Source organism: Nomascus leucogenys, chromosome 1a (genome assembly GCF_006542625.1).
Source record: "Nomascus leucogenys isolate Asia chromosome 1a, Asia_NLE_v1, whole genome shotgun sequence".
NCBI classification, from domain to species: Eukaryota; Metazoa; Chordata; class Mammalia; order Primates; family Hylobatidae; genus Nomascus; species Nomascus leucogenys.
Window position 1 is genome coordinate 71,875,470 of NC_044381.1, and position 72,089 is coordinate 71,947,558.

At 40.9% G+C, this 72,089-nt stretch overlaps 2 protein-coding genes and 1 pseudogene across 3 annotated transcripts; 2 read left to right on the forward strand and 1 right to left on the reverse strand.

Annotated features, from left to right (window-relative positions):
• The first annotated feature begins 6,655 nt into the window (after positions 1–6,655).
• On the forward strand, positions 6,656–28,681 carry SOCS4 (suppressor of cytokine signaling 4). The gene is made up of 2 exons (XM_003267717.4): positions 6,656–7,007; positions 22,146–28,681. The coding sequence occupies exon 2, from the start codon at positions 22,238–22,240 to the stop codon at positions 23,558–23,560; it is 1,323 nt and encodes a 440-aa protein (XP_003267765.2). The 5' UTR covers positions 6,656–7,007; positions 22,146–22,237; the 3' UTR covers positions 23,561–28,681.
• A 2,109-nt stretch (positions 28,682–30,790) lies between these two features.
• On the forward strand, positions 30,791–49,500 carry MAPK1IP1L (mitogen-activated protein kinase 1 interacting protein 1 like). Of its 2 annotated transcripts, XM_003267719.4 has the most exons (4): positions 30,791–30,991; positions 41,122–41,143; positions 42,337–43,044; positions 44,586–49,500. In XM_003267719.4, exons 2-4 carry the CDS (start codon positions 41,126–41,128, stop codon positions 44,595–44,597), a joined length of 738 nt encoding a protein of 245 aa, XP_003267767.1. In that variant the 5' UTR covers positions 30,791–30,991; positions 41,122–41,125; the 3' UTR covers positions 44,598–49,500. The 2 variants fall into 2 exon arrangements, with proteins under 2 accessions (XP_003267767.1, XP_030666735.1); XM_030810875.1 differs by lacking the exon at positions 44,586–49,500 and having other exon boundaries at positions 42,337–43,715.
• Positions 49,501–70,260: 20,760 nt separating this feature from the next.
• On the reverse strand, positions 70,261–70,342 carry LOC115836169 (annotated as a pseudogene).
• Between the last annotated feature and the right edge of the window lie 1,747 nt (positions 70,343–72,089).

The window sequence follows — 72,089 nt, forward strand, 5'->3', positions numbered from 1 at the left end:
CAAGATCATGCCATTGCACTCCAGCCTGGGCAACAGAGCTAGACTCCATCTCAAAAAAAAGAAATCCGCTATCACTGTCTGGGCATGAGATTAATTATATCAAGACTTCATCCGCTTTATGACATATCCTCAAGGAGTCAATGATTACCAACGCATTTCTTACTACCTCAACTCTATCCTGACAGCAACATTCCTTCCCTAATCTGACCACCTCTCCTTGACTCTTGAGTCTCATGAGGTTCATGGTGAGGCAGCAAAATCTCTATATACTCAGCTTTCTTTCTGGTCATTCTTCTGGGTCACTGCTCCTCTTCAGCCCTCTTAAGTAGTGACTGATTTCTTTCTATACCCCTCTGGTACTAGAGACAAAATCAAAACCATGTAGTGTCAACCTCACTAATTCAAATTCCTCCCCTTCCATTATCTTGAATCCACTTCAAGGTTTTCCTTCTTATCACTCCATAAAACTTGCCAATGGCCTCCACATTGCTAATCTAATGGTGAATTCTCAGTCTTCAACCTGACCCACCAGGAGCATTTGACAGAGTCTATTATTTCCTGTTCCTCAAACACTTCATTTGGCTTTCTAAACATCCTTCTTGTCTTTCAGTTCTCTACTTTTCCAGCTACTCTTTCTTAGTCTCCTTAGCTGGATCCTCTTTAACTTCATCTCTAAATATTTTGGAGTACCCTTGAACCTCTTTTCTTATCTATATTTACTCCTTCCCTAGGTGACTTCATCCAAGTTCACAGTAATAAATACTATGTTTATAAGGACAATTCTCACATTTATATTCGTAGCCAGAACCTCAATCCTGAACTCTGGAAGGTATCAGCTAAAGATGTAAAGGTGACCCTTGAACCACATGGGCGTTATGGGTTTCCAACCCTAAACAGTCAAAAATCCACATATAAGTTTGATTATCCTAAAACTTTTACTAATAGCCTACTGTTGAGTAGAAGCCTTACTGATAACATAAACAATTAACACATTTTGTGTATGTATTATATACTGTATCTGTACAATAGAGTAATATAGAGAAAAAATATATCAGGAAAATCATAAAGAGGAGAAAATATATTTACTATTCATTAAGTGAAAGTAGATAATCATAAAGGTCTTCATCCTTATCGTCTTCACATTGAGAAGTCTGACGGGGAACAGGAAGAGGAGTTGGTCTTACTGTCTCAGAGGTGGAAGAGGGGGAGGAAGTAGAGGAGGAGGCAGGAGAGGCAGGCATACTTGGTGTGATTTTATAAAAACACATCATAATTTCCGTCTGACTCTTTTCCTTTTTAATTTCTCTAAAAATGTTTCTATACAGTACCAATCCTTCTTCCACCATTTCCTTTAGTTTCAGTGCTCATAACACAGAAGGGTCTACTTTGTAAAATAAGTCAAAAGCAGTCTTGAATAATCAGAACCCTTCTGCCAGATTGCCTAAAGTCAATTTGTTTTCTGGCACTGCTTCTTCTACATCTTCTTCTTTATCACTTGGCAGTAGTTTGGAAGCACTCATTTCTATCAAATTGTCTTCTGCTAACTCTTCGGTTTAGTGTCTATTAGCTTTTCTTTTTTTTTTTTTTTTTTTTTGGAGACAGAGTTTTGCTTTATTGGCCAGCCTGGAATGTGCAGTGGCACAATCTTGGCTCACTGCAACCTCCACCTCCCGAGAGAAGGTGGCGTGTAGGATTAGAGGTGTGTGCCACCATACCCAGCCAATTTTTTATGTTTTTGGTAGAGACTGGGGTCCCATCATGTTGGCCAGGCTGGTCTCAAACTCCCGACCTCAAGTGATCCATCTGCCTGGGCCTCCCAAAGTGCTGGGATTACAGGTGTGAGCCACCACGCCCAGCCATGTCTGCTACCTCCTGAATGTCTCCAAAGACTATATCTTGAAATTACTTTGCTCCCTATCTTTTTTGCCATACCCACAATCTCCTTCATGATTTCCTTGACTGGCTCTGCTATCAATCTTAAGTCATGCACAATGTCTGGACACAGTTTTCTCCAGCAGGAATTTATTGTTTCGGGCTTGATGGCCTTCAGAGCTTTTTCTATAACAATGATGGCATCTTCAATGGTATAATCCTTCCAGACTTTTAGGATGTTCTCTCTACTGGGGTTCTCTTCCATAGCAATGACAATCCTTTCCATAGATTAGCTTATGTAATGAGCCTGTAAAGGTCTGTATGAACTCCTAATCTAGAGGTTGAATTCGAGACATTGTGTTTGGGGGCAAGTACACCACTTTGACATGTTCAGTATTGAACTTATAGGGTTCTGGGTGGCCACGGGCATTGCCCAACATTAAAAGAATTTTAAAGGCAGTCCCTTACTAGCAAGGTACTTTCTGACTTCAGGCACAAAGCATCACTGAAACCAATCCAGAAAAAAAGGTTCTCATTGTCTAGGTCTTTTTGTTATACAACTAAGAGACTGGTGTTTATCTTTTCCCTTCAAGGCCTGGGGGTTAGTAACTTTATAAATAATAGCAGTTCTGATCATAAATCTGATTGTATTTGCACCAAACATTAGCCTTCCTGCCTTAAATATTGGTGCTCACTTCCCTTCCTTACTAATAAATGTCCTTTGTGGCATTTTACCCCCCACAGAATAGGGCACTTTAGTCTACATTAAAGACCTGTTCACCAGCCTGGGCAACATGGCAAAACCCCATCTCTACTAAAAATATAAAAATTAGCTGGGTGTGGTGGTGCATGCCTGTAATCCCAGCTACTCAGGAGGCTGAGGTAGAAGAATCACTTGAACCCAGGAGGCGGAGGTTGCAGTGAGCCAAGAAGGCGCCACTGCACTCCAGCTGGGAAGACAGAGCCAGACTCCATCTCAAAAAAACAAAACAAACAAACAAAAAACCTGTTCAGGCAGATGTCCTTTCTCCTCAATGATTTTCTTAATAGTGTCTGGGAATCTGTCTGCTGTCTCTTGGTCAGCAGAAGCTGATTCTACTGACATCTTGACCTTTTCTTTCTCTTTTTCTGTTTTTTTTTTTTTTTTTTGGAGACAGAGTTTAGCTCTTGATCCCCAGGCTGGAGTGCAATGGCATAATCTTGGCTCACTGCAATCTCCACCTCTCGGGTTCAAGTGATTCTCCTGCCTCAGCCTCCTGAGTAGCTGGGATTACAAGGTGCCTGCCACTGTGCCTGGCTAATTTTTTGCATTTTTAGTAGAGACAGGGTTTCACGCCGGGCGTGGTGGCTCACGCTTGTAATCCCAGCACTTTGGGAGGCCGAGACGGGCGGATCACAAGGTCAGGAGATCGAGACCACGGTGAAACCCCGTCTCTACTAAAAATACAAAAAAATTAGCCGGGCGTGGTGGCCGGCGCCTGTAGTCCCAGCTACTCGGAGAGGCTGAGGCAGGAGAATGGCGTGAACCTGGGAGGCGGAGCTTGCAGTGAGCCGAGATCGCGCCACTGCACTCCAGCCTGGGCGACAGAGCGAGACTCCGTCTCAAAAAAAAAAAAAAAAAAAAAAGACAGGGTTTCACCATGTTGGACATGCTCTGACCTCAGGTGATCCACCCACCTTGGCCTCCCAAAATGCTGGGATTACAGGCGTGAGCCATCACACCCGGCCATCTTGACATTTTCTAAGCCAAATCTCTTTCTGATATTATCAAACTATCCTCTGCTGGTATTAAACTTTCCAGCTTTAGATCCTTCACCTTCCTTTCACTTTGAGTTGTCAGATAATGACTTCACTTTTTCTGGAACCACATTAGAGTCTATAGCTATGCCTTTCTATTGCAATCCTATACCCACATAAAAGCTGCGTTTTCAATACAAGATAAAGTTATTTCACAAAAAGTGCAAGGTTTTCATGCCTGCTGGCATAGCTGCAGTAACAGTGTCTCAAATTTCCTTTTCACAGTGGTCCTTACACTGGATTCATTTACCTTGAAATAGTGAGCAACCGCAGCTGCAGACCTCAATCTACAGTACATATCAGGCAATTCAACTATCTCTCTTAATGTCATGAATTTTGTCTGCTTCTTAGGAGTATGTCCAGCATCACTAGTGGCACTTCATATGATTCCCACGGTGTTATTCAACGTTTACGGTATTGGACTAAACATGATGAAAAATATATGAGAACCACCAGAGATGTCTTTTTACTGGGATAGGCAATTTACTGGAGAGACAAACTGCTCATGAGCATCATACAGTATTTTAAGCAGATACAACCTCATACAGTGTTTTAAGCAGATACAACACTTAAGCTTACCAAAATAGCAACAGGAGGTGGCTATGAAATTATTACAGTAATACAGTATATACTACAGTTAATTTTATGTAGTGATGATTTAACACTGCATCTTTATGTTTGTTTACATTTCTCTTGACTGCGGATGGTCTGGAAATGTTTGTGTGCGTAAGTTTTTGTACATTTTAACTTTTTATAATAGATTTCTGTATATTTTATGGTAGTAAATGATAAAATACACTAGTATCTACATATATTTTATGCGCTCATGACATACTTTTTCTTAATTTTTCCATATTTCTAGGCTACATGGTTCATCTGCTAGTTTTTTCAAATTGTTAGCAACTGCCAAAAATTTTCTAATATGTGTATTGAAAAAAATCCATGTATAAGTAGACATACACAGTTCAAATTCATGTCAAGGGTCAATTGTATATTTCTATCTCTAGCTCACATTTTTCTCTGAGCTTGAGACCCATTTATCCAACTGTCTACTTTATCCTTCTAGTTGAATATCTCAAAGAAATCCTACAATAATCACATCCAAGCGCAAACTCAATCTCTACCCACAGCTTTACCTCCGAAATACGCCCTTCTTCAAGTGTTCCTGTTATTTACAAGTGGAAGCATCACTTTCTCAACTGTAACATCCAGAAATGTAGACGTTATCCCTGTCGTCTCTTTCTCCATCCTTAATATCTGATGCATCCTGTTGACTTTATCTTTTTAAATATTTCCTGAATGCATCCTCTTTTCTACACACCCATGTTTACTCTAGTCCAAGCTTCTATCACACTTACCCAAACTAATACAGGTATCTTCTAACAGTCTTTCTGCATCCATGAGTGCTCCTTTTCCAATTCATCCTCCATGCATTTTCTCAAAAACAAATCTGATCACATCTCTCTGCTTCAAGCCTTTAATACCTTCTCAGTGCTTTTAGGATAAAACGAGATTCCTTAATAAAGTCCAGAAGGTCTTGGATAGGACATCCATTGCCTAACTTCACAGATTCATCTCTCACTAAACTCTGCATCACTCTCCACATTTTAGCAAGGCTAGTTTTCTTTCAGTTCTTTGAGCATACCATGATCGCTGGCCCCATTGGGCCTTTATACACAGTATTGCCTCTGCTTACTATGCCAACATCACCACCCCACCGCCACCACTACTCATCTCTTTATACTGCCTAATGCCTGCTCCGTCTTCAGATGGCGTCTCAAGAAACACTTCTTCAAAGAAGCCTTCCCTGACTCCTTTAACTAGATGAGCTTCTCCTCATACATGTTTATGACTGCACATATTACTATTTCTAAATACACATTTATTTTTGTGATTAATTTGTGTTCAATGCCTCTCAATCCAAAAAAGACCTTAAGCTCAACGGAGGAAAAGACTGTGTCTGGTTCACTCTATTCTATCTCTAGTCTCCAGCAAAAGAGACACACAGATATTTTTTCAATGAATCAATCAACATAGGAGCGACAGGGGAAGCCGTGCAATCAAGAAGTAGTGCATAAGAATGGGACTTGGAAAGATAAAAGGGACCAGAATAACCCTAGGAAAATATTATAGTTTAGGAATCAAACAGAGGAAAAAAATTTTTTAAGCCGCCAAAAAGTTAAAAAAAAATAAGCAAAAAAGGAAATAGCATCACTAAAGCCATGGAAGGATACCATTCCAAACAGAACGGACCACCGAATTTGACAAGTAGGCAGTATCTAGTGATCTGACAAAATTAATAATGTAAGACGCAGGGAAGCGGAAAATACATGGGGAGAAGCTCGCATCTTTCCAACTTCTCTGGAAGTACGATTATAACTTTGTCGATATACTAAAACTACCATGACAGCCCGAATCAAACAATAAATCTAAAGAAATATGTGTGCCATTTTAGATTTCAACATTATTCCTCTCTATCCGCATGAGTCATTTTCAGCTGACTGCATATATAATGTTTAAGGATAAATGTTTTAACATTTGCACCTGAAACGTTCTGTTTCTCAAAGAACCTTACCTCCCAGAATCATCAAAACAGACGTCCGTGTGTCCCTCTGTATGCCCATATCTCATTGGCTTCCGTGTGGCAGGCATCTTTTCCTTTACCTACCTGAAAATGTTTTATAAAAGCCAGTCTTATTATTTCAAAAGACAGAAAAGCAGCGAGGCTAGGGATAGGAAGAGAGCTTAGTCTCCTCTAGGGCCCGTTCTCCGCAGCCCGGTTTCCCCCACCCGAGTGACACCAGCGGGATAAGGCAGAGGGTCTGTCAGACAATAAGCCGGAAGACGAACACGCATCTCCTTGGTGGGCGCAGGCAGCCAGAGTGGGGACTCACCCGAGTGACCGAGCCTCCGCGACTGAGGCTCCACAACAGCAGCTTCCCGCGCTTCGGCTCGCTCACCACACTGCGCCTGCGCCGACCCGCCCACGCCCAGTGCAGGTCCCGACAGAGGTCGCCGGGTGGTGGCGTCAGCGGCGGCGCCCTCCGCGTGGAAATTAGCCGGTTGCCCGGGCAAGTGAGGGAGGAAGGGAGGGAGCTGCACACGGAAGTGGTGGCGGCGCCCAGGGAACGGGCGGAGGCGATGACCGTGACGGCTGGGATGGGACCGGAACGCCGAAGCGGGATTGGGGGTGGCAGAAAAGCATCTGCTTTGTAAGACCTACACGAGGTGCAGGAGTGGTTGGGCCTCCCCTCTCCACTTAAGCAAGCGCCCAGACTGATGGCGATGGTGATGGCAGCAGTTACTCGGACAACCCCAGTTAAGCTGCGCTCTGGGAGGTGAGTGGGGGAAGGGTGGCCGCTGCCTGGCCTCGCAGGCCGGGGTCTCGTTCCTGCCGTCCAGGCTCTCCTCCCATGAAACAATATCCGGATCCCTAAAAGGATCCGGTCTCTTCTTGGGGCCCAGTTAGCAGACAGATCTTTGAGCATCTTCTCCAGAAAAGAAGGCGAGATCTTTTAGAGCCTCTAATCTTGGCATCCTTCGTGCCCTCACCTTGTCGCTTCTGTAGAGATAAAGGAGGAATGACTTAATTTCTGTTCCGGTTGGTTCTCTTGGTACCTGAAGGTAGGGAGTATACATTAATGCTTATTCTTTGCGACTCTATATATCCGTTATGAAGAAAGTAACTTGTGTTCTCTATTCAGATCCCACCTAAAGTTTACTGAAGTGAATATTTAGAACCTAAAGAAGAGTTATAACTTAGTAGTCTTGAGTGCTCACATTTGATCCATGCAATATCTGCTCAATTCTTGGCCACTAAGTTTAAGTTTATGCTTTTCTTGTATCTTCACATTCTCCATATTGGTACACCAGCCTCTGATGAAAACCTTCAGAATGATACTCTTTCATTTGTACTCATCTTTGAGAATTTTTCTGCGTTTTTGTGCTACCTTCCAGTATCAATCACATTTATTTTATTACCTGAGACGTTTTTCTGTTGAAGAGGTTTCCCTATTGTTCTTTTCAATCTAGTTCCATTGTGAAAAGTTGCAAGCACACAGGCAAACCGTCGTGTTCTTACCGTGGGTGGCATTGTGTGAGGCGTTGTTTTTAGTACTAGAGCTCCAGATAGCCTTGCTAGACGCTGAGGTTTGTATATGAATGAAGAGGAAGAATGATTGGCTTAAAAACAACTTGGGATTTGTGGAAAAATAACCCACTGTTTATCTCCCGAAAGAGCAGTGGTACCAGAGATGATGCTTTCTGAGTGACCTAATTTTTTTGGGAGATCATTTGTTTTTTGGATAGACTGGCTTATAAATTTTTTCGTTCAAGTAACTTAATATCATTGGCTAGAGTACATAGAGTTCAGGATGAACTCTCATAATATTCGTCTCTATGTTGAATAAAGCGTGGTGAGATTTCTGGTTAGTACTATTCAGAGCTCAGCATAAGAAGAATCTGCAAATTGGAACAAGTTATAGCCACAAAATGCCTTCACTATAATATCTGTAATACCCATGAGACTATGATTGGTGTTCACACATCTGTCTTTTTCTCTTATCAATCAAGCCATTTGATTCATAGGTTAAAGAACAATTTTCTTTGCAGATTTCGCATGTATGGTAAAAGCTTGAGCCTCCGAGTTCAACAGTCCTGGGTTTTAATTCTAACTGACACATTGTGTGACCTTGAATATGTTCCTTTACTGAAAATTGAATTCCTCATCTCTAAAATGGAGATGACACCTACCTCCGTCGCATTGTTAGAGTATATAGGAGATACTCATGGATGTATAAAAGTAATTGTTACTAATATCTCATGTTATTAAAGGGGTACTTTGGGTGGGTATTTAGTGTTTTTTGTTTAAATAATTATCCAGTAAATTTTTCAAATATTAAAAAATGTACTCTTGTTTTTGCTAGTGTCATGTTTTCACAATTCCATTTGTTTCAGTCAAATGGCTACAAATTGTAATACCTTCAGTGAGTTTATGGTCTTGCTGAGGGAAATAGACATTCAAACAATATGGTCAAGATGATAGTGCAGTAATGAAAGATGTGTAACTTAAATATTAGCAAAATTGTCTAGTTAGTTAAAATAACATAGTTTTTTAAAAAGAAATCTGTGTAGCTGTGTCGCTGATATGAGTATCAAAAATTTAACAAATGTAGTTATTTATCATTAACAGTGCTTATCTCATAGGTGTGGGTGGCTAAATGAACTGACTGAAAATGATGCCAAAGTCACAGATTCAATTGCAGTGATGGTTAGTTAGCTTTGCTGTGTTGTAACCACTCATACCACCCTTAGACTCGCAAATATTTTTGCTCCCAAGGGCAATTGGGTGAGAAAACATGGGTACCTTGGCATTCTACCGATGATGGTATTACCTATATAAAATCATGTGATCTTACAGGGTTTATCTAAAAGGATATATCAGTATTGGCTTATGGAAGGAGTTTAAAAAATTATTTTCTAGTAAAATATGTACTTGGTGTAAAAATGATTAATCTTGTGAAAGGTAAGGCTAGAAGAGTGTTAACAATAGCCAAGGAGACCAAAGGATTGAAAAAAGAAACACTGAAGGCACTTTAGAAATGTGAAGATTTTTATATTTCCAAATGCGTCCTGAAACTTACTAGCCTATTTAATTTTAGGGTAAATAGTACTTGTCTGTATGTATACTTAATATGGTATAAAAGGCAATACAGTAAAAGTCCTCCTCCTACTCATACTCCCAGCCACCCAGTTCCCCTGGCTAAAGACAGCCAGTATTTGATTCTTGTATTACATTAACACTAGATCCTTACTACAGCAAGATGAGATAATCAGTGTTATATAGATAGAAAAACTAAGAAAAGTTGTGATTTATCTAGTCTTTATCTAAGAAAAGTTGTGATTTATCTAGTCTTTATCTAGTCACACACTTGCGAAATGTCAGAGCTAGAAATAGAACCCAGGTCTTTCACCTAGTCCAAGGTAGTCTACCGCACTGATTCTCCAAATCCTAGCTGTTACCACCAAACTTAGAATTTAGTAAAACGTAAAGTCTAGAGTCACCTTTTACTAATTTGTACGTAAAACTTGTTACCCAACCTTAAATGTAAGCATCTGTAATTGTTATAAAGCAGTGAAGAAAATATAGTACAATCTTATAAAATCTTTGCCTGTTTCTATTTAAATCTATTTACTAAGTTAGCTTCTAAAAAACGACAGTTTTTTTGTTTTAAAGAATTTAAAACTTTTTAAAAATAATATATTTAACATCAGGAATAATATAGTGCTTTGTGATATTTCAGAAATGGAAGAGCCTCCTTGATTTCAGATTTCTGAGGCACGTTTTTGTGCAGATTTTCTAGCCTTACATGTAGCCTTTGTTTCCCCTCTCCTTTTTCTTAAAAAAAAAGTGTTCTTTAAAAAAAGTGTTCCCACCTGTCATTTTTAGAAATGTACTTCTAACATGAAAAGTTCTGAGTAATACTAGGAAGCAGTTAATATTTGTTTTCATTAAGTTCAGTGTATGTTGTTTTCATACCTTTTACTCCTGGCAGTAAAAACATGAGGTAGCTGGCATTATCCAGATTTTACAGTGGGAGAACTTAAGCTAAATTAGATTTTTTTAAACCAGGTAACATACCTAGTGAGTGGCAAAGTCTGAATTGTAGCCCACATTTGACAGTTCAGCAGCTCATGCTATTTCATCTTCACCATGTTTATTTTCAAATATGGTATAGTGAAAAACAGTGTAGGTTGTTAATTTTTTACAGATCTTTAAAACTTTAAAATTTTCTCTTTATGCTTAATTGGTCTCACAAGAAAAAAGAATTCAAGGAAATAAGCCAAAATGTCAAAATTGCTTGCTTTTAGATAATGGAATTATAGCTTTTTTTCCCCTCCTTTTTAAACTTTTCTGAATGGTCCATGTATTATACAATGAGCATATATTGTTTTTATCATAACAAATTACAGATTGGAAGAAAAAATAAATCTGTTCAATCTAATTTATTCCATAAAATGGTTCAGTATTATATCTTAAATATTCTGTTTCTTAAATTCTGTTAATCTTCCTTCTGCTTTTAGACGTTCAGGTACTGCCAGTTCATAGTTTCTGCTTTCTTCACTCTAGATTAGCCTCTTCAGTGATGGGTTCCTAGACCTCTCTCCTTATCTTTAGCTAATGAGCTTAGGGAATGTACACTGATGTTAACAGATTAGCCCATTAATGTTTCCTCAAAGTTTCTTCCACAAAAGGATTTGTGGCAAAGTAAAGACAGGAAGCTATGGCTTATGCAGATTTCTTTACTGAAGGATCTCCTGGGAACGTTTGCTAAATATGCACTGTAATCTTTGAGAGAAGAAGCATTTCACAAACTTACTTGACAAGAGAACCTTTTTTTCTCCAGAATATGTGTTAACATCTTTCAGAACTAGTGTCCACAAGAGTACAGAGTGGGGAAAAGTGACATAAGCAAACTATAATTAGGAAAGCGTGGAAAAAGTGGGGAGAAAGGGAAAGGAGGGTGTAGTGCTACCAAATCAATGATTCTTTTTTAGAAAATTGCCATTAAGTCCCATGAGCCCTGGCTCAGTAGCATGAAAAAAGGAGATACTTTAAAATGTTTACTGGAAAATGAACCTGTATTGCTTCTGTAATGAGAAAAACATTTGTTTTTTAGGTCAGATATTTTCCCATACAAACAAACCCGTTTTCAGATTTTTTTCTTAACATTCCAAGGAGTTCATCTGTTGTCTGCTCTCCAGTGACTTCTGTTTGTGGAGCCTAAGTGTTTCTACAGAATTCAACTCAAATATCACAGACTATGATCAGAATGCTTTCAAGGAGTTTTTGGGCACATGGTGGCAGGTAAACTTTGGAATCATGAATTTGGTAGGGAAAGTCTCCAGGCTTAATTACTACCAGAATAATAATATATTTGTGAATTATTAATGTAGTATACTGAATTATTCTTTATAGGATCAAGTTTATTTCTATTTAGTATTTACATTAATTGCGGTCTTAGATGTATGTCAGCATTGTAGACGTAAGTAGTTTAATGAATAATTAACGTATACAATAATGCTGTTATCCTACATCATAGAGGATACTAATTAATTTCCAGATAAATGAAGCTTATCCTTTTAATTATTGGATTTGAATTGTTTTCTGTAGAAATTTTGAATTAAAATCACTTTCTCAGCCTTAGTCAGTATTACTAAATGTTATTTAAATATTTTGTAATGAAAATTGACATAATGGGCACTCATTCTGTTATTGTTGTCATTGTAATTTGTGGTAGAACCTGGGACCAAATAGTGGCAGAATCTGGGTACTTGTTTTCTTGAGAAGGCTTTTATGTAAACTTGCTTTTTAAACATTTGCTTTTTGCTCATCAAGAAATATGACTTAAAAAAAAAAGATGTCATTCTGTACTCCCTAGGGCAATGTAACATAGCTGCCTTCATAAAAAATTAATTATTGAATCAAGAGCCAAAGCAGCCTTCTCCCGAGTGATTCTTTCACCTTTTTAAAAAGCTTCTTTGCAGCTACAGTCAAAGATCTTTGATTTGTCACCGTCTTTCAAACTATCATCTTTGATTTCTGTGTCACATAAAATTGTTGGTAAAGCCACCTTATCATTTCTTCTTCTACCTCATTTATACAAAGTTTGTTTTTGGTTTTTTTTTTTTTGAGACGGAGTCTCGCCCAGGCTAGAGTGCAGTGGCACGATCTCGGCTCACTGCAAGCTCCGCCTTCTGGGTTCATGCCATTCTCCTGCCTCAGCCTCCCAAGTAGCTGGGACTGCAGGCGCCCCCCTCCACGCCTGGCTAATTTTTTGTATTTTTAGTAGAGACGGGGTTTCACCGTGTTAGCCAGGATGGTCTCGATCTCTTGACCTCGTGATCCACCCACCTTGGCCACCCAAAGTGCTGGGATTACAGGTGTGAGCCACCGCGCCCAGCCCTATACAAAGTTTTTATAAAATTTTAAGAATTAATGATAGGCTATCTGGAACAACTTGTTCGGATTCAGAACCCTACACTTTTTTTTACATTCAGATTTTACATGTATGGACAAGATACAAAAGCACAATTTCAAAAAACTCATCTTTAGTCTTCATAACAATAAAAATAATTTTTCTCTCACTAAAATTAATAGTTATTTTTATTGAAAGCAATATGATTTTTTTTTATATTAGAATTTTGGTTCAAAGAAGCTTCTGGAAGAGATTAGGAAATTCTCTTTATATGTGTTTAAGTATAAAGACATGAAAGTTTGATATCTTCTCATTTTTTTGTAACAGAATCAAATAATGGTGAAAGAAATTCTAAATATCTTTTTTCTAATAAGATCCCTCCATAGCACACAGTTATTTTTTAAGCAGTTACTTTCTCAGTAATTGTTAAGATGTTACCTATGCCGAAAAGTGAATGATTAAATGTATGCGTTTTTAAAAAATATATCTATCTGCTAAGTAGCTTCTGAGAGCCACTTGTTATTTCAGTAATGGTTATGAAATTTAGAACACCTGTTATTTTGTAAAAGAAAAATGCACAACTCCTCTTACAAGTTCAACAACTTATGTAAGTACTTTGCCTTAAGATAATTAGCAGACCTTGCATGTTATAAAACTTCTATGGTCATGTCTCATTACAAAGTATTTTAAAGATTCTCTTATTTAAAATAATACAATCCACGAAATATTCTAGTAAGATATAAACAATAAAGCCGGGCACGGTGGCTCGTGCCTGTAATTCCAGCACTTTGGAAGGCCGAGGCGGGTGGATCATTTGAGGTCGAGGAGTTCGACACCAGCCTGGCCAACATGGTGAAACCCTGTCTGTACTAAAAATACAAAAATTAGCCAGGCATGGTGGCACATGTCAGTAATCCCAGCTACTGGGGAGGCTGAGGCAGGAGAATCACTTGAACCTGGGAGCAGAGGTTGGGTGAGCCGAGATCGCACCACTGCACTCCAGCCTGGGTGACAGTGAGACCCTGTCTCAAAAACAAACAAACAAAAAGATATAAACAGTACACTGAAAGTTAATAAAGAAATGGAGAGGGCTGGCTGCCATAACTTGTCAGCTTTTTGGAACTCCCATTCTTCTCTTAGGAACAGCACAGACAAATGACCATCTGACGGTGCATGATGGTAACATTATCAACCATATTTATACTAATATTAGTGTTTGTATGTTTTCGACAAATATAAATAGAAAAATTTTCTTCTAACTTTGAAGACTAAAATATCTGATGACATTCTGGATCATATATTGATGGGGCAAAAAATAACATTTTATAAAAGTAGGACTTCTTGAGCATGAACTTAACAGTTCTCTAGCAAAAGAATAGCTAAGCAAAATTTATATAAAGCTCTAATTCTGAGATAGATACAAAACAGTAACTAATCAGAAAGTTTTCAGGCCGGTCACGGTGACTCAGGCCTGTAATCTTAGCACTTTGGGAGGCCGAGGCAGGTGGATCACAAGGTCAGGAGTTCAAGACCAGCCTGGCCAAGATGGCGAAACCCCATCTCTACTAAAAAAACTGCCAGGCACGGTGGCAGTTGCCTGTAATCCCAGCTACTCGGGAGGCTGAGGCAGGAGAATTGCTTGCACCTGAGCAGCAGAGGTTGCGCCACTGCACTCCAGCCTGGGCGACAGAGTGAGACTTCATCTCAAAAAAAAAAAAAAAAAAAAAAAAAGTTTTCATTGCATTAACTCTTTTTTTTTCCCCCCTTGAGATGGAGTCTCGCTCTGTCACCCAGGCTGGAGTGCAATGGCACAATCTTGGCTCACTGCAACTGCCGCCTCCCAGGTTCAAGCCATTCTCCTGCCTCAGCCTCCCAAGTACCTGGGACTACAGGTGCACGCCACCACACCCGGCTAATTTTTGTGTTTTAGTAGAGACGGGATTTTGCCATGTTGGCCAGGCTGGTCTCGAACACCTGATCTCAGATGATCCACCCACCTCGGCCTCCCAAAGTACTGGATTACAGACGTGAGCCACCGTGCCCGGCCTGCATTAGCTCTTTAAGTATAGGTGAACGTGTGGAAAACTCAACTACAGCAGTGATATTTTTCACTTTATTTTATGGACATCTACAGCATTAGCACACGTAAAAACAGTTAACCTAAAATCCAAACACACTTGATTGACTGGTACCTGTAACATACAAGTTGGGAGCCTTGCAAAAGAAAACCTGTTTTGTTAGCATGTAAACTTGTTCTTTGGGGGAAGACGTCAAATCGTTCTGTAACTTCATGGTCTATTGAGTTTCACCTGTATCTGACATATGGATCCTTTTTCACTTTGAAACATTAGTTTTCCTCCTGAAAATTATATTTGCTCATGAAAATCTCTTTACCTTGTAGTAACACTGCACTAGAGACAGAGGTATTCTGTGATTTCTTCATTATGAAGAAAACTGTAAAGCCAGTAAGACTGGCTTAGGTTCTTTAACAAAACAACATATGTGATCTTTGTTTCTTTTTAAAACAAAAAGAAAAAAATGAACATATATGTTAACATATATTGAGTACTTAATACATTTAGCACCTGAGCTGAATACATGCATTATTTTATCCCCAACAGCCCAGTGAAATAGATAGCATTAGTACCTCCATTTTACTTGTGAATGAACTGATGTTTCAAGGTTATATGGCTAGCACAAAACAGAAACTGGACTCAAACCATGTTTCTTTTTTTTTCCTTCCAGAAATATTTTAATAAAAATTGGCCATTTCCAAGAAACACCCACTGCATGCCCATCAAAAAGAGAACCATAACAAAATAGAAAATTTACCATATGGCTATGATTTAAAGAAAAAAAAAATGCGGACACGAGCACATTAGCAAAATATTAAAGTCACATTCCTTCTTATGGACTCAAACAATGTTTCTAATGCCTGCCGCCACTATGCTGTGGGAATGCATCCTTGCCATCCATATACATATATAGAGATAGTGAGAATGTTAAAGTGGTTACTGCTGGGTGGTGGGATTATGGATATATTTACTTTTTCCTTGTAACTTTATGCCTAGTTTGGGTTTTCCATTGTGAGCATGAATTTTCCTTCTCAGAAAGACTTAGTATCTCCTCTTTATCTCTAGGCTCCTAAAATTAGAATAATGTACTTTGATGTTGAGTGGGCTCTTTCAATATGGAGGTTCCTGTCCTTTAGTCCTGGGACATTTTCTAACCCTTTTTTTTTTTTTTTTTTTTTTTTTGAGACAGTCTCGTTCTTGTCCCCGAGGGTGGAATGCAATGGTGTGATCTTGGCTCACTGCAACCTCTGCCTCCGGGGTTCAAGTGATTCTCCTGCCTCAGCCCCCCGAGTAGCTGGGATTACAGGCGCCTGTCCCCACACCCAGCTAATTTTTGTATTTTTAGTAGAGACGGGGTTTTATCATGTTGGCCAGGCTGGTCTAGAACTCCTGACCTCAGGTGATCCACCCGCCTTGGCCTCCCAAAGTGCTGGGATTACAGGCTTGAGCCACCACACCCGGCCATTCCTGGGAAATTTTCTAATATAGTTTCTTTAATAATTTCTCCTGTCCATTTTGTTGTTGTTTTCTGTGAAATGCATATATTAATCTCTAATTTTCTTGTCTTTTCTATCTAGTTAACCATTTTTTCCTATTTGCCATATTAGTTCCTAAGCATACCCACGAACTTTTCTATTGAATATTTTATTTCAGGCCAGGTGCAGTGGCTCACGCCTGAAATCCAAGCACTTTGGGAGCCATGGTGGGCAGATCACTTGAGCCCAGGAGTTTGAGACCAGCCTAGATAATATGGCAGAACCCCATCTCTACAAAAAAATACAAAAATTAGCCAGGCATGGTGGCATGCACCTGTAGTCCCAGTTACTTGGGAGGCTGAGGCAGGAGGATCACTTGAGCCCTGGGAGACAGAGGTTGCGGTGAGCTGAGATCATGCCACTGTATTCCAGCCTGGGTGACAGAGTGAGACCCTGTCTCAATTAAAAAAAAAAATTATTTTAGCAATCATTTTTTTTTTTTGAGACGGAGTCTCACTCTGTCACCCAGGCTACAGTGCAGTGGCATGATCTTGGCTCACCACAGCCTCCACCACCCAGGTTCAAGTGATTCTCCTGCCTCAGCCTCCCGAGTAGCTGGGACTACAGGTGCCTACCACTGTGCCCAGCTAATTTTTGTATTTTTAGTAGAGACAGGGTTTCACCGTGTTGGCCAAGCTGTTCTCGAACTCCTGATCTCAGGTGATCCTCCCACCTCGGCCTCCCAAAGTGCTGGGATTACAGGCATGAGCCACTGTGCCTGGCCCCCACCTCCTTTTTATACCATCTTACTTATTCATAGTTGTAATATCTTTTCTTGAATTGAAATAAGTCAATTTTAGTTTCTACTCTTTCCATAGTTATTGCTTTCTCCAAATTCTGTATATTTTGTTATTTCATATATGTTAGAAGCTTTCCTCAAAAGTCTTACATTAGTCTGTTCTCACGCTATTAAAGACATACCCAAGACTGGGTAATTTATAAAGGAAAGAGATTTAATTGACTCACAGTTCCACATGGCTGGGGAGGCCTCATAATCATGGCAGAAGGTGAATGAGGAGCAAAGTCACATCTTACATGGTGGCAAGCAAGAGACTTTGTGCAGGGGAACTCCCATTTATAAAACCATCAGATCTCGAGAGACTTATTACCATGAGAACAGTATGGGGGAAACTGCCCTCATGATTCAATTATCTCCGCCTGGCTGTGCCCTTGACACATAGGGATTATTGCAATTCAAAGTGAAATTTGGGTGGGACACAGGCAAACCATATCAAGTCTGATAACCCAGGAATGTTCTTTCATACTTTAGAGTGTACAGCTATGCTGCCTGGAAGCTGTGTGTGAGTAGCCACGGCCTGTGGATGTGTGTGCTTCACTGTATGCTTGGGTGGTCTTCTAGCTTTTTATTGGAGGATTCCCAGCTATCAGCTTTGATAGGTCTTTTCTCTTTGGCCATTCTCTTTCTCCAGGAAAGTATCTGCCACTCTTCTGTTAGGGAGGTATAAATCTAGCTGCTGGATTTCTGGGAGCTGGATGGCAGAAGAGAACAAGGAACTTTTACTTTGTTTCCGTTTTTTAGGCCCAATCTTCCCCTCTACCCTCTGCTGTGTCTGGTATTTAAAGTCCTGAGCCCACTTAGTTCAGTTTCTCCAAATAATAAATGTCCCATCTCCTCTAAATGTGGATAAGAAACTGAGAAATCTACCCGCTGTTAGGCAGAATTTCAACGTATCTCCCCATGTTCCACCCTGTTCTCCACCAACACTTTCTGTAGCACCCAGTGCCTGTGGGTCCTGAATTTTACCTGTTCTGTTGGCTTGCGTCTTATCTGTTACCTCTGTGCCTGATATCTGTCACCTGCATCTCTGCTGCTGAGTCAGTTCATTCATTTTCTGTACTTCTATTTTATGACTCAGGTTATAGATACCTGTTCATTTCATTGAAGAAGAGGTTTATGATTTTATTTCTCATATTTTCTTGTTTGGACTGACTTCTGAGAGAAGGATGGGGCAAAAAGATTTTTACTCAGCCATTTTCTGACCAGAGTAATTTTTGTTTTATAATGAGAAAAAACCAAAAAGCTGATTTCATCTTGAGGGGAAATTAAGTTACACTACTCATTGAGAAATTTAGGGCCGGGCTCAGTGGCTCATGCCTGTAATCCCAGCACTTTCACTTGAGCCCAGCAGTTCAAGACCAGGCTGGGCAACCTAGGGAGACTCTGTCTCTACAAAGAAATTTAAAAAATTAGTCTGGCATGGTGGCACGTGCCTGTATTCTCTGCTACTCCAGAGGCTGAGGCAGGAGAGTCACTTGAGCCTGGGAGGTCGAGGCTGCAGCAAGCCATGATCGCACCACTGCACTCCAGCCTGGGCGATAGAGACCCTGTCTTAAAAAAATAAAATAAATTTAGTAGAAGTGGGAACAGTTATGACTAAGAAAGCATTATAATAATCACTGAAACATTTTATAAGCAGACTTGGTTGTTTTTGAAGGTAGCAAGAAGTTTGAGAGAGAAATTGAAGTAGGGCCTTGGTAAAGGTGAGAATGTCATCAAGAACACAGGTAGAGGCCAGGCGCGGTGGCTCATGCCTGTAATCCCACCACTTTAGGAGGCTGAGGTGGGCGGACCACGAAGTCAGGAGATTGAGACCATCCTGGCTAACACGGTGAAACCTCGTCTCTACTAAAAATACAAAAAAAAAATTAGCCGGGCGTGGTGGTGGGCACCTGTAGTCCCAGCTATTCTGGAGGCTGAGGCAGGAGAATGACGTGAACCCAGGAGGTCGAGCTTGCAGTAAGCCGAGATCGTGCCACTGCACTCCAGCCCAGGCGACAGAGCAAGACTCCGTCTCAAAAAAGAAAAAGAAAAAAAGAACACAGGTAGAGAGCTTTGCTCTCATATGGAAGTGAAGGAAGAAATGCCACAATTTAGAGGTAGCAAGGAGACAAGACTAGAGGTCACACTCAGAAGTGAAGTTCATTTAGTAAATAAAAGTACCTAGCACTTCAAACCTTATTAATAAATGACTCTTCATATTCTTCAGCCCATCTTGTTGCTTCTAATTTTTGTTCAATGGAATTTAGTCAATGAACAGACAAAGCAGGCAGTTGAATACAATTTTGGCTGTGCTAAGTGATGAAGTTTCTTTCAAAATTAGATAAGAAATACTTTTCCCTAAAGATCTTAAATGGTTATATATCATTGAGCACACTAAATCAAAATACAGTTGTCTCTGCGTATCCAAGGGAGATTGGTTCTAGGACCTCTGCAGATACCAAAGTCCATTGATGCTCAAATCCCTTAAAATAAAATGGAGTAATATTAGCATATAACCTACACATGCCCTCCCAAACACGTTTCATCATTTCTAGATGACTTATATAATACTACATACTATATAAAGAGTTATTATAGGCTGGGCGCGGTGGCTCACGCCTGTAATCCCAGCACTTTGGAAGGTCAAGGCGGGTAGATCACAAGGTCAGGAGATCGAGACCATCCTGGCTAACACGGTGAAACCCCATCTCTTCTAAAAATACAAAAAATTAGCCAGGTGTGGGGGCGGGCGCCTGTAGTCCCAGCTACTTGGGAAGCTGAGGCAGGAGAATGGCATGTACCCAGGAGACAGAGCTTGCAGTGAGTCGAGATCATGCCACTGCACTCCAGCCTGGGCGACAGAGCGAGAAAAAAAAAAAGTTATTATACTGTATTGCTTTTAATTTATTGGGGATTTTTTCTTCGAATATTTTCGATCTACAATTTGTTGAATCTGAGGATGGAGAACCCATGGATATGGAGAGCTGACCATAATAACTATAATCACCAGATGGTTTTTTTTTTTTTTTTTTGGAACTGGGGTCTCACTCTGTCACTCAGACTGCAGTGCAGTGACACGATCACGGCTCACTGCAACCTCTGCTTCCCAGGCTCATGCGATCTTCCCACTTCAGGCTCCTGTGTAGCCGAGACCACAGGCGTGCGCCACCACACCCAGCTAATTTTTTGTATTTTTGTTAGAGACAGGGTTTTGCCATGTTCCCCAGGCTGGTCCCAAACTCAGCACAGGTGATCCACCCACCTTGGCCTCCCAAAGTGCTGAGATTACAGGCATGAGCCACTGCACCTGGCCTTAGAAATGGAGTTCCTTATATGGCAAGTCTTTATTATTAGTTCATACTTTTAAACACTTGCCAGTCATATTTTCTAATATAGATACTTGTTTCAAATCCCACTACTTTGAAAATGGATTCAAGGGTCTGTAGACATTTACTTGACTGTTGGGATTTTTAAATTTTGCTGTGACATAATCAGACAATCATATCAGACTGTTGAGTATGACTCATTTTTTTGTTGTTGCAAAATTTATTTTTCATTTGTAAAATATTTGAGATTATAGGACCCCTTCCCCAAGTTCCTGACCTAAATCTTTTTTTTTTTTTTTTTTTTTTTCTCCAAGACAGAGTCTTGCTCTGTCACCCAGGCTGGAGTGCAGAGGTGCGATCTCAGCCCACTGCAACCTCTGCCTCCCGGGTTCAAGCAGTTCTCCTCAGCCTCCCGAGTAGCTGGGATTACAGGCACCCACCCGTCACTGTGCCTGGCTAATTTTTGTATTTTTAATAGAGACAGGGTGTCACCATGTTGGCCGGGCTGGTCTCGAACTCCTGACCTCAGGATCCACCTGCCTCAGTCTCCCAAAGAGCTGGGATTACAGGTGTGAGCCACCGTGCCCAGCCAACCCTAAACTACTTTTTTTTTTTTTTTTTGAGATGAAGTCTCGCTCTGTCCCCCAGGCTGGAGTGCCGTGGCATGATCTGGGTTCACCACAGCCTCTTCCTCCTGGGTTCAAGTGATTCTCCTGCCTCAGCCTCCCAAGTAGCTGGGATTACAGGCGTGCGCCACTGCACCTGGCTAATTTCTTGTATTTTTAGTAGAGATGGGGTTTCACTGTGTTGGCCAGGCTGGTCATGAACTCCTGACCTCAGGTAATCTGCCCGCCTCGGCCTCCCAAAGTGCTAGTATTACAGGCGTGAGCCACCGCGCCTGGCAACCCTAAATCTCATTCCACATAAGACTACTTAAGTAAATTCCATTTACAAACAATCACTATCATTAGTCTTCATGAAACTTGGTATTCTACATTGCAAATTCTAGTATGTTTTACCAACTTAAGAGGAAAGGCAGTAGAAAGAGGAAAGGCCTTCAGAGGAAAGGCCTTGTAGAAATTTATCTGCTTGTTTTCAAATGATCAAAATACAAAGGAGTATGTGTTTAAAATGGCAAATTTTTATTCAATTTTGTATTTTCTAAAAATTGCCTAGACTAATGGTAAAGTTGACCAATTATTGAAGTGAGTTTAAAACACTGTGTTGGGAATGCTTACTGGGCATTTTTGCTGTTCAATGGTGATTGTTTATTTAATAAATTCTTACAGCTTTACAACTTAAAATTGTTCATATTTTAATCAGTAGGGAAGGAAATAGGGAGAAGAAGGTGAAGGAACTATGTAGGGTAGTAGTTCTCAAATACCAGCTCATAGATTTGTGTCTGTCTCCTACAAATAATTCACTGGTCTGCTGTGAAATAAGAAAACTATCGTAAGGAGAGATGAGCATAAGATATACTTCGAGACTAGAAACTATTCACATTTGAGCATTTATTATGGTTGATAGAGGAGGCTTGGCTTTTTCTAATCCACACTGAAAATTAGCTTTGAGAAAGGAACTCACTCTTCACTCTATGGCACTATTAAGTTATCATGTATATTATATAATATATAGCATTTTATTTTGTCTTGGGACTCCCTTCCAACATCTCTTTTTCATGTACTAATTGTGCTTTTCCCTCTGTGTCTAATTGAAGCTTAATATGTAAACTAGACAAGGTAGATGACAAATGGTTAATGACTTTTTTCTGTTTTCTTTAGATACATCCAGAAAGTGCCCAGAAGAAACTTCCTGCTGGAAAAATTGAAAAAGCAGTATTTATAACATTAGAATTTGTGGATAATTTGTTAACATGGCAGAAAATAATGAAAATATTAGTAAAAATGTAGATGTAAGGCCCAAAACTAGTCGGAGCAGAAGTGCCGACAGAAAAGACGGTTATGTGTGGAGTGGAAAGAAGTTATCTTGGTCAAAAAAGAGTGAGAGTTATTCAGATGCTGAAACAGTGAATGGTATAGAGAAAACTGAAGTGTCTTTAAGGCACCAAGAAAGGAAGCACAGCTGTTCATCCATTGAGTTGGACTTAGATCATTCCTGTGGGCATCGATTTTTAGGCCGATCTCTTAAACAGAAACTGCAAGATGCCGTGGGGCAGTGTTTTCCAATAAAGAATTGTAGTAGTCGGCACTCTTCAGGGCTTCCATCTAAAAGGAAAATTCATATCAGTGAACTCATGTTAGATAAGTGTCCTTTCCCACCTCGATCAGATTTAGCCTTTAGATGGCATTTTATTAAACGACACACTGCTCCTATAAATTCCAAATCAGATGAATGGGTAAGCACAGACTTGTCTCAGACTGAATTGAGGGATGGTCAGCTAAAACGAAGAAATATGGAAGAAAATATAAACTGTTTCTCACATACCAATGTTCAGCCCTGTGTCATAACCACCGACAATGCTTTGTGTAGAGAAGGTCCTATGACTGGCTCTGTGATGAACCTGGTTTCAAATAACAGTATAGAAGATAGTGATATGGATTCCGATGATGAAATTCTAACACTTTGCACAAGTTCCAGAAAAAGAAACAAACCCAAATGGGAATTGGATGATGAAATCCTGCAGTTGGAAACACCTCCTAAATACCACACGCAGATTGATTATGTCCACTGTCTTGTACCAGATCTCCTTCAGATCAATAACAACCCATGTTACTGGGGAGTGATGGATAAATATGCAGCCGAAGCACTACTGGAAGGAAAACCAGAGGGTACCTTTTTACTTCGAGACTCAGCACAGGAAGACTATTTATTCTCTGTTAGTTTTAGACGCTATAGTCGTTCTCTTCATGCTAGAATTGAACAGTGGAATCACAACTTTAGCTTTGATGCACATGACCCCTGTGTCTTCCATTCTCCTGACATTACTGGGCTCCTAGAACATTATAAGGACCCAAGCGCCTGTATGTTCTTTGAACCACTTCTGTCCACTCCCTTAATTCGGACTTTCCCTTTTTCCCTGCAGCATATATGCAGAACAGTTATTTGTAACTGTACAACTTACGATGGCATCGATGCCCTTCCAATTCCTTCTTCTATGAAATTATATCTGAAGGAATATCATTATAAATCAAAAGTCAGAGTACTCAGGATTGATGCACCAGAACAGCAATGCTAGTAACAGGATAGGAACATGGGAATGATAATATATATTTTTTCTTTTAATATTTTATTTTTCTTACTATGCCACTTTGAATTTTTCTACAAAGGCAGTGGTGTCCAAAATAAATCTCTGCCCTAAATTTTACTTATAAATCCATTTTTTTAATGATACACAAATTGTTTAAGTTTATACACTAGAGCTTAAATAGATATTTTTAACCAGGTGTTTGGTTTTTGTTTTTACTGTGTAGGTTGTATACTTACATTTTTTCTTTCCTTAATTTATATGTGATCCAGGCACATTTGAAATTTGGTAGGCATTGCAAACACATTTGAATAATGTGTATTTCATACTTTTCTTTAAAAGTAATCTTATGTCCTTTCCTACATGTAAAATATTTTGTTAATTTATGCCATTAGTAGTAGTATATATAAAATATAGTTCTCCGTCCCCCTTTTCATTGAGTTTGACATTCTTCAGTAAAGCTGAATGTTGTAATTCACCATTCATACTAATGTTACTGACTTTTGTAACTTACTAATGGGGATGTTAAAGGTAACAAAACCAAGTCAAACTTGATGTATTTTTATTTTAAATATTAACTCTAAAGCAGGATTACTAAATTTGATTAATCTGGTCAATGAGAATCAAATGGAAACATATCATTCTGGAGGTGCACTTACTCTTCTACAATGTGGCTGGATCATTTGTCATTCCTGAATAGGTCTTTCTCTCAACCTGCAAGAGCTAAACCACCTTCAAAACATAAATCTTGTTCCTTTCTCATTGGAAGCTTTGAAAATAATGATGACACTATTAATAGCTAGTAGTTACTAAAGTGCTAAAGTAATTGTGGGGTTTTTCTGTATTAGCTTATGAACTGTTGCTTCTACTTAGCCCTTTTATAGAAACTCTGAGCTGTTACTTTGGGGAAATTCCACGATGTATAAGCAACCACAAATTTCCACTGGTAACCAAAGAGTACCTAAGTAGTTTTTCATTATTTTAAGTTGAATTTGAAGAAAGATTCAAGAAATAAACATGGAGCTCAGTATTCAGGAAGCTTAATATTGTTTTTGATCCACAAGATCCAAATAATTATCCCTATCTTCAGAATTAACTTAGTCTTTAATGTGGCTTCAAAAAAAGGAAAGCCTTTTTTCAGCTACATGACTTACACCATACAGAACAGTACTGGACAAAAGGGGCGATATTTTAAGTTTACTGTCCCAGAAACAGGGCAACGTTTTTAGAAACATCTTTAGCCCAAGGTAACTAGTAAAAATAAATGGAGTGGTATCCTATCTTCTTTTTTTTAAAGAATCAATGAATAATAAATGTAGATAGACAATTTTTCTTCTGGTGAGCTGTCTAACCCTTTGTACACATTGACATTTTTAATATCATAACTGATTTCTTGATGCTAGTTTAGCTATATTAGGAAACTGCTTCTACCTGGATTGAAAGAAATTTGACTCATAAACTTCCAAGTTAGAACAAATATTTCTTCATTATTGTTGCTTTTATGTGAGTAGCATTTCCCTATCTTGCAGTTCTGTTAACGTGAAAATGGCATTTTTCCATAATAGCTTTAAAATAATTTTTTAGTAATTATGACAAAATTAAATAAGGAAAATCTCTATTACCGTTATCTTTTAGCATTTTTTTTTCCTCAGTGATCTCAAGATTGTCTTAGTCTCAGTGAGATGTAGCTACAAAAATGGCACCTCTTAGCAGTGATGAGGCTCAGGATATCATAACACCAATGTCAGGATAAATATCTCTTCTAAAGACGATATTTAACTTTTACAAGGTTAGAAAAGTCTCATACTACCTCATCTTTATTGTGGCGCTTTTGTAGATCACTGAGAAGCTTATCTTATTAACCAATATACCACTTCCTAAATATCCATCTTTGGTGAAAGAAAATAGTGTGGTAAGAGTACCCATGATTATAGTTTTTTATCAGAATTTGATAAGATTTTCTGTTTCTGTGAAACAATTATTTTAAATATTTTTCTTTTAAAAATAACTTTTTATCAGTACAGAAAAACCTAAGGGATGACTAGCTTACAAATATTCTGTTAAGGGGTAGTTTTATAAAGAAAAATGATATATAATTATGTTGTCTTTTATAGTGTTAAAATTAGTATTTATATGAAAGTCAAGATCTAAGTACCTTTTCATATAATTCAAACTGATTGCTTGTGATATGTTTTCTCTGGCTTTTTTAGTTTTTCAACTTCAAGGTATTAACAGCTGTTAACACTTAAAAATTTAGTACTGCCACATATGTAGCCTTGAAGTAGATGATCTAATAAATGAGAGCAGGGAGGAGATTCATTGACTCTGAAATGATTTTTATTTTTCCTTTGGTATTTGCTACAGTGAAAAGAAGCTTGGAAAGTAGATATATAAAGACTTGAGAAGGGAATTGTTTAAGGGAAAAGAAAAGAGTAATAATATTTTTAAAAAAACATTAAGGAATTGGAATTCAGAAAGGTTACCCCCTTCCTCTGTGTCTTTGTAAGGATACATTTGGAAGAACATACAGTATTCAGAAACTAACCTATATAAAATGTAAATAATATATTGATTGCACTATATAAATGAGTAAATTTTGAGAGGAACAATGTGGGAATGTATAAATTTGTCTAAAATTTTGTAACTGTTGAACAAAGGGAAGATTTGAAAAGTGTAAATTCCAGAGTTGAGAAAGCATTTAGCATGGTGAAAATGTGGGGAGCTTATTGATGAGAGAGGATGGAGCTAAGAGAAATAAGATCAAATATTAAAATTAGGAATTTAGGCATTACCTCAGGGAAAAGCCTTGACAGGGAAAAGCCTTGACAGTGAAAAGAAACTACTTAATCGCTAATAGCTAGTCTGGACCAGACACTTAACTGCGCTTTGGGAATCATCCTGGGCTAATCAGGAAATAAACTTGACTTTTCTATTTTTCTCTGAAGCTTTACAGGACATACTCCCACTCCCATTTTTTTCTAAGCCTACAGCATCTTGATTCATAGTATAATTCCTGAAGTATGCTGAATGGACTTTTTAAGGTTCCTTTAGCATTTTTGTATAGAGTTATATGTGATCTTTCTATAACCATGCCATTCACTTAAATAATTCATGAAGGGAATGGTTTAATTTAAAGGAAGACCTAATAGGAAGAAGATTAAAGGAAGCTTTTAGTCAGCCTGTGGCTAGATTTATTGATTTGGTGATCAAACCTGTGCTCTTTCCTGAATTTCAGCTAATGGCCAACTGTGGTCAAAGAATGGCTTTCAGCTAAAGTTTTGACTTCTTATTATAAATAATATAAAGAATGTCTCAGTAATTAGAAATCCCTTAATAAGTAGAACAAATGTGGCAAGTAGGACTCCTATCAGTTTACAAATTCCATTTCTTTTTATAAGAAAAACTCATAAGCCATTATCATTTATTCATGAGCCAAAGCCATTAAGAAGATAAATCCAGTTATCAGCTTCCTGTCTCTGAAGTTTGGATCATTTTATAGATCCACGCAATAGAGAGCTTCCTTCCTATGAAACAAAAACCTTGAGATCTCTTTTTTTTTTTTTTGAGACAGAGTCTCGCTGTTGTCAGCCCAGGCTAGAGTGCAATGGCGCAATCTCGGTTCACTGCAACCTCTGCCTTCCAGGTTCCAGCAATTCTCCTACCTCAGCTCCCAAGTAGCTGAGATGACAGGCGTGTGCCACCACGCCCAGCTAATTTTTGTATTTTTAGTAGAGACGGGGTTTCACTATGTTGGCCAGGCTGGTCTCGAACTCCTGACCTCAGGTGACCACCTGCCTCGGCCTCCCAAAGTGCTGGGATTACAGGCGTGAGCCACTGTGCCTGGCCAAGATCTAACTCTTATACTTACTTTTCATTAAAATATTTATTGTCACTTTTAGCTATTGTCAGAATCCAATAAACAGCTTACACATTCATTTTGGTAAAGCAAATTTCACAGGAAAGTAGACAAAATTATAAGAGATTCCTGGAGACAACACGAGGAAAACAATGTTTAAAAGCAAAATAGCCTGTGTAATGTTAGGTAATGTAATGCCCAAGTGAATAAAAGATTTTTAGTCAAGCAAACTACTGTTTCTACTTTGGGGGAAAAAAAGTCAGTTTTACATTTGTAATTTAAGGAAAGAACAGAAAGCACAAAGGTTTTTCTTTTCTTTATTAATGGCCTACTAGAAATGAGCAGTGCGAGAGTCTACCTGTACTATTCTAATACAGTACGATATTGGACACAAAATGGAGGTAACTTTTTAAAATAGATTGGCTTGGAAGTAGATTAATGGATATAACCCAATAGAAAGGGATTTTCAAATAAAGCAAAAGTCTATTTTTTTATTTACTTTCTAATTTTGAACAGATGACTCAGTCCTAAATCTTTGCCTTTATTTCCTATAAAATGTAGGTGATACTTGTAACTCGACTTCCTGGAAGTTAATTCTTCAGCAAGAGGTGACCCTGGGAGCATACTTTAAAATAATTGCTGTACAGCCATTGAGTACTAATGTGATGATAGGTTTTCAAAATATCTTTGTAGTGGATGCTGCATAATTACATTCACTTCTCTTAGACTGTAAAAGACTTTCTTGACTTGTTTTAACAGTAGAGATAGCAGTACAATTTGAATTTATGGTTTAGGCTCTGCAATTAGAGGAACAATTGCAGTTTCCTCCTACCCTTCATATGGTCTGTGTAAAACTGATGTTTGCCTAACTTACTTTAAAAGTTGATTACGTTTTCAGAAAATAAAGATAATCACTTTTGCCATGGTTATAATCAAATATAAGCTTTCAGACTGGAGAGCCATGGTGTAAAACTCAAGGAGGTTTATTTAAATTATGCTGACTTTGCTAGAATTGAATAAATTCTGTATAAGCCAAGTATGAGTTCACATGTACTCGAATATACAGTTTTCACAAAGCTATTACTCTCGTCAGTCAGGCTTGTATGATCTATTCCTTACCACGAAAGAAGTAGACGATTGCCACTTTTATTTCTAATCCTTAAGTTGAATGTTTCTTCTTGGATGTAAGTTCAAATAAATTGATCTGGATAAATTTTCATTTCTACTTAATTAAAACTTCCTATGTAAAATCCAAAGGCTTTGTGTTTTATTTTAAAAACATATGTCTTTACTTCACACATTCAACTTAGAATCTGAAAAACAGAAATCCATATTCTTACATATTTTCTAATTTATAATACACTCCTTTTAGTTTTTTTGTGTTTGGGTCTTCCAGAAGCAGATGCCAAGATGTGATTAGAGGTGCAAGAGATTTATTTGGAGTGAAACACCTAGAAAGATAAAGGAGAAGGGAGCAGAAGGTGGGGAATTCTTCATACCACACTGAAAGTCTGACACCAAGAAGGAAGGATTGGGTAGGGGGGCTTCGGACTTCAGTGCATCTTCAGACTGCTAGATGAGGACTTGGTTCCCAAGCAAAGGTTGCCTGTAGACAAGCCCACAGGGACAGGAATGGCCTAGATCTAGACCCTATGTGCTCAGCTACTGGCTGATGGCAGGCAACGAAAAGTTGGAGGCCATCCATTACTGGTACAGAGCGCCAGGACTAGGGTAAGGTGAGGCACTTAGGGACAAATATTTGACTATAAGACTAAGGAAGACAATGTTTTGGTGCAATATTGTAATATCTGAATTGATGCAAAAAAGCCTATGATGAGCAAGATACCAAATTTCAAATCAAACCTGACCAGATTACTGATTTCTTGTTGCTTCTGGTTTCAGCATGGCTCAAGGCACTGCTGATTCACTGTCACCAGTGAGGACAGGCTAGGTCCACACCAGTCGTGTAATTTTCCATAGGCCTGTGTGCCCTTACCCAAAAATAAGACTCTCCGCTTAGGTATTTGAACTTCCTCTGTTGCCCCTTTTTCAGTGTGAGAATTGTGTGTGCTGTGGAAAACATCCAGGGATGTCTTCCTTTAAACAAGTTCATAGTTAAATGGCCACCCACTGACTAATGCCTTACACAAAGCAAGATGTAAGTGTACCACATACTTTTAGGATATTTTTATATGTTAAAAAATGTATATTGGCCAGGCACAGTGGCTCACGCCTGTAATCCCAGCACTTTGGGAGGCCGAGGCGGGCGGATCACAAGGTCAAGAGATCGAGACCATCCTGGCCAACATGGTGAAACCGCTTCTCTAAATACAAAAATTAGCTGGGCAACGTAGCGCGCGCCTGTAGTCCCGGCTACTTGGGAGGCTGAGGCAGGAGAATCGCTTGAACTCGGGAGGCGGAGGTTGCAGTAAGCCGAGACCGCGCCGCGCCACTGCACTCCAGCCTGGCGACAGAGCGAGACAACATCTCAAAAAAAAAAAAAAGTATATTGCATATATGTATATATTTTGCACACCATATAATTATCACGACATCTTCTTTGCTAGTTAGTAGGTTCCTTGACTGGGGTCATGTCATCTGTGCCTGACACAGGAGGTAATGTTTATTCAGAAATGAAGATTGCGGCTGGGCGCGGTGGCTCACGCCTGTAATACCAGCTCTTTGGGAGGCCGAAGCGGGCGGATCGCTCGAGGCTAGCAGGGTGAGACCCCATCTCTACCAAAAACACAAAAATCAGCCGGATGTGGTGGCACATGCCTGCAGTCTCAGCTACTCGGAGGCTAAGATGGGAGGATCGCTTGAGACCAGCAGGCAGAGGTTGCAGTGAGCCGAGATCGCGCCACTGCACTCCAGCGTGTGTGACAGAGGCCCCGTCTCAAAAACAACAAAAAAGAACATGGGAGAAGAGGCACTGATGAGGAAAAATCTACAAAGACAGCAAATATCAATTTGTCAAACTATTTGCAAACGTCTTCCCTTTCCTGTATTAATCTTTTCCCTCTCCCCACTTTTGGCCCGAGGATCTGAGTCCTCGGGTCAGGCCGAAATCAGACCGCGTCCATGCCCATACCCCTTCGAGGCCTAGCTGTAAAAACCGCTGAGCAAAGGGAATCCAGAATCAGCCTTCAAGCAACTCAAGACAAGTTAGCAATTTCCGCCGGGAAGCCGTGAACATCGGCGGCCACTGGCGTTTCCTCCGAGTCCTCGGAACTGCGGAAACTCTGGGAGCTTTCAGCCCGCCCACCAGGGGAAAGCGGCCCGGGGACGGCGCCAGGTGGAGCCCATCCCCCTAGGGCTGGCGGGCCGCAGTACAGCCAGGGGCCTGCGGGAGGCGCACGCGGCACGGCCTGAGGGGAGGGGGAGAGCGGGCGGAGGCGGTGCGCTCGGCGCTTCCTGTTCCGGCGCCAGGAGGAGCCGCGCGCTGCTGGTGCTGTTGCCGCCGCTGCTCTAGCTGCCGTCAGTCAGGCTGTGCCCGCGTCTTCAGGGCCCAGTTCCTCGGACCCATCGCCGCTTCTAGACCCTACTGCGGTCTCGGATATTGCCGGGTGAGGCTGCTTCGGTACTAGTGGGAGTCGTGAAGGGGAATCGGGGAGCTGGGGTTGCGGAGCCCGCGGGCGCGGCCAAGCGGGAAGCGGGCGCAGTGACCGAGGTGCATCGAGTCACGTCCAGTGCTCGGGCCGTGGTCGCCTGCCTGGGACCGGGGCTAAGCGTTTCCCTGGTTCGCCTTCCTCCACGCTGCGGGCTGCCTGGGGATCGCCCCCCAGGGATAAGGTGTCGGAGGCCGCTGACGTCGCGCCCGACGGGTTTCTGGGCGCCTGACGTCAGGCCTGGCTGCGGGGCGGGGCGGGCGCAGGCCGGCCCCTCCCCCACCCCTTCCCGGCGGGCGCGACCCGCTCGGAGGCCGGTTCGCTCCGGTTGATCCCGGACTCCCTTTGTTCGTGCGTCCCTAAACGACTGCCGGCCTCGCGCCCCTTGGTCCCGATTTCCCCTCTACCCCCACCCTATTACACTCATTCATTAATTTTTAATAAAAAGGGAAAGGCCTGAAAAGATTCTTACAAGAATCTCGGGCGCTTGTTAATCCGCAGTGTGACAACGTTCTGGTTATGACTTAATAGAGGAATTGCTCACGGATACATTAGATGAATACCCAGGGCAAACCACGAGAAGGGCAGAATTCTGTGATCTCCTTTTTTAAGACTGAGGAGCACATACGTGCGATAGCGTATGCATAGCTGGACCGTTTTCCTCTTTACCTTGAAAAGCAAGAGTACAGCTTTTAATAGGTAAAGATTCCAGTGTTAAAGCGTGAAGCCAGACTCACTCGATCGAAAAATTTTTTTTTAGTTTTACTACTAGAGAAATACACACCTGGGAGTTGTAAAGGTCTGTTTTGAAAACGAACCCTCATTACAGGCAAAGGTAGCCTTCAGAAACATTTCGTAAGTTCTTTGTTCACTGGTGTTCTTTGGGGGAAGAATAGAAATTTTTCATGCTAGCATCTCTGAGCCCACAATGCAAAGCGAGTTTGCCTCAGAAACTTGGAGTGAATTGCAAATATTGGAATGTTCTTTTCCTCTCTCCAGGCGGAATGGGTAAAATCCATTCCCAGTCTCTTAGCTGAAACTTTTGAAGCTAGTGTGTTTTGAATTCAAAAATACTTGGATTTTATCTTCATCTTTTTAGAAAGACAACATGTTACACGAGAGATAACACCCCCAGTAGAGTGGGGCACCCCATAATCCAACATTAATATTTGCAGCAATAGATGTGAACATTCATTCTAAGTGGGGGCGAATAGAAACTATAAATAGCTTCAGGTCACATTTTGCCACCATGTAAGTTTTGTGCCAAACTTGGGAAAGTTTATTTTTTCAGAGGTCTCTGGATTGAGAAGGGCAGATAAAGATTTATGAACCTAAAAGTAGGCATCATAAAAGCTATTATTGGTTGAGGTTTTGCTATATTCCAGGCAGTGACTAAGAGATTTATTATGTAAGTTTTACAGCAAATCTATGATGTGGGTACGATTCTGATCTTCCTTTGCCTCAAGTTTGGAGGGTTGGACTTGTCAACTGTGGCCGAAACCAACCAGTGAAGAGCTGCAGTTATAGCTAGATAATCATACTTTAACGTTTACTCTTTTACCTATAAGCTAGATGTCCACATACAAAGAAAAGAGAATTTGGTATTTGTTTTCCACCCAAGCACTATGTTAGGCACTTGATTGGACAGAGTCCCATTTAGTTCCTCGCAACATTACTGGCCTGGTTTGTTTGTTTTTTTTTTAAACTGCGTGCCTTTTACAAATAGTATGGCCTGTTCTTTATAGTTCAGGTTCATTCCGATGAGCCGACTCTTAGTGAAATAATTCAAACCCTCGTCTAAGGTCTCTCTGCTAAGACTTTCATCCTTCCCTTTCTTGCTATATTCTAACCCATCTGAACTGCTTATACCTCCCCACAGATTCTCCCAGTTTTTACACTAACTGCTCTTCTTTCCCTAGGGCCCATTTCACCGCCCTATACTCCCAGCTCTTTCCTTATGGTCCTTATGGACTGCAAAAGACAGCACATCTCAGGAATCTCCATGTAATACTGTAATTTCTCTAAAGGCCAGCACGTATGTTCCAATAAGTATATAACTAAATGCCAAGAAATATTGCAGGTTGCATATCCCTTATCCCAAATGCTTGGGACCAGAAGTGTTTCAGATTTTGGATTTTTTTTATATTGCACCAGTTGAGCATCCAAAATGCAGAATGCTCTAATGAGCATTTCCTTTGATTTTTGAGCATTTCAAAACCCCTGTTTTTGAGTTGCCCAAATGTATAAAATGGAACATAATCAGATAAATGAGCCAATACTAAAAACTAGCATGTATTCTAATTTATAATTTATATTTTCTTTTTTTTTTTTTGGAGACAGAGTCGCTTACTGCAAGCTCCGCCTCCCAGGTTCAAGTGATTCTCCTGCCTCAGCCTACCGAAGTAGCTGGGATTACAGGTGCCTGCCACCACGCCCAGCTAATTTTCTGTATTTTTAGTTGAGATAGGGTTTTACCATGTTGGCCAGGCTGGTCTTGAATTCCTGGCCTCAAATAATCCACCCACCTCTGCCTCCCAAAGTGCTGGGATTACAGGCTTGAGCCAGCGCGCCCGGACATTAATTTGTATTTTCAGTACGATACATATCATCCCCCCCATACGAAACAAATCAACCCAAAAATTCTGATTTCGCTTAATTTCGCCTAACAAATATCTGACATGTATATAGCACTTTATAGATTAAGTGTGTTACTATTTTCTATGCAGTGGACAGGAATTATAACTTCTACAGATGGAAAATGGTCTCTTATTGAGAAGTTTTTTTGTCAAAAGATACCGTCAAAAGGATTGATGTCCAGGTTTCATCACTGTGTATTCCCATACTGTTTATCACTCCATCACAATTTGAAGGCTGTCTGAAATATCCATGAACTCCACTAGTAATTCATGGAGTTCAACTCTCTTAACCACCCTCCTCCCTGACCCATGATTTTTACCCTAACAGCCATGAGAGTTTCCAAAAATGTTATGTTTTACTTTTCTAGTGTATGTCAAAAGACATTTTATACTGTTTTAAAATTACTATTCTTGCTGTTCAGAGAATAAAAATAATTATTTTTCAGATGATGGGTGGATCATGCTATAAAATGGTAACAAGGTTTTGGAAATAATAGCTTTAGATTATTCCAAAAAGAAAAAAAAAGAAAGCCTTTCTTGAATATAAATTTTTTTTGTGAGTTCAAGGTTACATTGGCCTCATCTTAATAATTAGCGGTGATTCAGATATTTTGGAATAGCTTTATATTTTTATTTTTTTTCTTTTTGAGACAGAGTCTCACTATATTGCCCAGGCTGCTCTCTTAACTACTGGCCTCAAGCTGTCTTCCCACTTCAGCCTCCTGAGAAGCTGGGATTACAGGTGCACACTACCAAGCACAGCTTAGAATAGCTTTTTAGAAAACTTAAACTTTTTATGTTCTGCAACTCTCCTCATATTGAAACGTTCATGTCCAACTCTGTTTTTCACCTTTTCTTTTTTTTTTTTTTGAGACGGAGCCTCACTCTGTGGCCCAGGCTGGAGTGCAGTGGCACCATCTCGGCTCACTGCAAGCTCCGCCTCCCGGGTTCACGCCATTCTCCTGCCTCAGCCTCCCGAGTAGTTGGGATTACAGGCGCGTGCCACCACGCCCGGCTAATTTTTTGTATTTTTTATTAGAGACGGGGTTTCACCATGTTAGCCAGGATGGTCTCGATCTCCTGACCTCGTGATCCACCCGCCTCGGCCTCCCAAAGTGCTGGGATTACAGGCATGAGCCACCCCACCCAGCTGTTTTTCACCTTTTCTAATGAAAGTATTCTCCAAGGAACAAATTGGAATGCTTCCAATTATAGTTGTTCCTCCTTATCCTAGGGGGACACATTGCAAGACTCCCCAATCAATCCCTGAAACTGAAGTCTATATACACTGCCGAAGCCTAAGTATACCATGTATTTTCGATCTAATAACCAAGACGGGCTGATAGCGTATACAGCATGGATACACTGGACAAAGGGATGATTCACGTCCTAGGCAGGAGGGTGCAAACTTTCATTTTGCTACTCAGAACACGCTCTTGCCCCATTTAAAATTTAGGAATTGGCCAGGTGCAGTGGTTCATGCCTAATCCCAGCACTTTGGGAGACTGAGGTGGGCGGATTACTTGAGGCCAGCAGTTCGAGACCAGCCTGGCCAACATGGTGAAACCCTGTCTCTACCAAAAATTAAAAATTAGCCGGGCGTGGTGGCACGTGCCTGTAATCCCAGCTACTTGAGAGGCTCAGGTAGGAGAATCACTTAAACCTGGGAGGCGGAGGTTGCAGTGAGTCGAGATCATACCACTGCACTTTAGCCTGGGTGGCAGAGCGAAAAACAAAACAGAACAAAAAACTTACGAATTGTTTATTTCTGGAATTTTTCATTTAATATGTTCAGACCTCAGGTAACTAAAACCACGGATAAGGGGGGATCACCCTAACATGAATGCTGTTTATTCTAAGAATGGAGAGCTGGTCACTTTACTAAGACAGTGCCATAGAACAGAACTTGTTACTAATTCCTATGCTTAGGGCTTCGTTTTTTAATCACAAGATTCTAGCACCTCCCCTATCTTCCAGACTTGGATTTTGAACTTTAAAGTTTTGCAGTAGTATTGTGAATCAGTTGAATATTATTAACTTGTAGAATAATTTATGTAATTCTATGACTAGGTAACTGTATAATTGTGAAAACCTGAACAGTCAAGACCATTTGGTTCACTTTGATTCTCAACTCCAGAATTAACTTTGATACAGAATCATTTTCTATTTCAGAAAGGCTAACCCTGTTTAAAAAGCATGTTAGCCTTACAACTTACCGTATATTTTTTACACTGTTAGTCCTAAAAATTTTATTGTGTGATATGATTCATGTTAAACCTTAACATGGGAATGGGTTGTATGTGGTTTTTTTTTTTGAGACGGAGTTTGCACTGTCACCCAGGCTGGAGTGCAGTGGCTTGATCTCAGCTCACTGCACGCTCTGCCTCCTGGCTTCACGCCATTCTCCTGCCTCAGCCTCCTGAGTAGCTCAGACCACAGGCACCCGCCACCATGCCTGGCTAATTTTTTGTATTTTTAGTAGAGATGGGGTTTCGCTGTGTTAGCCAGGGTGGTCTCGATCTCCTGACTTCGTGATCCACCCTCCTCGGCCTCCCAAAGTGCTGGGATTACAGGCGTGAGCCACCGCATCCAGCCGTGTTTTTTGATATTCTGAATAAAAAGAATATAGCAGTTGGGATAGGCTTGGGTTCTTGTCCTTCGTGTTCTTGTCCTTTCCTCATGATAACCAAATCATAATTAGAAATAAGATGCTAAGAATACAAAGGTGGCTCTGTCTTAATACTGTATTGATAGGTCAAAGGAGGAAAAGCATGAGATCAATTCATTAGATACTGAAAGGTCTTTTGAGGGAATTTAATGTCTTCTTGCTTTCTTTATTAACTAACAGAATAGGAATAAATAATAGCATAGGCATAAATTAAAAATAATGTAATTTTTTAAAATCTCAAACTAAAAATGCAAATCATACTTAAACATTAGAAGCATTGGAGAGTTGGAGCAAGACCTCTGTGCCCACTATCACTCCTTAACATTTCATTATTTAAGTTCTAGCAGGTGCAAAGAGAAAAAATGCATAAATATTAGAGAAGGAAAATTATTTTTTGCAAATGGCATATTTTTTATCTGGAAATCCCAGAGAATCAAGTGAGAAACTTTGAAGAATAAAATAATTCAATAATGATGCTTCCTACCCTAGGTTAATTAATATAAAGAAGAGTTAAATTCCTATGGCATGTTTCTGGTAACAAAAACATCACTAAACTTTTAAATAAAACCCAAAACACTTCTAGTATTAAACATTTAAATGGACGGGGTGCCGTGGCTCACGCCTGTAATCCCAGCACTTTGGGAGGCCAAGGTGGGCGGATCACAAGGTCAAGAGATGGAGACCATCCTGGCCAACATGGTGAAACCCCGTCTCTATTAAAAATACAAAAATTAGTGGGTGTAGTGGCACGCATCTGTAGTCCCAGCTACTCAGGAGACTGAGGCACGAGAATCGCTTGAACCAAGGAGGCAGAGGCTGCAGTGAACCAAGATTGTGCCACTGCACTCCAGACTGGCAACAGAGCGAGACTCCATCTCAAAAAAAAAAAAATTAAATGATTTCTACTAAAAATTTTAAAAATTAGCACGCCTGTGGTCCCAGCTACTCAAAGGCTAAGGTGGGAGGATCCACTGGAACCTGGGAGGTTGAGGTTGCAGTGAGCTGTGATCACACCACTGCACTCCAGCCTGGGTGACAGAGCAAGACCCTGTCTCAAAAAAAAATTGAAATGAATGTGAGCTGTGTATACATTTAAGAAAGAATAATAAAAAGGTAATTATTTGCCTCCCTATTCCAGTTCAGGGTCTCAATGGCTGGAGCCTTTCTTATCAATTCAGAGTTCAAGTTGGGAACCAGCCTTGAACTGGACGCCATCCCAGCACAGGGTGCTCTCACCCACACTCACAGACTGGGCCGCGTAGACACATCCATTCATGTGCATCTTTGGGATATGGGAGGAAACTGGAGTACTTGGAGAAGACCCATAAAGATGGGAGAATGAGCCAGCTTCACACAGACAGTGACCTCAGCTGAGACTTTTTGTTTTTTCTTCTCATCAACATTATAACAAAACAAAGTTGAATGAAACGTCTTTCAAGGACCTGGTGTAGACTAAAATTTTAAAACCCTGTCCCATATATGAACGATCAATTAGAAAATACAGTGGAAGAGCCTATTTACAACCACAGGGAAAAATTTAACAGAAATCCCTTAAAAGAAATGTATAGAGGGGATCTGATTAAGAAAATAAACTACATGAAAAGGACAGGAACTAAACGGTCCTCTGTGTCTGCATTTGCAGGTAGAAAATATTCAGGGAGCCGGGTGCCGTGGCTCATGCCTGTAATCTCAGCACTTTGGGAGGCCGAGGCGGGCAGATCACTTGAGGCCAGGAGTTCAAGAGCAGCCTGGCCAACGTGGTGAAACCCTGTCTGTATTAAAAATACAAAAAATTAGCCGGTCATGGTGGCGCGTGCCTATAATCCCAGTTACTCAGGAGGCTGAGGCAGGAGAATCTCTTGAACCCAGGAGACAGAGGTTGCAGTGAGCTGACATCATGCTATTGCAGTCCAGCCTGGGCAACAGAGTGAGACCCTGTCTCAAAAAAAAAAAAAAAAAAAAAATACTTGGGGGAAACACAATAAAAATAACAATAGAAAATATAAGTTAATATAATTACATAGTGCTCACACTTTTAAGTATTATAAATAATATAGAGATGATTTATACAGGAGGATGTGCATAGGTTATATGCAAATACTACACCATTTTACATCAGGTACTTGAGCATCCTGGGATTTGAGTATCTACAGGGGTCCTAGAACCAATCTCCCTCAGGTACTGAGGGACTATGCTATACATTGTTCTTCAACGAGATGATTTGACATTTTAAATAGATGTTCCCCTAGATTAATCTGTAAATATAATACATTTCCAACCAGAATGCTAACAGATTAATTTTTTTTTTAATGATCTGGAAAAAATAAAAATACATAGACAGGAAAATCTGAAAAAAAAAAAAAAAAAGGCCTAGGGTGAACCACATTAATGTTTATTTAAAATATAAAGCTTCTGTAATTAAAATGGAATGGTACAGTTGCAGACCAGTAGAAAAGAATAAAGTCACTGGGCACAGTGTCTCACCCCTGTAATCCCAACACTTTGGGAGGCCAAGGCAGGCAGATGACTTGAGCTCCGGAGTTCAAGACCGCTCTGGGCAACATGGTGAAACTCCATCTCTACAAAAAAACTAGCTGGGCAGGATCGATTGAGCCCAGAAGGTCGAGTCTGCAGTGAGCTTATGATGGTGCCACTGCACTCTGGCCGGGGAACAAAGCAAGACTCTGTCTCAAAAAGAAAAGAATAAAGTCCACAATATCTGTGGGAAATGAAGGAAGCTCTATAGCCTGCTTATTAAGAGCCTAAGCTCTAGAGTCATACTGGGTTTGAACTGCTTCTCTCCTTGTCATTAGCTCTGGGACCTTAAACAAGTTAACTTGCCAAGCTTCCTCTTCTCCAGCTGTAAACTGGGAGTGAAAATAAAGTTTGTATGTGGGTTCTGGAGCTACCAAGTGAGGTGGTGCACAGTATACCACCATGTTCCATGTTTCATGGTAAATATTGGATAGATGCTAGTTATAAATGGCAGCAGTAGAGTGTAGGAAAGGTAGCTTGTCCAATTAGCTGAGAAAAGATAGATAGTTGATAATTTTTGTTTGGAAGAATTTAAAGATTTTAAACAAGAAGTTAAACCATAAAAATACTATATGAAAGCAAGGCAGAGTAGGGAAGGCCTTTGTAAATATATCACAAAATCCAGAAGCCACGTATAGGAAAAGATTGGTAGATTTGATGACATGAAATTTTAAACTTTTGTATTACCAAAATATGCCATTTAAGAGATCTACAGAAAAAAGGAATTTGGGAGAAATTTTTTATTTTATTTTATTTTTTTTGAGACTGTGTCTCGCTCTGTTGCCCAGGCTGGAGTGCAGTGGTGCAATCTCAGCTCACTGCAAGCTCCGCCTCCCGGGTTAACGCCATTCTCCATTCTCCTGCCTCAGCCTCCCAAGTAGCTGGGACTACAGGCACCCACCACCACACCGGGCTAATTGTTTTTTTGTATTTTTAGTAGAGATGGGGTTTCACCATGTTAACCAGGATGGTCTCGATCTCCTGACCTCATGATCCGCCTGCCTCGGCCTCCCAAAGTGCTGGGATTACAGGCGTGAGCCACTGCGCCCAGCCAAAAAATTTTAATCTCATATATGAAAGCTAGTCTCCTTAGTATCTTAGAAAGCAGTGAGAGAAAAAGATGTGCTACTGAGTAATAAAATGATCAAAGGCAAAGAGTACATACAGTCTTTTATTTATATAAAGTCAAAGAACAAGCAAAATTAAGTCAAAAGTTGACTGCCATGAGGCAAGGCAGTTGATTGGAAAAGAGCATGAGTAAACTTTCTGGAGTGAGAAATGTTCCGTATCTTGGGGTGGTTATAGGGGCGTATACAATTATCAGAGCTTGTTAATCTGAACACTTAAGATCTCTGCATTTTGTTGAGTGCTAATTATACTTCAGTTTAAAAATTGGTAAAAGTACTCCAGGACATCAACAAATTTAAATTTGGGAGTACACACAGTGGCTCGTGCCTGTAATCCCAATACTTTGGGAGGCTGAGGCAGGAGGGTCCCTCGAGCCCAGGAGTTTGAGACCAGGTCTGGGCAACATAGTGAGACACCTGTCTCTACAAAAAATTTTAAGAAATTTACTGGACATGATGGCACGCACCTGTAGTACCGGCCATTAGGGAGACTGAGGCAAGAAGATGACTTGAGCCCAGGAGGTCAAGATTGCAGTGAGCTGTGATCTATCTCGCCACTGCACTCCAGCCTGGGTGACAGAATGAGACCCTGTCTCCAAAAAAAGACAAGGAAATGTAAGTTAAAATAAGACGCTAATTTTTAATACCTATTGTCATTATAAACAATAAATTTAATAATATCCAGTGGTAAAAGAGGAGTTAGAAAAATGAGTGTAAATTGGCATGGACTTTTCAAATGGATTTTAGATAAATTTATCTGTTGACTCTAAATTCCATGTCCAGTGCTTTTTCCTGGTGATAGATTCTCACACACGAACAAAGAAGTGTTCAGAGATGTTCACTGTATCATACTTGAAACAACTTACACTGCTACAAAAAGAATGTAAATTAAATTGCGATTCATTTTTGTATGATGTGCAGCCATTAAAAGAGATGAAGTTAATAGAGCTGTATGAACTATTATGGAAAACTTTCCTATGTAAAGAAAAACACATTACATAAATAAGATTCCGTTTAAGTAATAATAATGTATGCATAGAAAGTTCCTTAAGGAATATTTAAGAAATGGTGAACACTGATTTGAAATTTTTCTTTCTTCCTTCATTTCTTTTCTTTTTTTAGGAAAATGTCTGATGAATTTTCGGTAAGTTGATCAGTTTATCTGTGATAAGTTTTTCATCTCTTAAGAAAAACAACATGGTCCTAACTGGGCTACATAAATCTTTTCACTTAAAAGAGATGCTTTAACCAGGCATGATGGCATGCACCTGTAGTCCTAGCTACTTGGGAGGATCCCTTGACCCCAAGAGTTTCAGGCTGCAGTGAGCCATGATCGTGCCATTGCACTCCTGCCTGGGCAACAGAGTGAGACTGTCTATAAATAAAAGAGATGCTTTTTGTGATTCTTGGCTTTGGGGGTAGGAATGAGATTTTGATAGGTGATTTGCCTTAGTTTACTGAGATAATAGCATGTTTGGAAATGTTTCCTATATTTCTCGATGAATCCTTAAATGAAAATTGAAGATGTTACTTCTGTTGTTCTCTTTTACCCTGATAGTATTAATAGCCAACATTTATTAGAAATTATTAGGCCGGGCGCGGTGGCTCACGCTTGTAATCCCAGCACTTTGGGAGGCCAAGGCGGGCGGATCACGAGGTCAGGAGGTCGAGACCACGGTGAAACCCTGTCTCTACTAAAAATACAAAAAAATTAGCCAGGCGTGGTGGCGGGTGCCTGTAGTCCCAGCTACTCAGAGAGGCTGAGGCAGGAGAATGGTGTGAACCCAGGAGGCGGAGCTTGCAGTGAGCCGAGATTGCGCCACTGCTCTCCAGCCTGGGCGACAGAGCGAGACTCCGTCTCAAAAAAAAAAAAAGAAATTATTGTATACCAGGCACTCTGTTAAAGTGTACTACATGAACTATCATATTTAAGCCTCAAGTTAACCCTAAAACAGTTTTTGAAACTGAAGAGGCTCTATCTCAGAGTATGTAGCTCCTTTGAGATTAAGCCAGGATTCAAATCCATATCTTGACTGTTAATTCTATCTTCTTAATTACTGTACTTTGTTATATTAATACAGCAGAGAAATGAAGCACAATATGATTAGTTGTATTTAGAAAACGAGTTTCTCTGAAGAATTTGCACTGTAAAGTTGATATGCAAAGTAACATATCAAGGTTTATGTTAAATAGAGTATTTTTTAAATGACTAGCTTAGCTTTTGAAGATATTCTTGAGGTTTATAATCCCTGGCCCTATAGGTTACTATTCTCTGGGTTTATAATGGTGTTTGGTATAACTTTTCCCTAGATAAGACGTATCTGTTTTGTATTCCAGTTGGCAGATGCACTACCTGAACACTCCCCTGCCAAAACCTCTGCTGTGAGCAATACAAAACCTGGCCAACCTCCTCAAGGCTGGCCAGGCTCCAACCCTTGGAATAATCCGAGTGCTCCATCTTCAGTGCCATCTGGACTCCCACCAAGTGCAACACCCTCCACTGTGCCTTTTGGACCAGCACCAACAGGAATGTATCCCTCCGTGCCTCCCACAGGACCACCTCCAGGACCCCCAGCACCCTTTCCTCCTTCCGGACCATCATGTCCCCCACCTGGTGGTCCTTATCCAGCCCCAACTGTGCCAGGCCCTGGCCCCACAGGGCCATATCCTACACCAAATATGCCCTTTCCAGAGCTACCCAGACCATATGGTGCACCCACAGATCCAGCTGCAGCTGGTCCTTTAGGTCCATGGGGATCCATGTCTTCTGGACCTTGGGCGCCAGGAATGGGAGGGCAGTATCCTACTCCTAATATGCCATATCCATCTCCGGGCCCATATCCCGCTCCTCCTCCTCCCCAAGCCCCTGGGGCAGCACCACCTGTTCCATGGGGCACCGTTCCACCAGGAGCCTGGGGACCACCAGCACCATATCCTGCCCCTACAGGATCGTATCCCACACCAGGACTCTATCCTACTCCCAGTAATCCTTTCCAAGTGCCTTCAGGACCTTCTGGTGCTCCACCAATGCCTGGTGGCCCCCATGTGAGTGTTCAATTTGTTATTTAAAGTGTACTAATTGTACATAGCACAACTGAAAGATTGTTTCTCCCCAGTTTTGGATGGAAGATTAAGAAGGCCTTTAAGTTTTTAAAAGAGGGTGTGTGTATATTAAATGAGTAAATTTCAAACCTTCAGGTAAAGCATTTAAAAGGATGAAAGCACTGTTTTAAGTATTCCTTGTGCTAAAAAGAAAAATTTTCCAAAGATCCCCCAAAGACTTCGTCATGTAGTAAGCAGTGTCCTCAATAGCATTAGGTAAACTCTGAGATTCATTTCATTGGGCATTATTTCTCAGTATTGTTTTATAGCATCACACTAAAGTACAGTTCAGTAAAAGCAGTCTCTACCTGCCTAGCTTGATAGAGGTAGATTTTTAGAGAATCCAAGGCAATAAGTAGATAATGTTGTTCATCTTTCAAGCAGTTCTCGAGCTCAAGATTACACCCCTATTCTTTATTGTCAGTTACATGTAACGCTTTATGCTTTACTGTCAGACAAGCCATAGTGGGGTTAACATCTTAGTTGAGGAGCCTGCCTTGGTCATATAACTGAATGGAAAAGTACCCACTTCCCCTGTGAGGTAAGCCAAGCGAGTATCCAAACGCAGAGTAAAGATTTTCCTTAGAGGCCGGGCACGGTGGCTCACGCTTGTAATCCCAGCACTTTGGGAGGCCGAGGCGGGCGGATCACGAGGTCAGGAGATCGAGACCATGGTGAAACCCTGTCTCTACTAAAAATACAAAAAATTAGCCGGGCGTGGTGGCGGGCGCCTGTAGTCCCAGCTACTCGGAGAGGCTGAGGCAGGAGAATAGCGTGAACCTGGGAGGCGGAGCTTGCAGTGAGCCGAGATTGCGCCACTGCACTCCAGCCTGGGCCACAGAGTGAGACTCCGTCTCAAAAAAAAAAAAAGATTTTCCTTAGGAAAAATATCTGTTAACTTTTTTTTTTTTGAGACAGTCTTGCTCTGTCACCCAGTCAAGAATGCAGTCTCTCGGCTCGCTGCAATCTCTACCTCTCAGGTTCAAGCGATTCTCCTGAGTAGCTGGGATTACCGGCGTGCACCACCACACCGGCTCATTTTTGTATTTTTAGTAGAGATGGAGTTTCACCATGTTGGCCAGGCTGGTCTTGAACTCCTGACCTCAAGTGATCCGCCTGCTTCAGCCTCCCAAAGTGCTGGGATTACAGGCCTGAGCCACCGCGCCCAGCCAAGAAAAAAAAAAAATCTGTTAACTCTTAATACGCAAATAACTAGTCAGATCTCTGATTAGATTAGTCAAACATCCAATCCAGCTATAAAGGAAATCTTTAAAGTACCCCCAAAACTTCCTCCTTGTATTAGTGTAATTTGTTGCTATATATATTATCTAAAAATATTTATTTTGCAAAGTGTACGCCAGAGTAAATGACAAGACTCGCTGTTTGGATTTATTAAGCAATAAATTTACTTTAAGCCACAGTAAGGAGTTAATAAACTCCATTTGCAAAATCTAGAAGTTGACTTTTTCTTTTTTCTGTTGCAGTCTTACCATTAAGTTAACAATGGACGAAGAGATGACGCTTTGCTTTTTGAAGTACATATATATGCACATGAATGCATATATAAAAATTGCTGGTTTCACTATTAGAGGGCATTCATGAAAGAACAACTCTTGCACCTCTCAGAGAAGATAACTGCCTCTTGTACTTGGATGTGTAGTACATCATATGTATACAATCAGATAAAAGCATAGAAGTAAATCATTCAGATGTGATTTTTATTTGGTTTTCATGGAAAGTTAAAGTGATAAAGTATATTGAATAGCTCTTTGACAGAATTTGTTTAAACTATGAAACTACACACTTAAAAATCTAAGATGTGGATTATTGTTAGAATCTGCAACTTCATTGGCAAATTATTTCAAGTATTTTTCTATAATCACTTCCCCTTCTAAGTAAATAAACTTTAAGAATAACCCATCGTAATCCAAACAAATGATGCCTCAACATTTTGAACTGCTCTGTTGGACAAATAAACCTGGTCCTCTTGAGGTTGTATTTTGGATATACATTTTTAAACTGTCAGTAATTATTGTCAGATGTGGAGTTCAATAGCCAGCCAGTGTTCATTTTTATCCTTGAGCTTTTAGTAAAAACTTCCTGGTTTTATTTTTAGTCATTGGGTCATACAGCACTAAAGTCTGCTATTTATGGAAACTAACTTTTTTTGTTTTTAATCCAGGCCAGCATGTATGTAAATTAAATTTTTAGATAATTGATTATCTCTTTGTACTACTTGAGATTTGATATGAGATGTGCATATTGCTTTGGGAAGAGCTCAAGGAAGGAAATAATTCTCTCCTTTGTTTTGAACCTCAAACTAGATAAACCCTAGGAATTGCTTAATTGCAACAATTAATTTTCATTCCCACAAAAACCTGAGGCAGCTCTTTTGCCCAGAGCGTTCCCTGTAGCCACCCCCACCCCACTTGCCCTTGGTTCTTTAGAAGGAGCACATTCCTTGATTCCTCCCTGATGTGGTAAACTGGCACACTCTAGGGGTCTAAAACATAACAGTTGTGTTTAGAGAACCTTAAGTCATGCAGACATGACTGTTCTCTTTGTACAAGTGTGAATCAAAATATGTATCTGTTTTTCAGAGTCTGGTTAAGCTATGTCATTGTCTACTGCATAGTTTCCTGAGTCTGTTTGTAAAGTGCTTATGGCTAACAGTTCAGTTCTGTGTTTGTTGACAGGTAAATAAGTGGAGCTGAGTGCCATCTTTGAAAAAATTACCCTCTAGCTCTAACACTGAAAATAATAATAAATTGTAGATCTCTGCAACTAAGTTTAAAGCAGTGTGACTGTGTTGCTTAAATATTAAGTATTGTTTATAACCACCAAAAAAAAGCCCTAGTAGTTTTTTGGCACCTTATGTTTAAATCAGATTCTTAGATTTGGGGTAGACCTGACCTTGTTATTTATTAGATAACATTTTGAATGTATCCATTGGATTTCTAAAATGTATTGTGAATTTCTCAGACAAACAGGATTTATGCTGGAGCTCTGTTTTGCTTAGAAATAAAATATTTAGTAGTTTATTTCTGCTCTAATTAAAACATCAAGAATGCCAAATGCTGCCAGTTTTTTGGTTTGATAGCTACCTCCTTTTAAGAAAGCAAAATGGTTACCTTTGAGAGGAACATTCAGTGTTTAATCCTCCCTTATGTTAACTGGATGATAGATTCAAGCTTTTAGAAATGAGAAAGTAGAAACTAATTAAGATATTTTCAGACTGCGTTGTTAGCTTTTTCTTTCACTGCGCTTGAAGGACAGGTGTTAGCTATCTACAATACTGTTGAACTCTGTTGTCAAAGTAGCCCCCAGTCTACAAGGCAGGTAGCCTTGGCTTGAATTATCAATATCAAAATGTCAGTTAACCATGGAGGGATAAAGTAATGTGAAAAGTGAGATGGCTGCAAAGATAGCTCTCCTTACAGTTATTTTGGCTGTCCTACATTGGGATAAGCTGACAAATTAGCAGTATTTAGTTTTAACACTACAGCAAATATAATTTGACTAGGAAGAAGAGATAGCAGGTTTGGGAATCTATAATTATGAAGTCCATTGATTTTGGGAGAAAATCTGTTGCTAAAGGATTTGAAGGGCCATGAACACAATTTGGGATTACTACTCCCAATAAGTATAATAATTTTGCTAGTGACCCATACTGTCTAGTGTGCCCTAAATCATACTGCTATTATACTCCCTTTGTTTTCAAGGACTTTACAACTGGTATTTCGGGGAGTTTTTTTTTTTTTTTTTTTTTTTGAGACAGAGTCTTGCTCTGTCGCCCATGCTGGAGTGCAGTGGCACTGTCTTGGTTCACTGCAAGCTCCACCTCCCAGGTTCACGTCATTCTGCGTCAGCCTCCCCAGTAGCTGGGACTACAGGCGCCCACCACCATGCCTGGCTAATTATATATTTTTTTGTATTTTTATTAGAGATGGGGTTTCACTTTGTTAGCCAGGATGGTCTCAATCTCCTGACCTCGTGATCCGCCCGCCTCGGCTTCCCAAAGTGCTGGGATTACAGGTGTGAGCCACCATGTCTGGCCAATTTTTTTTTTTTTTTAATGTAAGAATGGAGATAAAAGGGATAATAGAATTTGCTTTCATATTGTTATTTTTGTAAAGCATCTTTTCTTCAATTCTTGTTGGCATTCTGGGCCAAAAAGTATTTCAGGTTGGTTCAGTGCGGAGTTAAGAAAAGCAGGAGTTTTAGTGGAGAAATGGGGAGCAGCATCGAGAAAGGCTTTTTTCCTTTTTTTTTTTTTCGGAGACAGAGTCTTGCCCTTTCACCCAGGCTGGAGTGCAATGGTGTGATCTCGGCTCACTGCAACCTCTGCCTCTGGGTTCAAACGATTCTCCTGCCTCAGCCTCCCAAGTAGCTGGGATTACAGGTGCCCGCCATCACACCCATTTTTGTAATTTTTGGTAGAGACGGGGGTTTCACCATGTTGGCCAGGGTGGTCTGAAACTCCTGACCTCGTGATCCGCCTGCCTCAGTCTCCCAAAGTGCTGAGATTACAGGTGTGAGCCACCACACGTGACCTTTTTTTCCTTTTTAAAAGGGAATAATGTTGCTTTCGAAACAAGACACGCTAGGCTGAAATTGATTTATGGAAAAGACTGCTTGTTAGCAAGTATATTTGGTCTTGAGGGGGATACAGATTATAGAATATGCTGACATTTGGGCTTCAGAGGAAGAATTTTCAAATAAAATCTAATGGAAATAGTTGAGATGTGTTCAGGAATACTGTTTCTGGAGTTGGAATCTTAGGTTTTGAAATGTTGAAACCAAAAAGACAAAAATTAAAACATAGACCTTAGGTCCTCATTCACACCCAGTTCTCAAGAATCAAGTGGAGCACTTCAAAGACCTTGGCTTGTCTGTCCCAGCCTGCCGCCTTCTCATCTTTTCATGCTTTTGAAGACACCATTTACAGCTCTGACTCAGCCCTATTTTGTGTAAAGTAATATATTGATTATTCAGAAATAGAGAATACATTTTTTAATTACCCAAGTACTGACTGCTTTGTCCATTTTACTGTTGGTTGTCTTCAGCAGAGAATAGTAATAGGGCAGAGAAAAGTATATATTTTGCCTCAGTCAGTCCCACCACCACAATGGACTATTGGGATATTTTCTAAAAAAACCAATCAATTTGCCCATGATTACCTCACAAATAATTAGTGCTACCTGTGGTACTCAAATGTACAGCTTTTGAAACTGTGTAGATGAAAAAAGCTCTACTCAGAGTTTTTGTTAAGACTGTGCCTAGGTTGAATATCAATCAATTGCCTACACTTCAAAACAGTAAGTGCCAATGTCTCAATTTTCTCACCCTGAATGATAGAAGCTAGCTTTATCGACTGCCAAGGTTAGAAAGCCTGGAAATAAAACTTAAGCACAGACATTCAAGTTTTTCAAAAGTATAAGCCTAAATTCAGATGAATCACACTGATATATTGTACTATGCATAGAAAGTTGTAGGTGGCGTTCAGGGAAGACTTTGATTTTAATAAAGCAATATTTAGTATTGAAGACATTTTTTATTTTCAGAATTCTGCCAAGTAAAACAAATTGCCAACAAAATAATCAGTATTTTGTAAATGCCAGGCAAGCTTCTGGCTATCGAAAACATCTGAGTCATTTATTCAGTAGACAGTATGTCCTTGATCCAGGTTCTTTGCCAGCTATAAGGGAATCCCTGTCCTTGAGGGACTCATAGTCTATAAGTAACATTACAGAATTCGTTAGCACACCCATTCATTATTAGTTTAGATAAATGTGTTAGGATTGCTGCTGGTGGAGATTGTAACCAGCCTTTGGGCATCTTAAAGGGCGACATGTGGCATACCTTTTTTTTTTTTTAAGAATTTAATGTTTTTCAAGATTGTAGTGCTGATCAGCGCAACAATTCAAGTGTGCAAAGTAACAGGATAGTTTGCCTCTTCACTTTACCCCTGGATAAAGGCACTTTCACTGCCTGTCACTGATTAGCGGATACTGACTTGTTGCCATTAAGTAAACTTGACTTCTTATGTGTGCTTTATGAAAGTTTGTGGTAATTTTCTTCTTGAAATTGTGATTTTTCACTGACAGTAATGACAAATTTAATGTGTGTAATTGTCTATGCATTTTAAGTTAAACTGCCTAAAATGTGATTTGAGACATATACATTTGTTTGTATTATAAATTGTAAGCAATCAGTTTGAGATACTAGGTTTTATCACCTGCTGCTGTATTTGTAAACGAAGACAAATGTTGCTTTAAGAAGTAATTATAATTAGGAATAGGCTATGGATGTGATACTTGATATTTTTTAAGATAAACTTGTTTGCTTTTGTGTATTATACCTGGAAACTTTTTTTTAAAAAAATGTATTTTCATGGTTTCACAGATTTTTCATGTTATTTTATTCTTTAGGCCCAATTCTGGGCTTCTCTGAGCAAGTCCAGAGCCTAATTAACTGCAAATTTGTTGTCAAAAAGGAAGAAAAAAGGGCCTGAGATACCTCTTTGCATGTGACCTGCCTTCACTAAGGATGTCTGGAAAGCACCCTTCCTCTGCAAACCCTCTCAGCAACATGGTGTCCATTGTGGCGATTTTCTCTTCTTTCAAGGCTAGGCTACACTTTGTAACCATATTATCTGTATATACGATAATATGAAGTCAGGGAACTTTCTCTGTCTGTCCCTACTCCCCTCACTCCCCTACTTTCTGTTACGAAAGATAGTTCTACTTTTATCATTAACTGCTACGCATTTAGTGAGGGTCACATTATTAAACTTGGAGTTTACCATTTTCCCACAGGAGGTTTTGCTGGCATTCCTTGGAACTCCCAATTTCAGTAGGGCAATGAATGAATGAATACTTTGCAGTGCTGCTTTTGGAAGGAGTTTCTGCTTTTTGCCTTATGATTGGACAAAATGCAGCTGTAAAATTTTAAATTGTTTTTGATGTTATTCAATATCCCATGAAAATATTCACCTAAAGTGGAGTTATGAAATGGATGGTGAAAGAATAAGACCATTCTGGAGCAGGGCCAGTTTCTTCTTTTTCCTGTTGTGGGATGACATTGCTCTGACAAACATGCTATCGTGGGTTACCTGACCCAGGCAAGTCCTTTTTTATCACCGTATTAATACTCTTAGCACCAATCCTTTTGCAACTGATCTCTAAAGCAAAATAGAATTCTAAATAGTAGCTCACTTATTTTAAATAAGGCATGCAATAGAATTCTAGTGCCAGAAGAGGATTTGGGTCATCTCATAGAGCTTATTCCTGTTGCTTTTACTTATTTTTGAGACAGTCTCACTCTGTCACCCAGACTGGAGTGCAGTGATGCAATCACTGCTCGCTGCAACCTCCGCCTGCCGAGTTCAAGCAATTCTCCTGCCTCAGCCTCCCGAGTAGTTGGAATTACAGGTGCACGCCACCAGTCCTAGCTAGTTTTTGTATTTTTACTAGAGATGGGGTTTTGCCATGTTGGCCAGGCTGGTCTCAAACTCCTGACCTCAGGTGATCCACCTGCCTCAGCCTCCCAAAGTGCTGGGATTACAGGCTTGAGCCACCATGCCTGGCCCTCGTGGCACTTAAACTTTTTTCTGTCATTTGGGAAAATTGATTTTCCCAGTGCTGAGGAGAGGATCAAGTAAGTAGAGCTTATAATGCTTAGTCTCTCCCTGCTTTCCGTAGAGCAGTTCCACTCTGCACTTTGTGTATTTTCCTTACTGATAAGTTGCTTCAGGAAGGGGACAGATTTGCTGCTTTTAAATTTTAAAAAACTACCATTATAAATGACCATGTCTGCTACTTGAGGTTTATTTAGATCATAGTCAAAGGTTCCCAAGTATAATAGAATCGGGTCATATGAGATTCTAAGCCATACTTAGTTTTACGTAAGAAAAGAGGAAATAGAACATTTTAAGTTTTGCTCTGATTATGTTTTATGTCAGAGCTTGTCGTTTTATTTAAGGTTCATTTAGTCTAGCTTTCCTTAAAAATACGTAGATTTAAAAGCCACTTTAGAGATAAGAAAACCAAGTTGGTTTTTTTTTTGAGACGGAGTCTCGCTCTGTCGCCCAGGCTGGAGTGCAGTGGCGCAATCTCGGCTCACTGCAAGCTCCGCCTCCCGGGTTCACGCCATTCCCCTGCCTCAGCCTCTCCAAGTAGCTGGGACTACAGGCGCCCGCCACCACACCCGGCTAATTTTTTGTATTTTTTAGTAGAGACGGGGTTTCACCATGGTCTCGATCTCCTGACCTCGTGATCCGCCCGCCTCGGCCTCCCAAAGTGCTGGGATTACAAGCGTGAGCCACCGCGCCTGGCCAGAAAACCAAGTTTAAAAGAGATATGCAGTGACTCATGCCTGTGTAATCCCAACACTTTGAAAGCCCAAGGCAGGAGGATCATTTGAAGCCAGGAGTTTGAGACCAGCCTGGACAACATAGCAAGACCCCATCTCCACAAGCCAAAATTGAAGAATTAGCCAGGTGTGGTGGCGTGTGCCTCTAGTCCCAGCTACTCAGGAGGCCAAGGTGGCAGAATCACTTGAGCCCCAGAGTTAGAGGCTACGCTGCACTCCAGCCTGGACGACAGAGCAAGATCCTGTCTAGAGGTTAAATTCTCAGAGTCATACCACATAAATAATGAACCAGTGCTTCTGTTATTAAGGCTTAGAGTTTATCCACTAGGTTCTATTTTTTTGCTCAGGCATCTAGTACTGCAGTTCTTCCAAAACTGTTTCTGGACAATCAAATCTATCCAAATTGAATGTTATGTAGCAGACCTCTCACACTTCATTTAGTGAGTTTCATTGGATATTCAGTTAAAAAAAAAAAAAAGCTAATGGTTATGTTTGAAATGCATGGTTTTGTGAATAATCACAGTTCTTCAAGTGCTAACCTAGAACTTGAGTTGTGTTTTCATAAAGGCAAATGTTCAAAGGTGTAGCAGTTAAGAGTGGGTTTAAAATGTGAATGAGAGAATTAAGGTAGTGGATGATCAAACCACTAGTTCCAGGTCCAGCCTTTGCAGTTACCAGTCATTGGAGACATGGATATCCAGCTACCCTGCAGTGGCACACACTAGGCCAAGGCTGTCAGAGCAGCTGAGACAGAAGAGGTCTCTGTTAGCAGTGGATGGGCAGCCAAGATGTACAGGAACTGCACAGAGTGTGGAAGAGTCAGAGTGAAGTTCTGCCAAGCACGGCGTGACAGTTCTTTTTTTAAACGTGCCAATGCAGGACATGCTAAGTTAAAATACCTTAACTGTTGCTTAGTTACTGCAACACACAAAAACCCCAAGTACTAAGCTTAATGAATCACCTGCATCCTTTCTTGAATGCTCAAATCTACAAAAAGACTAAACTGCATGACTAATGATTAGGACTCTTACTTGGGCTTTTTATAGAAGTGGGATGAAGAGGACTTGTGCGAACTAGGAAAAGCAGCTTCCCAACATAAGATTTCTCGTCTGAAATGTGGTAATAAGTCTCCACCTCCGATGCATCTGTGATCAAATTCTAAAGGACAGCCCTTCATGGTTCAGCGAGCAACACAATTGCTGGGGATTCACAAGGCAGAGTTTGTATTTTTATTTTTTACTTTTCTTTTTAAATCAGTGTTGGGTCGTGAATTTATTTTTAGAGTTTTTATTTTGAGCTTTGAGCTCAGCTCTGGTGTGTGATTTACGGCAATTGATTAGCTTCCTGTGCTCACTTCCCTTACCTATAAACATAATAATGCTCAAAGTACCATGAGGGAAAAAACATTCTTCATTCCCTCTAGCCAGAGATCCACTGGGTATGTTAGCATACCCCAAACAATGCACATCTAATATAGTATCTCTATATGAATATTCCTTTTTTAAAAATCAGAGTATCACCCAGGCGTGGTGGCTCATGCCTATAATCCTAGCTACTTGGGAGGCTAAGGCGGGAGGATCACATGAGCCCAAGAAGCAGAGGTAGCAGTGAGCTATGATGGCACCACGCCTGAGTGACAGAGTAAGACCCTGTCTCAAAAAAATAAAAATTAGATGATCGACGTTAAGGATTAAATGTTACACTGCGATTAGCTCTTACTTCACATGGCGGGGGGAGCAGGGAGTACACAATGTGATCCTAATATTTATCAACCACCAACCTTGTGCTCTAAGCAAGTGGTTATACATCCCAGTTGGATATATGGCCTGGAAACATTCCGGTTTCTGTTTGCCAGGTATAATTTTTTTTTTTTTTTTGAGACAGAGTTTCACTTTTGGCCCCCAGGCTGAAATGCAATGGTGTGATCTCGGCTCACTGCAACCTCCGCCTCCTGGGTTCAAGTGATTCTCCTGCCTCAGCCTCCCAAGTAGCTGGGATTACAAGCACCTGCCACCACACCCGGCTGATTTTTGTATTTTTAGTAGAGATGGGGTTTCACCATGTTGGCCAGGCTGGTCTCGAACTCCTGACCTCAGGTGATCCACCCACCTTGGCCTCCCAAAGTGCTGGGATTACAGGCGTGAGCCACCATGCCCGGCCTCCAGGTATAATTATTAAAGCACCTCCTTTACATCCGCAAAAGTGTCCTGATGTTTGTGATAAGTCACATAGTTGTCCTAAATATAACAAAAAAAAAAGAGTACCAGTGAAGATTTTATTTCCTCAGAGAAAAAACTTGTCCTAAAAAGCATGTTTTACTGTAGAAGTTACCCCTTCATTCACAAACAGTTGGCCACTTGTATCTGTGGGTTCTGCATCTGGGGATTCAACCAACCTCAGGTGGAAAATATTTCGAAGGAAAACAACAATAAATAATACAAAATGTAAAATACAATATAGCAACTATGTGCTAGCATTCACATTGTATTAGGTATTCTAAGTAATCTAGATATGATTTAAAGTATAAGGGAGGATGTGCGTAGTTTACAGGCAAATACCACACCATTTAATATCAGCAACCTGAGCATCTGTGGATTTTGGTATCCCAGGAGGGTCCTGGAACCAGTCCCCTGTGGATACTGAGAGATGACTATATTTTTTAGGGTACTACTCATACTGCATCTTATAAAGGTGAAGAACCATATCCAAGTCACTGAATTGTAGCTACATTATCTTCAGTAAGTCCCAACGGCAAGAAGCAAGCACGTTCCAGTCCTGGAACAGGGAGTCATGTCTTCTAAGATAGAGGAGCTAGATAGAGAAAGAGGGTAGGAACAGGGCTTTCGACTTTTCTGAACATCTCTCCAAAGGTTTCTGCCACATAGCCACAATTATGTCTTTTTCCCTCCCAAGGCAGAAAGCAATTTCCCTTAAAGCCCTAAGTTTTTCCCCCAACTTAATCCCCTTACAAACTGAGTAGTACCAAAAATTATGTCCATTTTATTTTATTTTAGAGATGGGGTCTTGCTATGTTTCCCAGGCTTGTCTTGAACTCCTGGCTTCAAGCAATCCTCCTGCCTCGGCCTCCCAAAGTTCTGGGATTACAGGCAGGAGCCACCGCGCCTGGCTTATGTCCGATTTTGGAGGGTCTCTGGCTGCTGCATACAAATATTACCAAATATGTAATAGAATTGCATTTCATTTCCTCCAACCCTGGGGTGACATACACGTTTTGTTTCTAATTCACAGTAAAGAGGGACTACGGGACAGTGAAATTATTATTTCCTACGATACTTGAATGGCAGGGAAATAGCAAAAACTCGTTAAATCATTTCAGAAATATCTAGTGGCCGAGTAAGAGTTGCCAACTTTTTGGTTCTTGAGGTGCATTTTTGAATACTAGAACTTGTGGCTCTCCTGTAAGGATTAAATGCTTCAGGTGTGACCACACTAGTATTCATCAGGGTGTTTGAGGGGAGCATCTGCTGCCATGGCCAAGTTCTCTCACATAGTTACACAGCAAAGTTCTTACGTGTTGCAGGAAACAATCTATCTGTGGCCCTGGCTTCATGTTACAGTCACCTCTTCACTCCTGCTGTTTGCATCTGCTCTTCCCCATCTGCAGCACCGGTCATCTTAACATGCTGGCAGTCACTGCCACAGAAGTACATGTCCCCAGTTTGTGGCAAAATTTTGCACATCGACAATTTAATGACACATCTGTTCTCAGCACACTATTATGCTGCAGCACTGTGGTTGTAAAGTTAGAATAGAAAGCAGCTCACTGACAGTATCAGCTCACGTTGAAAATGAAACTTCCAAATACAAGTTTGAATATTCTTTTGCTGCTAGCACCTTTTATAACATAAAGTACTTAGGAATCACATCTGATATACAGTAGTCGTCAGAAAAATTATCGCTTTCAAACAACTAATACTTTATAATGAAAAGCATGTTAGCATTGCCAAGGGGAGGAGTGGGAGAAGGACACAGTGGGGACAGGATAGATTCTGGATATATATATAAACACATACACATATATATACACACACAAGCGCACACTTTTTTTTTATTTTTTGAGATAGAGTCTTGCCCTGTCGCCCAGGCTGGAGTGCAGTGGCGCACCCACGGCTTACTGCAGGCTTGACCTCCCCTCAAGCAATCCTCCCACCTCAGCCTCTCTGGTAGCTGGGACTACAGGCATGTACCACTAGGCCCAGCTGATTTTTTTTTGTAGAGACACGTTTTCACCATGTGGCCCAGGCTGGTCTCAAACTCCTGGGCTCAAGTGATCCACCCACCTCGGCCTCCCAAAGTGCTGGGATATTGCAGGCGTGAGCCACTGCGCTTAGCCTGAGATTCTGGTAATATTCTATTGAGTTGAGTGGGATGGTGGCTATACATGAGTATTCATTTGACTTATTTAACTCCAAATGTATGTCATTCTCTTGCATATATAATTTACATGTTTTTAAAAGCATATGGGACCTGAGCACCTAATATTGAAAGAAAACTCCAGCTTCACTCAGACTGTCTTTGAGAGAGGTAGACAGGTCTAACTTCAATGGTGACTGATGTCTGAGGCATGTAACAGTAGCACGAGGCTGTGCCTAGCATCCACGGTTTCCTTTTATGCTGATAACTGAAAATCTCAATTACTTTAGGAAACAGGGCTGCATTTAGAACACAAGAGCATAAAAGGGTCTTCCCAGTAGTCCACTCAGTCTAGTGTCCTGTCTGACAATGGCATCTAGAAATGTTTTTGTGAAAGAGCATAACTGGGTCATAAACCCAGCATGCCAGACCCAGCTCTGCACCAATGGGGAGGCGATTGTCAAGCATTCGATTGTGTAAGGCATTGTGTTGAGCCAGTACAACGAGAACCGTAGAATAAAGATAGCCCCACGAAGATGGAAGACAATAGGGATGGTATTTTTCACTGTGCTATTAGGGAGAAAAATGAGGAAAACATAATTAGAGTGAGGACAGAGGCAGCGTAGTACAGAGGTAGAGAGCAGGCTGGGCATGGTGTCTCACACCTGTAATCCCAGCATTTTGGGAGGCCGAGGTGGGAGGATCACTTGAGGTCAGGAGTTTGAGACCAGCCTGGCTAACATGATGAAACCTCATCTCTACTAAAAGTACAAAAATTAGCTGGGCGTGGTGGTGCGTGCCTGTAGTGCCAGCTACTTGGGAGGCTGAGACAGAAGAATTGCTTGAACCCGGGAGGCGGAGGTTGCAGTGAGCCGAGCTAGTGCTACTGCACTCCAGCCTGGGCGACACAGCAAGACTGTCTCAAAAAAAAAAAAAAAAGGAAAAGAAAACAAACAAACAAACAAAAACAGAGGTAAAGAGCACAGGTTCTGGAACCTGGCCAGCTGTGTTTAAATCCTGACTCCACTGCTTACTACATAGATCACGCTGGCTGAATTACTTAACCTTGTGGTGCCTTCGCTTATTCAGCTATAAAATGAGGGCCAGGCGTGATGGCTCACGCCTGTAATCCCAGCACTTTGGGAGGCCGAGGCGGGCGGATCACCTGAGGTCAGGAGTTTGAGACCAGTCTGGCCAACACGGTGAAACCCTGTCTCTGCTAAAAAATACAAAAATTAGCTAGGCGTGGTGGTGGGCGCCTGTAATCCCAGCTACCCGGGAGGCTGAGGTGGGAGAATCACTTGAAACCAGGAGGTGGAGGTTGCAGTGAGCCAAGATCACACCATTGCACTCCAGCCTGGGCAACAAGAATGAAACTCCACACAAAAAAATAAAAAATAAAATAAAATGAGGATTACACTCACGCCTAACTCCACAGGGTTACGAGAATTAAATGAAGTCATCCATGTGAAGCAGTTGGCACCTGACATCAGATATGACCTTATCATGGGAGCTGAAAGGCATTTTTCTAGGTATTGGGCCTACAAGAGTGTTACAGTTTAGCAGAAGAAACAGAAAAATAAGCAGGCCATTTTCATCTGGTGTGATGTTACTGATGCAGCAGGCACGGATTGCTCTGAGTACACCCGAGGAGCACCTAATAGTGAAACAGCTACCATTTGTTGAACACTAGTGATGTCTCAGACAGTCACCCACATGCTTTGTTTTCTGTTTTCTCCCTTAGCAATGCCCTATAAGCCCCGCCCCTTACCCAAGGCCTTTACTCACACTGTGTCCTCACAACAACGTAAGCAAGGGGTAAAAATTCACAGCCTGTGGAGTGCAAAGCCATGCTCTTTCCCCTTTATCATGCAGGGCACCATTAATATTTTAAGGCTCTTCAGAAAAAGACCTGTCTCGGAGAAAGACAGTCCAAAAGAACATCTGTCTCCTCACCTCACGCTACTTTGCACCTGGGCATATTTCCAAATCAATTCCACACCCTGTTTGAAAGCAGCTCACCTTGGGGATGGATTAGGAAAATCGCAAGCCCCAGGCCTGCGTATGTGAGTGAGTTTCGGCAAGAGATGAAGGGCAGGCAGGCACCCCGTCTGGGGAGGAATTCCAGTGTCACAATTGTACCTCTGAGTAGCTGTGTTCCCAACATTCCAGAGAACAGCTCCACCCTGGAACAGCTTTCATGAGTTATCCGCACTGACGTCAGCCACATACCTGCGGACACAACTTGCTTGCTGGCTGCCCACAGCTGCACTGTTCCTTCTTGCTGGATTTTGGGAGTACACATGAGCTACTCATTACAGAGTTTCAGGCCCACTAGCAACTCTGAATATCTCATATTCTAAAAGAGCACGGCTTTTCCCAGCTCATTTGGGATTACATGAGAGATTAGCCTGTGTCCATGAAGGCCAACAACTACTCTGACTGGAGAATCGGCAAGAGAAGCCCTCCTCGAATGAGTCTCGAGGGATTTGAGCTTTGGACAAAGGAGTTGATAAGATTTTCTCCTAGGACAAAGAAAGATAGAACAGGCCTAAGATAGGCCGGGTGCGGTGGCTCACGCCTGTAATCCCAGCACTTTGGGAGGCTGAGGCGGGCAGATCACGAGGTCAGGAGATCGAGACCATCCTGGCTAACACAGTGAAACCCCGTCTCTACTAAAAATACAAAAAAATTAGCCGGGCGTGGTGGCGGGCACTTGTAGTCCCAGCTACTCGGGAGGCTGAGGCAGGAGAATGGCATGAACCCGGGAGGCGGAGCTTCCAGTGAGTGGGGATGACGCCACTGCACTCCAGCCTGGGCGACAGAGCGAGACTCCGTCTCAAAAAAAAAAGAAAAAAAAAAAAAGAATAGGCCTAAGATAAATGAGTTTAGCACCTAGGTTTCAGTCGTTCAACTTACTGGTATGTATGTATTTATGACTTATTTTTATTTATTTTTTTTGAGATGGAGTCTCACTTTGTCACCCAGGATGGAGTGCAGTGGCACAATCTTAACTCACTGCAACCTCTGCCTCCCGGATTCAAGCAATTCTCCTGCCTCAGCCTCCCGAGTAGCTGGGATTACACAGGCGCCTGCCACCACACCTGGCTAATTTTTGTATTTTTAGTAGAGATGGGGTTTCACCATGTTGGCCAGGCTGGTCTCAAACCCCTGACCTCAGGTGATCTGCCCGCCTCAGCCTCCCAAAGTGTTGGGATTACACGTGTGAGCCACTGCACCCGTCCTATTTATTTTTTATTTATTTATTTTATTTTATTAGATGGAGTCTCACTCCGTCTCCAGGCTGGAGTGCAGTGGTGCAATCTCGGCTCACTGCAACATCTGCCTCCCGGGTTCAAGCAATTCTCCTGCCTCAGCCTCCCGAGTAGCTGGGACTACAGGTGCGTACCACCATGCCCAGCTAATTTTTGTATTTTTAGTAGAGATGGGGTTTCACCATGTTGGCCAGGATGGACTTGATCTCTTGACCTCGTAATCTGCCTGCCTCAGCCTCTCAAAGTGCTGGGATTACAGGTGTGAGCCACTGTGCCCGGCCCATTTATTTTATTATTATTTTTTGGGGACAAGGTCTTGCCCTGTCACCCAGGCTGGAGTGCAGTGGCTCGATCATAGAACACTGCAGCCTCAAACTCCCTGGCTCAAGCGATACGCCCTCCCACCTCAGCCTCCTGAGAAGCTGGGGCTACTGGTGTGAGCCACTAACTGGTATTTTTTTGACTACTTACTCTGTGCCACATCCTGGAAATTCAATACTGAACAAGGTAAATGGTTTCTGCCCTTGTGTAGTTTACAAGCTAGTGGAAGAGACAATCACTAAATAATATAAATTACATTTGTAATAAGCAATGGAGAAATAATGTATAACCTAGTATTCTGGAGTCAAGGAAAGCTCACCAGAGGAAATGACATTTGAGCTGAAATTTGAAGGCTGAGCAGGATTTAGGCTGGAGATATGCTTAGGGAAGGGTGCAAGAAGAGACTGCAAAAAGGGCAAGAGGGAGAGACAATCCTGTGTGCAGGACGGTACAGGTCAGGGGCGGCAATACCTGCCTACATGTTGATAGCGTTGGGGCCAGAGGATGTGAAATGGAGCATGATAGGGTAGGAGACCTATGATTGGCTCTGTTTCTGTCCCTATATTCTGTCTACTAGATTAAGTTAGCTGTTCTCCCATCTACAATACAGAGAGCTCCAATAAACTCAGTTTTAAGTTTTAGGATCCCTTGGCTCTCCAGGCTAACCATATGAGGGAGATGCTTTGCACAGAGATTTGGGTTCCCTGGTGTTCTATTAGGCATATTTTTCCAGCCAAGTGGAAGAGGAAGTCTTTCTGGGTTTTTTTTTTTTTTTTTTTTTTGAGACAGAGTTTTGCTCTTGTCACCCCGGCTGGAATGCAATGGTGCGATCTCGGCTCACTGCAACCTCCTCCTCCCGAGTTCAAGTGATTCTTCTGCCTCAGCCTCCCAAGTAGCTGGGATTACAGGCATGTGCCTCCACATCTGGCTAATTTTTGTATTTTTAATAGAGACAGGGTTTCACCATGTTGGCTAGGCTGGTCTCGAACTCCTGACCTCAGGTGATCCAACCACCTCAGCCTCCCAAAGTGCTGGGATTACAGGTGTGAGCCACCACGCCTCACCTGAAGTCTCCTTTTTATGAACCTAATGTCTTTCAATGTGCCTAATATTGGTCAAAGTATTAGTCTCAGCACTGTGCTGTTTAGGGGATAGGACATTATTCCTATATTTACTCAAAAGGAGAAATTAGAAAAACCCTTGACTGCATAATTTAGTCAGCTCATACCCCAAGTCACTTCAATTTCCCTATCTTGCTTCTTATTATTGTTTTAAAAAATAGGCTGGGCGCAGTGGCTTATGCCTGTAATCCTAGCACTTTGGGAGGCGGAGGTGGGCGGATTGCCTGAGCTCAGGAGTTCGTGACCAGCCTGGGCAACATGGTGAAACCCCGTCTCTACTAAAATACAAAAAATTAGTCAGGCGTGGCGGCATGTGCCTGTAGTCCCAGCAACTTGGGAAGCTGAGGCAGGAGAATTGCTTGAACCTGGGAGGCGGAGGTTGCAGTGAGCCAAGATCACACCACTGCACCCCAGCTTGGGCGACAGAGTGAGACAAAAAAAAACCAAAAAACAAAAAAACAAACCAGAAAAGTGGGATGTTTATACTTTATAAAAGGTACCCAGAGGAATTTCAGTTCAGCTGTTCGGTCTATGGCTGCTGTAGTAAACAGCTATACTTCTAAGGCCTTGCACAGAGCAATCCCCAAGGCAGCATTTCCCAAGGTGTGTTTTATTCAACACCAATTTCTAGAGCTGCACCTTAAGTAAAGGGTTCCATGGATCAATAAGTTTGAGGACGCTGAATGTGAAATCCATTCATGAAGAAGTACCACCACATTAGTACATTAAGGGGCTAGCAAGTCCTATGGTAAAAACAACAACAACAACAACAACAACAGAAAAAAAAAAACAGTATTCCCCAAGTACTTAATCACAGGAAACTTTTGTTTGAATAACTGCTTATTTCTATGGCAAGACTACCTGAGATTATTGCTCATTTTTATTTTATTATTTTTTTGAGACAAAGTCTCACTCTGTCACCTAGGCTGGAGTGCTGTGGCGCAATCTCAGCTCACTGCAACCTCCACCTCCCAGGCTTGGGTGATCCTCCCACCTCAGCTTCCCAAGTAGCTGGGACCACAAGTGTGTGCCACCATGTCCAGCTAATTTTTGTACTTTTAGTAGAGATGGGTTTTTGTCATGTTGCCCAGGCTAGTCTCAAACTCCTGGGCTCAAGCAATCTTCCTGCCTCGGCCTCCCAAAGTGCTGGGATTACAGGTCCGACCCTGCTTATTTTTTATTTAACATTTATTCAGCATTGTGTGCAAAGTAAGTGTGGTGTCATAGAGAAATGAATAACAGAGGGGAAGGGTTTAATATGCATTTGATATATAGTTTCAAAATATTCAATTATTTCATAGAAGAAATGGGATGAACTCATAAGATATCAAGCATAAATCAGTAATTAGCATATAGAAAATGTGTGGGTTAAACATAGATGAAAAGAGCTGGGAGAACCAAGAGTACACGTGGTAATAAACATACATAAGGGGGACCTGGGCACTAAATAGTGATACATTAAATACCAATATTCACAAGTCTTTAATATGGTCACCCATTGGTGATACCCAGCCTGGCTTCATGTGTTCTCTGCCCAAGTAATGAAAATCCATGGCTGTTCAACAGACTAATGACAAGCTACAATTTTGGCCAATTGCTTCTCTCCAATAGAGCAAATATGTACCATTGACCCAGAACCTCCTCCTTCCCTTGCTTGAACCTCATCACTGGCCTGGAAGTCCCTCACAAGGTTAAACATAAAGTTACTGTATGACCAGCAATTCTACTCCTAGGGATATACATCCAAGAAAAATGAAAATATATGTCCACACAAACACCTGTGCACAAATGTTGATAGCAGCATTGTCCATAACAGCCAAAAAGTAGAAACAACCTAAATGTCCATCAACTGATGGATAAACAAAATATGGTATTCCCATCAATGGAATATTATTCAGCCATAAATGGACATGAAATTCTGATACAGGCTATAACTTGGTGCACCTTGAAAACATTATGCTAAGTGAAAGAAACCAGTCACAAAAGGCTGCATATAGTGCGATTCTATGTATATAAAATGTTCAGAATAGTCAAATCTATAGAGGTGGGTTGGTGGCTGCCAGGGCATGGGGAGAGAGAAGAAAATGGGAAATGACTTCTAAGGGTTCAGAGTTTCTTTCAGGGAAATGAAAATGTTATGGGATTTGATAGTGATGATATATGCACAACTCTGTGACTTGTGTACAAACCACTGAATTATATACTTCAAAAGGGTGAACTTTATGCCACATGTGTTATATCTTAATAAAGTCGTTATAAAATCAATCTATATAGTTCACCATATTACAGACTAAAAAAGAAAAAAATAATGATCTCAATAGATGCAGGAAAACATTTGAAAAAATCCAGCATCAACTACTGATTTATAAAAAACCCAAAAACCAACCAACCAAACAACCTCTCAGCAAACTAGAAACAGAAGGGTATTTCTTCAGCCTGTTACAGGATATCTAAAGCTAACATCATACTATATGGTGAAAGACAGTGCTTTTCCCGTAGAATCAGGAACAAGGCAAGGATGTCTGCTTTCATCACCTCTACTCAACACTGTGCTGGTTTGAGCCAGTGCAATAAGGCAAGAAAAAGAAACAACAGACAACCAGACTGGAAAGGAAGGAGTAAAGCTGTCTATTCATAGATGACATGATTATTCAGAAAATCCCATGGCATCTACAAAAATAGCCACCAGAACTAAAAAGTGAGTTTAGCAAGGTTGCTGGATATAAGTTCAATATAAAAAAACCAGTTGTATTTCTTTTCTTTTTCTTTTTTTTGAAATGGAGTCTCACTCTGTCACCCACACTGGAGTGCAGTGGTGCAATCTTGGCTCACTGCAACCTCAGCCTCCTGGGTTCAAAGGATTCTCATGCCTCAGCCTCAGGAGTAGCTGGGATTACAGGAGTGTGCCACAATGCCTGGCTAATTTTTATATTTTTAGTGGGGACAGGCATTTCACCACGTTGGCCAGACTGGTCTCGAACTCCTGATCTCAGATGATCCACCCACCTTGGCCTCCCAAAGATCTGGGATTACAGGCACGACCCACCGTGCCCAGCAGTTGTATTTCTGTATACTAGCAAACAATTGGAAATTGAAATTTAAAACAATGCCACTTACACGAATACCAAAAATGTCAAACGCACAGCAATAAAACTAACAAATGACATGCAAGTTCTGTACACTGAAAACTATAAAACATAGCTGTGAGAAATTTAAAAGATCTCATTAAATGAAGAGATAGTCCGTATTCATGGATCAGAAGATTCATCATTGTTAAAATGTCATTTCTCCCCAAATTTGCATCTGGATTCAATGTTATGCTAATCAAAACCTCAGCAGGTTTTTGTGTAAAAATCAACAAGCTGATTTTAAAATTATTAATAATTTGGAAATGCAAAAGACCTGGAATAGCTAAACAACTTTGCAAAAGAAGAAAAAGTTTTAAAATACATTTCCTGACTTCAAAACTTATTATAAAGTTACAGTTATCAAGACGTTATAGTATTGGTATGAAGATAGACAAATGAATCATTGGGGAAAAAAGAGTGTAAAAATACCGCATATATGGTAAATTAATTTTCAACAAAAGTGCAAAAGTGATTTTATAAAGGATAGTCTTTTTAACAATGCTAAAACACTGGCTATCCATAGGCAAAAATATTAGCTTTGATCCATACCTCATACCATGTACAAAAACTAAAAATGTATTATAGACCTAAATGTAAAACCTAGAACTATAAAACTTCTAGAAGAAAATACAAGAGAAAATCTTTATGACCTTAGAACAACAAAAGCACAATCGATAAAAAAAATGATAAATTGCACTTCACTGCAATTGAGAATTTTTGTTCTTTGAAAGACACTGTTAAGAGCATGATAAAGTTACAGACTGGGAAGGACTATTGGCAAACCACATATCTAATAAAGGACTTGTATAGAATATGGAATGAAGTCACAAAACAACAATAAGAAAAAAAATTCCCCAATTAAAAATGTGCAAATGATTAGGGCAGACATTACATCAAAAAGACACATTGGTGAATAAGCACATTAAAATTGCTCAACATCATTAGTCATGAGAGAAATTCAAATTAAAAACACAAAGAGATACCACTACACACTAACTAGAATGTGTACAATTAAAAGCAGGACTGGGCACAGTAGTTCACGCCTGTCATCTCAGCACTTAGGGAGGCCAAGGTGGGAGGATCACTTGAGCCCAAAATTTCGAGACCAGCCTGGGCAACATGGTGAGATCTTGTCTCTACAAAAAATAGAAAAACTTAGTCTGGTGTGGTGGCATGTGCCTGTAGTTCCAGCTACTTGGGAACCTGAGGTGGGAGGATCACTTGAGACTGGGAAGTTGGGGCTGCAGTGAGCCGTGATCACACCATTGCACTCCAGCCTGGGTGACAGAGCGAGACTCCTGTCTCAAAAAAATAAAATAAAATAATAAAAATGAATAAATAAATAAATTAATTAATTTAATTAAAAACGTTGACTGTTCCAACTGTTGGTGAGGATGTAGACAACAGAATGCTCATACACTACTGGTGGGAATGTAAAATGGTACAACCAATTGGAAAACAATTTGTCAGTTTCTTAAAAAGTTAAACATATACCTACCTAATGACCCACTCATTCTACTCCCAGGAGGAATATAAGTAGCAATGGTCTTCGACTTACAATGTGGTTACATCCCAATAAACCCATCATAAATTGAAAATATTGTAAGTTGAAAATGCATTTAATACACCTAACCTACCAAACACCATAACTTAGTCTTGCCTACCTTAAATGTGCTTAGAACACTTACATTAGCCTACAGTTGGGCAAAATCATCTAATACAAAGCCTATTTCATAATAAAATGTTGAATATCTTATGTAAATTACTGAATACTGTACTGAAAGTGAAAACCAGAATGAATGTATGAGTACTTGAAGGACAGTTTCTACTGAATGCATATTGCTTTCCCACCATTGTAAAGTTGAAAAATCGTAAGTCAAATCAATGTTAAGTCAGAGATCATTTGTGTATGTCCATACAAAGACTTATATATAAATGTTTATAGAAGTTTTATATCTAATATCTCCGAACTGGAAACAGCGCAAAATGTCCATTAATAGGTAAGTGGGCAAACAAATTTTGATATAGCCAAACAATGGAATACTACTTAGTAACTGATACTCTAAACAACATGAATGAATCTCACAACATAGCTGAATAAAGAAAGCCAAAAGAAGGGTATATACTATATTATTCCAATTATATAATAAGATTCTAGGAAATGCAAGCTAATCTGTAGAAACAGATAGTAGATAGTGTTACCTGAGGACAAAGAAGGGGATTATAAACAGGTATAAGAAAACTTTGGCCGGGCGCAGTGGCTCACGCCTGTAACCTCAGCACTTTGGGAGGTCGAGGTGGGTGGATCACCTGAGGTCAGGAGTTCAAGACCAGCCTGACCAACATAGTGAAACCCCATCTCTACTAAAAATACAAAATTAGGGCCGGGTGCAGTGGCTCATGCCTGTAATCCCAGCACTTTGGGAGACCGAGCGGGCAGATCACGAGGTCAGGAGATCGAGACCATCCTGGCTAACACAGTGAAACCCTGTCTCTACTAAAAATACAAAACATTAGCCAGGCGTGGTGGCAGGTGCCTGTAGTCCCAGCTACTCGGGAGGCTGAGGCAGGAGAATGGCGTGAACCTGGGAGGTGGAGCTTGCAGTGAGCCAAGATCAGGCCACTGCACTCCAGCCTGGGCAACAGAGTGAGACTCTGTCTCAAAAAAAAAAAAAAAATTAGCCGGGCATGGTGGCAGACACCTGTAATCCTAGCTACTTGGGAGGCTGAAGCAGGAGAATCACTTGAACCCGGGAGGTGGACATTGCAGTGGGTCAAGATCATACCACTGCACTCCAACCTGGGTGACAGAGCGAGACTCCAGCTCAGAAAAAAAAAAAAAAATTAGCTGGGCATGGTGGCAGGCGCCTGTAATCCCAGCTACTTGGGAGGCTGAAGCAGGAGAATCACTTGAACCCAGGAGGTGGAGGTTGCAGTGTGCAGAGATTGTACCACTGCACTCCAACCTGGGCAACATAGCGAGACTCCATCTCAAAAAAAAAAAAGAAAAGAAAAAGAAAACTTGTAGGGGTTATGGATATGTTCATTAACTTGATTATGGTGATAGTTTCATGGGTGTATACACGTCAAAACATGATATTCTATACTTTAAATGTGTTCACTTTATACTGCATTGTCAATTACTTCAATAAAATGGTCTTAAAAATCAGAGAATAGAGTTTTCCAAAATAAATGGAGCATCTATTTAAAAAATAATAGCTTATATTTATTGAACATTTACTATATGCCAAGCCCTATGCTAGTTGAGAGTTATTACATGAAAGACATTCATCTTCCCAGTAACCTCAGGAGGAAGGTACTACTATTTTTATTAAGTAACTTCCCCAAGTAACTCACTCAAATCACACAAGCCAAATCATACAAGTAGATGCAAAAACAGGATTCAAATCCTGGACCATTTGACTTTACTACCTAAAGTCATAACCACTGTAAGACCTGGTTCTGGGAGACCTAAAAGGAATTTGCACCTCCCTGCAACTTACAAGAGAGTAAATGAAGGTGAAAGAAAAGGAAAATTTAGTGAAGATGAACCTATCCTCTTGTTAGGTTCCTAGCTGGAACACTGACCCAATAGCACTGGCAATGCTCTTGACGTGGGATTCTGTCAGGCCACTGGGGCAGTGGGAGGAAGGGAAGTCACTATCCAGACTGAAGGAGGACAAACTATGTGTGCTTGGTCCAGGTGAGCTCATCACTCAGGGCTCCAGCTTTTTCTGCCCATGGTAAAGACATTCAGAAGCAACTGAAGAAACATTTCAGCAATTCCAAGACAGGTTTTTAATTGAAAGCCCTAAGGTTTAGAACCTGGGAAGAGTGCTTTCACTGTTCAGAATTCCCATTTCCTCATCTCTAAGATGGGGAAGTGGAACTAGATGTTGCCGTGGTTCCTCCTAGGTTTCATATGCTTTCATGCCTGTTTTTATGGTTTTTCCCAAAGCATATAAAGGCTCTGATGGGCATCTATGAAATGTCTAGTAGAGTGACTATACCCTTAGCGGCTCTGCTGACTACAGGAAAATGTACTGAGCTTACAAAGCAGCATCATTAAATAACTAAAAAGAAAATCATTATGTTTGGATGCCTTTATGTTAATAGTTACTTTTCTGATTATAAAAGTAATATAGGTTAATTATAGACATTTTAGAAAATACAGACTGTGAGGGAAGAGTTAACACAGCAGGTCAGGTTGCATAACCTTGCTGGTCTCCAAGGGATCCATGATTAACCCGTGGCCAATCACTGGGAATATGGTCCTTAGAGAGTTCTTTGTGTTATTGATTGGTGATTTTGTTATATACAACTGGAGTATCGAACCATGCCATACTGGTTTGTCAGGTTGCTTTCCGTAAACACCAAGATTGAGGTTTCATTGTTAGGGTCCTGAGTTTTGCTTGCCATGGCTAATTGCATAGCAGGATATACTTACATTACCAGCTCCTCATAAAAGCCTTGGACTCTGAGATTCTGACAGGCTTTCACAGGCAAAGACATTCCACACATGTCCCTGTAGTTAACTGCTCGAGACAGCGAGTACTCCTGTGTGGCCTCAGACAACGAAAAACATTGGAAACCTGTGTTGAACCTCTCTGGACCCTGCTGATGCACGTCTTTTTCCTGCTGCTTTTGCTATGTATACTTTGCTATAATAAACCTTAGTAGTGAGTATATAACCTGCCATTGGTTCTTTTTTAAAATTTATTTTTGAGATAGGGTCTTGCTCTGCCACTCAGGCTGGAGTACAGTGGCACGATCTTGGCTCACTGCAGCCTCAACCTCCCAGGTTCTAGTGAGCCTATTACCTCAGCCTCCCGAGTAGCTGGGACCACAGGTGTGTGGCACCACACCTAATTTTTTGTAGAGACAGGGTTTTGCCATTTTGCCCAGCCTGGTCTCGAACTTCTGGGCTCAAGCAATCCACCCTCCTTGGCTTCCTGAAGTACTGGGATTTCAGACATGAGTCACCATGCCTGGCCAACCAGTGAGTCTCTTCAGTCCTTCTGGTGCATTGCTGAATTAAACGCAAAGAAAAAAGAAAATATAAATGGCCAGGCACGGTGGCTCACGCCTGTAATCCCAGCACTTTGGGAGGTGGAGGCGGGCGGATCGCGAGGTCAGGAGATTGAGACCATCCTGGCTAACACAGTGAAACTCCCTCTCTACTAAAAATACAAAAAAAATTTAGCTGGGCACGGTGGCGTGCGCCCGTTGTCCCAGCTGCTGGGGGGGCTGAGACAGGAGAATGGCGTGAACCCAGGAGGCAGAGCTTGCAGTGAGCCGAGATCACGCCACTGCACTCCAGCCTGGGTGACAGAGCAAGACTCCATCTCAAAAAAAAAAAAAAAGAAAAAGAAAAAAGAAAAAGAAAATATAAATGAACCCAAATCCCTTCATCTAGAGATAACCATTTGGCTAGATGTAAAAATAGGTTTTGACCAGCCAAATTTTCTTAAAGTCCTTCTAAATTGTTAGGAAGCAAACAAACCTGCCAATTTTATTGATTATAAAAAGTTGCACTGTGGAGTACGGATTAAGTTTTATGGAAATCCCCATATTAAGACTTAAAAAAAGGCCGGGCACAGTGGCTCACACCTGTAATCTCAGCACTTTGGGAAGCCGAGGCGGGTGGATCACGAGGTCAGGAGATCGAGACCATCCTGGCTAACACGGTGAAACCCCGTCTGTACTAAAAATACAAAAAATTACCCGGGCATGGTGGGCGGGCAACTGTAGTCCCAGCTACTCGGGAGGCTGAGGCAGGAGAATGGCGTGAACCCAGTGCGTCCGGAATTGGTTCCTTCCCATGGGTTCTCAGTCTCTCTGACTTCAAGAATGAAGCCACAGACCCTCATGGTGAGTGTTACAGTTCTTAAAGATGGTGTGTCCGGAGTTTGTTCCTTCAGATGTTCAGATGTGTCTGGAATTTCTTCTTTCTGGTGGGTTCGTGGTCTTGCTGACTTCAGGAGTGAAGCCACAGACCTTTGCAGACCTTCACAGTGAGTGTTACAGCTCACAATGGTAGTGCAGACCTAAAGAGTGAGCAGCAGCAAAATTTATTGTGAAGAACAAAAAGAACAAAGCTTCCACAGCATGGAAGGGAAGCCAAGCGGGTTGCCACTGCCGACTTGGGTGGCCAGCTTTTATTCCCTTATTTGGCCATGCCCACATCCTGCTGATTGGTCCATTTTACAGAGTGCTGACTGGTCCATTTTAGAGTGCTGATTGGTGCATTTACAATCCTTTAGCTAGACACAGAGCGCCGATTGGTGCATTTACAATCCTTTAGTTAGACACAAACGTTCTCCAAGTCCCCACCCCACCCAGAAGCTCAGCTGGCTTCACCTCTTACCAAGAGGTGGAGCTTGCTGTGAGCCGAGATCATGCCACTGCACTCCAGCCTGGGTGACAGAGTGACTCCGTCTCAAAACAAAACAAAACAAAACAAAACAAAAACTTTATTGTTTTAAATGACTACCAAGATGTACTGAAGTTGCCTTTGTGACATAATAATGCTTTCGTTGATGAGTTTGTCCTCAATTTGGAATTTGGAACCCTTTTTTTTTTGCTCTACACTTTCAGAGAAACTTCTCTAGTAAAAAACTACAGAAATGATCCCTAAAAGTATAGTCTTGGAAACCAACTTTTAAATTTGATTGATTCCTATGGGAAGAGATAGGACACTTTAGAAGAAATGTGTGATATACATTTATAATATACCCCAGGAATAGGTTGTAGTGAAAAACAGATGCTGCCTGTGTCTGTACCTGAGAGTTTTGGGAGAGAAATGTGGGGGAGGAAAGTGAACTAAACTAGCTAGCTTTCCTCACTTTGTAAATTACCCTTCTGTGACAGCTTCCCACAATAATTTTAGTAACTACTAACTTTTTATTGACTACCTACTCTGAGTGAGATACTATTCTAAGTGGACATGTTTTCTTGTTTAATCTTTACAACAGCCTATTCAGCAAATACTATTTTTTTTTTTCTTTTTTTGAGACAGGGTCTCACTTTGTCGCCCAGGCTGGAGTGCTGTAGCACAAAAACGGCTCACTGCAGCCTCCACCTCCTGGGCTCAAGTGGTTCTCCCGCCTCAGTCTCCTGAGTAGCTGGGACTACAGGCATTGTGCCACCATGCCCAGCTAATTTTTGTATTTTTTGTAGAGAGGGGTTTCGCCATGTTGCCCAGGCAGGTCTCGAATTCCTGAGCTCAAGCAATCCGCCTCCCTCAGCCTCCCAAAGTGTTGGGATTACAGGTGTGAGCCACTGTGCCTGGCCAAATGCTACCATTTTCTCCCTTACACAAATGAAGAAACCAAGACTAAGCATGATTAAGTAAAAGTTCATGAAACTAGTAAGTGGGGTGGGGCTGGGACTTAAACTGGAACCCAGAAGGTCAACTGCTATACATCAGGTCCCTTGATAGTTATTTAAATATGTCACTGACACAAAATAGGTTTTGGAGTTGGGTTTTGTATCAGTTAGGGTTCTCCAGAGAAACTGAACATATAGGGATACACACACACACACAGTCAGATTTATTTTAAGGAATTGACTAACCCAGTTGTGCAAACTGGTAAGTCTGGAATCTGCAGAACAGGCCAGCTTGCCAGAAATTCAGGGAAAAGTTAGTGTTGCCATCTTAAATTCAAAATCTTCCCTCTGGAAACTCAGGTAGGGTTTCTATATTTCAGTCTTGAGGCAGAATGGATTTTTTTCCAGGAAACCTCAGTCTTTGTTCTTAAGGCCTTCAACTTAGTGGATGAAGCCAACCCACATTATAAAGGGTAATTTGCTTTACTCAGAGTCTACTGATTTAAATATTCATCACATCTAAAACAATATCTTCAGCCAGGCGCGGTGGCTCATGCCTGTAATCCCAGCACTTTGGGAGGCCAAGGCAGGTGTATCATGAGGTCAAGAGATCCAGACCATCCTGGCCAACAGGGTGAAACCCCGTCTCTACTAAAAATACAAAAAAAAAAAAAAAAAAAAATTAGCCGGGTGTGATGGCACACACCTGTAGACCCAGCTACTCGGGAGGCTGAGGCAGGAGAATTGCTTGAATCCACGAGGTGGAGGTTGCAATGAGCTGAGATCATGCCACTGCACCCCAGCCTGGCAACAGAGCGAGACTCCATCTCAAAAAAACAAAAAGCAAACAAACAAAAAAAACAGTATCTTCTCAGCAACATCTAGACTAGTGTTTGACCAAACGACTGGGCACCCTAGCCTAGCCATGTTGATGCATAAAATCAGCCGTCATGGATTTCATTTTTCCTCTTGGAAGAGAAAGGGGAGGATGAATCCTCAAATGTGATTCACTCAAGACTGATAATAACCCCAAGATGAGCCTGCCGCAAGTGAAAAACCAGTCTCAT

Coding starts and splice junctions, on each gene's coding strand:
- SOCS4 (XM_003267717.4), top strand. CDS start 22,238: ATGGCAGAAAATAATGAAAATATTAGTAAAAATGTAGATGTAAGGCCC.